Source organism: Nematolebias whitei, chromosome 15 (assembly GCF_014905685.2).
Source record: "Nematolebias whitei isolate Nwh7 chromosome 15, NemWhi1, whole genome shotgun sequence".
In the NCBI taxonomy this organism is placed as follows: Eukaryota; Metazoa; Chordata; class Actinopteri; order Cyprinodontiformes; family Rivulidae; genus Nematolebias; species Nematolebias whitei.
Genome location: NC_056512.1, coordinates 35,223,785 through 35,295,873, shown reverse-complemented (window position 1 = coordinate 35,295,873; position 72,089 = coordinate 35,223,785). Strand labels below are relative to the sequence as shown.

Genomic DNA, 72,089 nt, shown 5'->3' with positions numbered 1-72,089 from the left:
AGCTGTAATCATTGATCTCGCTCACAGATCTGTATGAACAAACTAAGCAGCCTAAAAGTTTAGACTGTTAGAGTTGGCTGTGATTGATGAGCAGCATCTGAGTTGATGTGCTTCTTGTCAGTCAACAATGCAGGTGTGGGCTTGCTGGGACCAGTGGAAAGCATCAGCATCGAAGAAATGAAAAGAGTTTTTGACACCAACTTCTTTGGCGTGGTTCGAATGATCAAGGAAGTGATGCCAGATATGAAGAAGAGGCGTTCAGGACACATCGTGGTCATGAGCAGTGTTATGGGTCTCCAAGGTATGAGCTGTTAATAAATTATATACTGTATTTTTCCCCCTATAAGTTGCAGTTTTTGGCATAATTTGCACGCCCTGTGACTTATAGGCCAAAGCAACATATTTATGGATTTTTTTCTCATATTTATAAACCAATTTTGGCTGAGATATGACCGTTTTCATTCATTCTGACTGGAAAAACAACTGAGCAGTACCACTTTCATCCACTAGATGGCAGCAGAGTAGTTGTTAAAAAATGGTATGCCGTTGTATCATTTAATAGGTGAACGTGGCTATAATGACAAATTCAAAGAAGTTCAATACAAAACAACTGGACTTTATTATTATACTTCATACTTTATTGTTTTTTCTTGAACTTTTTTGAATTTTCCATGTCCTGGATGACTGAGAACCTTCACCAGCTATTAATGACACAATTGGCTTGCCGTAGTCCCCCCAACTTTGTTCTGCTCGTTGCTTGGAACTGTCAAACCAGCTGCACCGCCCTGGCGAAATGCAGCTAATTTGACCATTAAAGTGCATTTATTAAGTAAAAGTTGAGACACACCTTTGCTATAATTTTGAGCAAACAAATAATTGTCTTTAAGTGTTAATCTTGTTAAATTATTGTTAAAGTGCATGCTCCCGCGGCCGCCATTTGGCAGACCATTGATTTTTGGCACAACACTGGCCCACATTTCCGGGTTGTCAGCGGTGACGCATAATAGATGCAACATATATGGCGAAGCAACATATTTATGGCTTTTTCCACTTTTTTAGGCATATTTAGACTGATGCGACTTATAGGGCTGAGTGACGTGTACGGTGGAAAATACGGTACTAAAGTCTCTGTGTCCTCAAATGGGATCTAAACAACTGGAGATGATATTTTTAAATTATCATTGTAAAAGTACATTTTTGCATTTGTAGTAAAAATAACATGGATTTTGTTCAGACCTTATAGTATATAACTGAGTACACCCCTTCATTACTGTATTATTTTTCCCTCAATAAAGATTACTGCCAATGGGGGAACATTTTAATTCTTAACTTTTTGGAGATTTCTTGTATTTCCAATAAATGTGTTTGGTATGTCTTGGGTCAAATAACAAACACTTGAAACAAATTTCAGTGTTTACTTTTACTATCTGAAAGTACCCTGTGGTTAGGCTTTAACAGAACAAGTTAAAAAGTTTCTAAACCAACTTTATGTGTCTAAAACTTGGATACAACTGCAGCCTTCTTGTTTAAAGTAGTTGCATCCTTTATGAGTAAAAAAATGTGTTGATTTTGAGGGCATTTAGATGCTTCATATTAGAATGCAAAGCTATAATTTAACTCTCGTGTGTTTTGTTTTTGCATCAGGAGTGGTGTTTAATGATGTTTACACTGCCTCTAAGTTTGCAATGGAAGGGTTCTGTGAGAGTATGGCTGTGCAGCTGCTGAAGTTCAATGTCCGGTACATTAATCTATATTTCTTTTGTCCTGTTTTCACGTCAGTTTTTACTCTATTTTTACAAAACATGCTTCCTCTCAGATCTGCCTGTGTCCGTCTTGCCTCAGGTTGTCCATGATTGAACCTGGCCCGGTGCACACTGAGTTTGAGACGAAGATGATGGAGAACGTGGCCAAGATGGATTTTCCCGGTGTTGATGCAGACACAGTTCGATATTTTAAAGATGTTTACCTGCCATCATCCACAGATATATTTGAAGCCATGGGTCAGACACCAGAGGACATAGCTAAAGTAAGGAAATGACTTATCCAACTCACATGAACTTAAAAGAATTGTTTGTTTTTCTCACACGCTGATACAAAATTTTAAAAAGTTTTATGGAATCACCCAAAACTTTTTTTTTTCCTTTTTTTTCTAGCGCACTAAAATGGTAATTGAGTCAGACAGCCCTCGCTTTAGGAATCTGACCAACAGCCTCTACACACCGATTGTGGCCTTAAAGTATGCGGATGAGACTGGCGGCCTGTCTGTGAACACCTTTTACAACCTGCTATTCAATTTCGGCCCTCTCATGCACATCACCATGAGCATCCTCAAGTGCCTGACGTGTAGCTGCCTGCGCAGACGCACCATCTCTCCTAACTGAGTACGGTGTTGAATCCTTCTGTTCCTCAGTGTCTTTCTTTGAGGTCCTGGACTGAGCAGGTAGCCGAAAATCAGTAGCTTTGAGAGAAGAGGTCTCTTTTTAGTTCAGACAACCATGATAAGCTTTGCCAGACAACATGCACGATTGCACATTTTCCACAGATATGATAACTGCAGGGTGCTCTAATGTGCTGAAAAAGAAGCATACACTAGAACACAGAAATATAAAGCATTACATTGGATGATTGCATTGATATTTATTGAAACAAATGCAACAATTGAGGGGTTGTTTTATTTCATTATCTAAAATTGAATGTTCTGTCAGTGCACAGACAGAACATGAGATGCAAATCTCATGGACAGAAATTAAAGCACAAAAACTGAACTCAATTACTATATTAAACAAAGAAATTATTGAAATTATAGAAACAGGAAAATTATGACTTGTAGCCTATATAACTTTACACTCAGGCTTATAAAAGTTATGAGTCAGAGTCAGAATATATTAATCTGTATTGTATTGTTTTGTGTCCCTAATTTTATGTTTGCCTTGTTGTAGTGTTCTCACGGTCATAACTGCTGTTCAATCAGGTTTTTAATCTTTTGATAAGGGGAACATTTTTGTTTTTGAAAAATTCAAGACAATGTGAGTCAGACATTTTTTAATTTTGGAATTTGATTTAACAATAAACAATGTTCTGACTTGAACTTTATAATTTTAAATGTCATCATTCTGACTTACTCTTCAAAGTTTATTTGAAAAAAGTTTTGCTAAAGTTTTCAAGCCCCCTGTGAAACTCCTTTGCTACCACAAGGGGGCAGTATTTCACTGTTTTCTTTCCTTTCTCAGCCTATTGATTTTAAAGACAAACCATTTTTTCTGCACATTTTGGCACAAGCACAGAAAAGGAACAACAAATTGAACAGGTTGTTGTTTTGGGGTCTGGTACTCAGAGTCACTGCTGGGACACCCAGTCACATTAAGATCTGCTGTTAGTGAAATGTATTTTTTGTAAAAAAGTCTGAGATTCCTTTGACTTGTAGCTGTGAGCTGTGTCCATAACCAGATACTGAACAGTTTAAATTATAAAAAAATAAAAATAAATATTAGTTATAATAGCAGATGTTAGCAAGGACATTTGGTAGCGCATTTGCATACAAAACACATATGAGGCCACAAGCAGAGCACATACTAGTTTTTGCATATGCATTTTGAGAGTGCCTGCCTGTGCACATTAGCATGTGTTAGCATGCATGTGAATGTGTTTGTGTGTGAATGTGTTATATGAGCATGCCTATGGGCCAAAATAGTGATCTGTTGATGGATATAAAGAGGTCATGGCCTACACCCCCCTCGTCCAAACCCCTCCCTTGAACCCCCAACCCTCACACACATACACACACACGGCTTTGTGCCGTGTGAGAGAATGTGACCTGGTTCCCATCCCTGAGGAGGGGTGAAAACTAATGACAACCTCAGACACATTGCACAACCCCGAGCCTCCCTCTCCAGCTGCCCCCCTAACCCATCAGGCCTGGACCCCCTGGTCTTGGTCCACTCTGTTAGGGGTCTGTGGTCTGCCTTGTGTAGCCTGGTTTATCTTACACGTTTTACCCCAATTCATGCCATGGTATTGTGCACATCTATACCCACGCCATTTCAACGGACCCAGTCAGAAAACAGGGTTCATCATGCAACTGGTTGTAAACCAGTAGTTTCTGAGCTCTGTACAAGGATTCCAGTTCTGTGTATGTGTCTTCATCAGAGGCGACAACCCCACACAATAGAACAAAGACACTGTCAATCACAATCAAACGAGTGTGTGCGTGTTGGTCGGGAAGGGGGTGAAGGTGTCCAAGGAGGGGGGAGGAGTCTATGTCCTGTTCAGAAGGATGCCAAGACCCAATGTGGGACACTGCAGGGGCAGAGAGTGATTGGAAGTTTTGGGCAGCAAGGGGTGGGATGAGTTGCACTTGGAAAATTGAAAATGGGGGTGCCGAGGACATAATGAAAGGCCTATTTACTAATTGAATGAATACAGGAGTTACATCAATATCTCATTAAACAAAAGGTCTTATCAAACCATTGTTTTGTCCCTTTGTTTCACTATCAAAAAAAACTTATTGCAATATAATGAGTAATTACTGTAGTTAGGTCTTGTCATAAATTCTAAGCCAAGTATTATACTCTGGGTCTGTCTGCACGCAACCTCACCATTATAATAACAAGCCACTGTATTTTTCGGTTTGGAAATATGTAATTAGGAGGAAAAATATATATTTATTTGGTTTATTAGTGGCATATCACACCTAAATTATCTGGTGTCAGGGTATTTTAATTCCTTTTTACTGCCTGGTCAAAAATTTATGAGACTTGAGTTGTGAAAGTGGGAGACAGATGAAAATGTGAGGAAAAATGAAATAAGGCAAAAAAGAAAGAGAGCTGTTGGTTGCTACCATGGATCTGGTATCTGCAGTGCTTCAGACCTAAATAATGTCACTTAAGAATAAGAGCCTTATAACATTACTGAGTTACAGAACTGTAGTTAAAAACACCACAAAACTACCGTAATGAGAGCTGAAAAACAAGTTGGAGGTCAGTCACCATTTAAAGTGGCTGTATGTGGCTACAGATATGGCCACATGGGACACATTAGCAGCAACAGAGCTGAACTCAGACCTGAGGAGAGCCATTAATCTTTATCGAGTCAAACAGGGGAAGCCAGGTTGTTTTGTGACAGCAAAGTCTATTAGAGCAACAGACTCCACAAGAAGAAACAAACACAACTTTTACTCTCCGCTGACGATCTTCATAGTTTTCCTGCTCGCTCTCTTCGAGGCCCACTCTCTCCTCCATCCATCTTCAGAGCTCTGCAGGCAGTGACCTCTCACAGACTCAGCGTGGGTCACTTGTTTTTATGCACACATGTAGAGGGTGGTCATCATTTCTCATTCTGAGTCGAGCTGCTTGTTTGTAAGGTCACCCAAGATGGATTGGGGCACAAGTAAATCAAAAGAATCCTGGCTCTTGCTGGCCAGCCTTACACATTGTTTCACAATCGCAGACAAAGAGCTGGTTCTGTCACAATCATTACAAGATTAGAGCAGCCTTTCCCTACTGCTCCCCCAGAACATAAACAATTCTACTGGATTTTCCAGACTTTGGACTCAGTTTGCCCACCGTATTGTTTTGTTCTGCTCTTTTCACTTTGTCAAAATTCCCAGTTCAATTTTCTGTGCAACTCTGTGATTAGAGGGTTCAGCATTGTAAATCTCAAACAAGAGCAAGAACAAGGCTGATTGTCCAGGGTTTAAAGGTGAAGTAATCCGAGTTGGGGAAACGTAATCGTCTGTTTTGTTATGGACAATGAGGTCAGATTGGTGTAATATTCCATTAGCTGTGTCTAGCAGCAAAACAGCAATGAGGTGATATTACTCAAAAACCTGAAATTCCTGTTTCTGTGCGAGACGAGGCGAGAAGCAAATGTGAGTCGAAAAATCAACAATACAAAACAAATGTAAAAAAAAATTTTTTTAACGCAATTTAAGTGGGTATGCACACAAACATGCACTCTGTTCCCAACATCCTGTGCTCTCACATTTCTTTCTCCAACATATCATTTCTCCTTTGGTTTTCAACCTCTTCCACCATGGATCACTTGTTTCTCTCTTTCAATGTTGTAATTAGATGTCTGGGAATCCGATGTGTGTTTTTTTAATTTATGGACAAATTACAACATGCTTTGCTTTCTGGTTTGACCACCACCAGTGAAGGAGTGCTTCCAACCAGGGGGTGATGATCCTTTTTAATTTGTTTTCCAAGAATGGCCTTGTTTTTCTCTGATGCCACCGGCAGCGTGAGAGTGAGTTTAGTGGGTGTTGATGTGCATGTGTGTATGAATCAAAGACAGACTCTAATAGGAGCGTTGCCTTGCCTGGCAACCCTGGCCTCATCCCAGTCTCCGTTTGCTGCCAGAGGAAAAAAAACGCACCCAGGACCTGATCAACAGTGCCGCAGATTTGATCTATTCACTGTCTCAACCATAAAGATGAGAAACCAGGCAGGGTGCAGGCACACCCATGCCAGGAAACTCGCTTCAGTCCAAAGAGCCCACATCATTGTTTATTCAGCTTGAGTGCATCCCAACTTGGCAGCCAGGGTGAGAAGGAATAAATATCCCAATATAAGTTCTTAAGAGCATAATGATAGCATAGCTTTTGGGCCAGAAACATGGAAAAATGAAAACGGTCCTTATGTTCTCGTACATGCTCCCAAACTCAAATACAAAATCCTATTACATTTTTCTTGTTTTTTTTTTTTTGTTGTTGTTGTTTTTCATCAAAACAAAAGACTACCCTTTGCTGCTGACCATGAAAAGATGTTCACAGATTTGTCCCTTGTGAAGAGATGTCTTTGTTGGTTATCTCTATTGGTGAGCCGCCTTCATTTGGCTCAGCCTAATCAGAACACAAACACGCCTCTGTCATTTGGCTGCCCCCCCATTTTTCTACCTCTCTCAGTCCTATTTACTAACACTACAAGCTGGACTCTATGGTCTTCCTCCTCACTTCATTCTCACTTCTTTTGTTTCACTGTTGCTTCACATCCTAACGCTTGTTTAAGGGTTTCTGTACAACTCAACTAGGAGAATAAATCAGATTATATTGTTTTCTCAGGTTCTCTTCTTCACACCCGGGCTTGTAATATGTCTTTCAATTTCTATCCATCTAATGTCCTCATCTATTGTATCTGTCTCCTCCAAGGCACAGACAGACAGTGAGGCGTGACGTACCGCTGCTTGTCTGTGCACAGCCTGGTTTCGGTTGCTGAAGGGACGAGCTGTGGAGAGACCCTGAGGGAGAAGAATTGTGCTGTAATCCTGATGAATGCAAAGTTTCATCCTACTGTATGTTCAAGTGTAAATGCTGCTTTCGTTTAATTTAGCGTTCACATTGAACCACTCACATTTGAACCACCCAGATTAACATGACTTAAAACAGGAAGTCAATTTATTGTGTTAATTTAAGAGAGAGTTAGGAAATACAACTGCAATGCATTAAAACACAATACTACGAGCTACCGTGTATGTTTTCAAGATAAAATCAAACTTGACAAAAATGCTCTTAATAACATAAATATTTAACTTCATATAAAATATGTTTCAGTTTTATTTTTTGCATGAAATAAAGCCATATGCAAATCTCTTTTTTCTTTATCCAGTCATTTTGAAAGAACTCTAACTGCAAATATAATATTAGCACAATTGCAATGTGCGCTAGCTCTGCACTATTTATTCAAATTGTTCACATCATCCAAGGTTCATGACTCTAAACACGAGCACAGATGCCTTCAGGAAGAGGGATGCTGTCACGCTGATGAAACGCTGCTCATCACACGTTCTGGAGTTCAAGCTGCCACCGTCTTTAAAAAGTGCTTTTCTGTGGTCTTTACACACCATGTTCTTGTAGTTTTGCAAATTATTTTGAACTTAAAGTTGTTTGGTGGCTTTTGTTTTATAACTGCGAATGCAATTTTTTTTCTACACTGTGCTGCATTGCATAAATGAGTATCGAGATTTAATACCAAAACAAAAAAAGTATATATTTAATTAACATTACTTTAAACAAATAACTTTTATTTTGTTGTCAAATAAATGCTGTTTGTTTGGTTTTTTTTAACTATTTTTTGTCCTGTTTTTTTGTATATTTTTTATAATTATGAAAAGATCTGAACAATTGTTTTATTTTATTTTTTCAACACAGTGTGAAATTTATTTTACCAAATGTGTGGCTCAAACTTTGAACATAAAAAATACCTTTGGTCACTGGTAATAAGGCTCCCCTTATAGATGCTAATACCAGTAAATAGTTTATAAATACTTTATTAATTCCTCTATACACTTTATAGCTCAGTAATAACTGCCTATTATGCATTAATTAAGGGTGACAGAGAGACGAAAATGATCTTGCCAAATAGTGAGCCATATCTGTTCACCTATATATTTCATCTAGAGTTGTTATATTAAACATTTCAAGCTAAGTTACTACCTTGTAAGCACAATAAGCATATGTAAACCTATTTCTTTAGCATATAATATTGTACTTTATCACTGCATTATAAGTATCTATAACTAATATATCCTAAAAAAAATAGATTTACAAATACTTATTGTGCTTATAAGATAGTAACTTAGTCTGAAATTCATTCAATCTTTATTTATACAGGCTAGTCTCATTGAGCCACAAGGACTCATTTACAAGAAGAACCTGTTCCAGACAGAACATTTAAAGTACAGACAACAATAACAGTAAACAATGACAACAATAAACTACAAATGTTTAATATTAATATAAGAACACAATGAAATATATAGGTGAACAGATTTGGCTCACTCTTTGGCAAGACACTGGTCAGTTTTGTCTCTCTGTCACCCTTAATTAATGCATAATAAACAATTATTAATGATTTATAAAGTATTTCGGAATTAATACCGTATCTATAAACTATTTATTAACCATCTATAAGGGTAGCCTTATTGTAAAGTGGTACCCATAAAAAAGAGACTTCCATAGCAGAAAGTGATCCAGCAGGTTTTTTTTCCTTCGCATTTTAAATAATATCAAAGTAAGTGATATTGAGAAAGTCTATCAATAGATGTATGTGATGGATGCTAAAACATGAAAAATAAACAAAACAAAAACAAATAAGCATTAAGCTAAAAAGAAACAGTCAGTCCGTTTAAAAAGTAAGCAGGAAGTCACATCATTATTTAAAGTCTCAAATATTTTACTGGTCTTGCACTCGTCATACATTTGGTTATTTATTTATTTATATTTCATTCATTTACAGTTTAAAATAAAAATATCACATGTTAACATAAACAAAAGTTATGAATGAAAAGGATTAGTTTGAAGAAAAAAATATCTTATCTATAAAGGATCATTGGATCTTTCATCTGTATTGAAGTTACTGGTTTTAGATCCTGATTGAGATTCATCAGAAATAAGTGTTGTCCTTTACTGAGTATCTCTTTCCTCTGATGTTACTGTTGTAGCCTTAAAACCATGAGTTAATATTAGCATCAATGCCTGAATATACGTAATTCATGTACAAAATGTCTTTTCAACATTGTTTGCCTCCTTCATTGCTTTTTTGAAGTTACTTATTAAAATCGAGCTCCTATGATGCATCTTTAATGTTAGCGTTAAAGTGTATCTTATATCTGAGAACTGGGTCATGAAAACATTTGAAAATGAAAATGTTTTTAATGACACGAGAACAAAATGCTTCTGTCTTATTAGCAGCACTAGACCTTTTTCCCCCAGCTTTTGGCCTTCTCCATATTTCCCCTGACCTGCAGAGAAAGGCCTAACTGTGGTTCTTACTAAAGGTCAGATTTGCCATGAGTACCGGGCAGGACCCCACTCAAGAGATCGCCCACTTCCCTGGCTATAAACCAGTGGAAGAACAGAGTGATGTGTTTGGTTCATGATGGGAAAAGCATCCTTTGGTATGTGACTTTGGGAGGCCTGTGTGGGACCAAAAAAAATGGTCTTGCCTTTCTCAGTGAAACAGCCTCCCCTCTTGAGTCTGTGGGAAGGTCATAGGTCAGATGTACTAAGTGCCCACTCTCTGCAATACACAAAACCCACAGCTGATGGTGCAATTCTATTGAGAAGCCCTAAAGGCCGCAGTGGGAATAACTGAACATAAATTATTTGTGTACTCTGCATACAAAAACACAAATGCATACTGTATGTGCTTGAGATTGTCACAGGGAATTTTAATGTGATTTTAGTTTCCACTCACCCAATTAACTGTAAGAGTTGTAAAACATATTTTAATTATAAAATATCAAGTTCAAGTTTCTTTGTTATTCGCATCACATGTGGTACATGAGGTGGAACAAAACTGTGTAGCAGGGTCCCATTTACACCCAAAAATAGCAAAATATAAAGTATAAAAAGAAATAGTATTTAAGGGTCTAAGCTATACACTGACATACGCTAAATGAATGCTAAAAGATCTTAGCTATACGCTAAACATTAATAATGTAAAATTAAACAGCAGCCCGAACATGAGTCTCGAGTGAGCAGATGGGTATGAGTGAATACAGCAGCATGAGATCAGCTGCATGGATAATCAGCAGCACAGATAAGTCACATATCACCAATTAAAGTGGCATTTCAGTGATTTGTCTTTTGTTTTGTTCTTACAGTGAATATCCTGATTTATGAGTCTAATGACCTTCAGGGTAGAAGCTGTTCTTCAGTCTAGTGGTTCTACACTTAATGCTCTGCAACCTTCTGCCTGAGAAGTGGGACTATAAGTGTGTGTGCTGGGTGAGTGGGGTCATTCATGATGCAGGTGGCCTTCTTCCTGCATCTGGAGGTGTAGATGTTTGTGATGGTGGGGAGGCTGACTCCAACAGACTTCTGTGCAGCCTTCACTACTCTCTGCAGAGCTTTTCTTTCTGCAGCTGTGCAGCCTCCATGCCACACGTTGATGCTGGAGCACAGGATGCTCTCCACTGCACACCTGTAGAAGGAGGTGAGGACTGAACTTCCCAGACCAGTTCGTCTCAGCCGCCTGGGGAAGTAGTGTCTCTGATGAGCTTTCTTGCTCAGGCTGGTGGTGTTGTTCCCCCAGCTGAGGCTGTCATTCAGGTGACAAACATGCAAATGCATGTTTAGTCATACACTATAGTAAAATATATCCATACATCCATTATCTTTTACCCACTTTTTCCTTTTCAGGTCATGGGGGTCACTAGTGCCCATATCCAGCCATACCCATCAATGTGCGATAGGCAGTGTAAATGCTGGACAGGTCACAAGTCCACCACTGAGCAGGTCATCAATATTTTAATTTTTAATATTTTCCACCTTACCTGTTTACTTCATGTTCAACCTTTAGGTCACTTACAACACCCCCTCTCACCATTATTCAAAACTTTCAAAACATAGGCCTAACTGGGGGGATAGTCTTGGTCTAAACCAGCTCCACATATGAGTTGTATGCTTCATAGTGAATTACCAGTATATTTATGATTTGTTCTCCTTCCAAAACAAAAAGAAAAGAAAAGAGAGAGAAAAGGCGTCGTTCAAGTCCCCAGAGGCGTTGTCAATGAAACATGGGTGAGCATTCCCTCCAACTCTTGACCTCCTCCAATCCACCCAGCCCCACACCCCAGCTTTTTTTTTTTCTTACAACACAAGCCCTCACAGGAAAATAATAAACAGATGAGTAGGATGGGAACGGCTCCCAGTGAGAGCAGCCAGGCACTTAGGCAAGCAGGCATCACCGCTCGGGTTCCCATGAACGAAGGACGAAGGCAGGCCTCAGCTTGACTGTGACAGTCACGGCCCAGAACCAGAAAAACTTGACAAAAATCACCGTTACTTGTCACTTTCATGCCAAGACTTATTAGAATTACACACCTCTTTTATACAAGTCTGGACACACACAAACTAAGAAACTTAGATAAAAACAATCATTTCCACCTCTCCGGAGTAGTACTTTTGTGAGTTTTCTGTGTGATGGGTTGTGTTCACAGTTTTTCTTCGACTTTTGGACCTGTGCCAATTTATTTTAAAAACAAATAATCATGTTTTGCAATAATTTGTTTCCTCCTGGCTCACATGCATGTAAGGGAACTCCCTTACACACAATGCAAATTTTGCTTACAGACGCACAAAAAGTTCCTAAAAGACTCAAAATAACTCACATATTCAAAAAGTGTCTAGCCTCAAGCTCATCAGTATTCAGAAACGCATTCAGAAACACAGAAATGTTCTTTCAAATACAAAAGGAAAAGGTACTGGCTTCGCCCCTTACCCCCTCCACTCCTTCCCTTTTTTTCATCCTCTCTGTATTCTGGCAAAGTCCGCTTTTGCAAATTAAACACAGATCTCCCATAGATGGTCGGCTGACAGCTCCAGCTACGTGCCAACACTACAAAACGTCTTGAGGTCAGAGGGTCTAGGAACATGGGATTATCCCCGCTGACTCTCTTGAGCCCAACAAGTATTTCTGTTGGCTCTAACTGTATACAATGTATTTTTGCATCACTTGGATCCATCTGGAGGTCATCAGCAGGTAAACATGGCAATCATGGTTGGTTGATTATGTTTGCAAAAGCTTTGACAGAAATATGGAATTACTGATTGACACACGCACACACACATAAGCAATAAATACATAAAGTGGGGAAGAATAGATTAAAGCTATGACATTAAAACAAGGTTGAAATGAAAAAACTGTGTCTGTGTACTTGTTTCTGTGTCCATAGTTTGTGTATGTGTGTGTGAGTATAAGAGGTTAATATGTGGGAGTATTATACTGATAATGTACAGTAAAGAACTCATTTGCTTCTCCGTGCAGAGTTCAGTGACTCTTCAGATTACTCCCTAAACGTTTGCTCCTTTTTAAGGAAGCCATGTGCAACCTGCTGCCATCCGTCATTCTGACTCACATCGCTCTGTTTCTTTGGTTTTGTACATGTTTGTTCCACATGATGTGCGTGTCGAAACAGGAACATCCTTCAACGCAACCTGTCTACCAGAAGCCAAATCAGTCAACAGAGCCCAAGAACATACTGAAGAACAAAAACTAGACCGTTTCATCAAGTCCAAAATGTTTGATGTGGGGAAAAATGTGCTAAAGCCGTAGCAGTGTGTGGCAGCAGACTGGTCACTCTGGTCAATGTGCTGAAATGTTCTTGTAGGAAATGGGTACAGAAAACAGACCCATTTATGGTGAAAAGTTGCAGACCCCCATTCCTATGGCCTCACGAAAAACTATTTTGGGGTATTCTGAAGTCTCCCACGCAAGCACAACAATTTTAGAGTTAGTTCATTTATTTATCTTTTATGTGCTTTTTTTCATCTAATGAATCCCGAGAGAGATGTGCAGTTGTTTTTGGAGCTAAAGTCAGGGAGAAGAGGAGGAGGAGGGGTGTGAGAGTGACTGCACGTCTGAGTGTGTGACTGCTGCTTGAACAATTTTTGCATTCCGCAATTTTATGCTTTAATCCAATGCAACATGAGTCAACATCATCTCTGTAGCCTGTTTCAAAAGGTGCGTCTGCACAGAGATAAACCTTGGCGGTGTGATCAAGTTGTGTGGCACAACGGCGCAGTGGTTCGAGCTTACGCCTGTCAGCCAGAAGTTTACCAGATTGAGTTTATAGGATTGTCTGACACCTTTCAGGGTGGAGTTTGCCTTTTGAGCACGTGTGGGTTTTCTCCGGTTATGCAGGATTCCTCACACGGACTAAAATCATGCAAATTTATTGATAACTCTAAATATCCCTAGGTGAGAGTGTGAATGTTGTTTTTTTTTGTCTCTATGTGGTTCTGCGATGGACTTTAAACCTGTCCAGGGCGTACCCCACCTCACGCACGGTGACTGCTGAAGACAGTCACCAGCAGGCTGCGATTTGGAAAGAAAAAGAGGATGGAGAAAATGGATAGATGGCTTTGAACCAGCAGAGGTTGGATGAAATAGTTATTTCTTGTTATTCTAATATACTGAAGGAATTGGAATTTCTATGGGAGAGACCTCATTGATAGATTTTTTTTTTTCACAATCCCAATGATGAGAGCCATTAATGCAGTTAAATCCCAAATTTCTTTAAAATGTTTTGTGTCCGGAGTGACACAAAAGCATATGCCCTGTATTCAAGGGATGATGCAAGAGCATTAAAAAGTTGAAACAACAGCTCTTGTATGTCTGTAAACTTTTTAACTTACTGACTACAGTAATCAGTAATAACTTTTGCAATGCTTCCTACACATAAAGTAACACACTCATTTATTTTATTCAACTCATAGTATACATTTTGGATTCATTTATTGTTTTCTTTTCCACTCTACTGTTTGCAAGATTTAAATGTAAAGTCGTATAAGGCTTATTTATCATTTATTCATTCTTTTACTTCATAGGTTTAATGGAGTTGTTGTAGCAGTGTTTTCATGTGTTATGGTACACTGATGACTGGGTCAGTAGGGGCCATTTAGATTGTGAGTTATGGACCATGACAGACTTTATTAAATATTTATTTTTGAGTAAGACCCTTATGGAGTTGTATGTTTTAAAACAGTCAGTGAGATGAAACGACGGCCTTTCAGCTCCAGTGATGTGTGACACATTGCTTTTGGAGCTGTTGACATTTGTACTATGGCTTCAAACTCTCAGGTCTCACAATTTGTCAAATGGCTCGATTTACCTCCAAGGTCCAATAACGTTAATTTTCTCACATGAGATGTGACTTGTGATTCCCAGAAGACATAATTTTGTTATTTTAATTTATGGTTGATCTTGAGGGAAAATGGACCCTAACTACTGGTAACCATAAATATGTTGACGTCAGGTTGTATGTGCAGATATAACATTAAGCATACAGCATGGACAACCTTTGAGGAAACTTTTAAAATTTAAATTACTCTGGATGGTTTGTTGCACTAACACGGTGGTGCAGTTTGGTAGCGCTGCCGCCTCTCAGTGAACAGGTCGCCCCGGTTCAAATCCCAGCCTGGGACCTTTCTTGGTGGAGTTTGCGTGTTCTCTCCATGCATGAGTGTGTTTTCCCCGGGTACTCCGGTTTCCTCCCACAGACCAAAATGATGCATGTTAGGCTCATTGGTAATTGTCCCTATGTGACTGAGAGAGTGAATGGTTTGTCTCATTTGTCTCTATGTGTCCTTGTGATGGACTTGCGACCTGTCCAGGGTGTTCCCCGCCTCCCGCACAGTGATGGCTGGACATGGGCACCAGTGACCCCCGTGACCTGAAAAGGAAGAAGTGGGTTAAGATAATGGATGGATGAATGGTTCGTTGCACTGGTGCTCATGCTGTTTTTCTTTCTAGGCGGCTCCTAAGCAAAAGTGTTAGTGGGGCAGACATAATTTTCCTGAATCACTAACCACGCAAATTTTTACAAATTTGGTTATATTTTCTGTAAAAAAAACATCTATACAGATATGTTTTGCGTAATATTTATTTTTTTGTTTTTGTTGTGTGTGTGTGTGTGTCTACAAAGTTTTTGCCTTTTTCTCCCTCCTGTGGGTCAAGGTTGTGTCTTGTGAAAAACAGTCCAGTCTAATAAATCAGTGAAATAGACACCTCGCACCCCTAGCCAAAGGCGCACAACTTTCTAATTTGATTTGAAGTAATGTTTCTGAAGTAATACTCCAGATTAACAGTTAAATGGGAAAAAAAGATCAGTAAAGTAACACTAAAATAATATAAAGGTGAAAAATTATTAAACAATATATCCTCACCAAATCAAATAGTTTATACAAATAACCTCTGACCCACTGCAGCCACACTCACACAAGGCTTGGAAATACTTAAATAATATTCTACCATGTTGGCAAAATTCTTTGATTTTCCTCTGTTCTTCTCAGTTTTTTGTTCTGGTTCCGTCTGTCTGCTCCAAATGGATTTAAAAACAGAATATCTCCACAGTTGGTCTCAGCAGATTTCATTGCAACTACTTCTGGGTTTGAGCTCATGTCGGTCTAGGTAGAGGTCGTATCAGTGAACTGAAACCAGCCAAATGTGTCCACAGAGCAGACAATCAAACTTCCCAAATGAAACGCGATTGGGCCTGTTTGGATCACTGGCCACACGTTCAAATCTACTTGAAAACTGTGAGTCACTCAACGGCACTGTCCCATAACAGTAAATAAGCAAAAAAATGAGGATAAATCACCTTAAAACCTTTTAAATTCCGCTTAAAATTGTCAAAATAGCTGACACATACACAGAACAAAACAATACACAGCAAGCTCAGTAAATAAATCATTTACATTATTTATTAGGAGGAACTACTTTGTGGGGTGAATGATTATGTATTTTAGGTGGGTTTCCACCCCATCTGCCTCTATAGACCATCCGCTTCTGGATTTAGTTGGATTAAATTCAAACAATATTTTATGTACTGTTTGGCATTTGAACAATTCAACAAAGCTTTTATTTATGTAAAGTCCTATTTTGAAAAACAATATTTTAGTCAAACTTTCAAAAAAATTTTAAAATTATAATCTTGACTGTATTGGAAAACAAATAGAAAATATGAAGAACACATTCACAAAATTAAAGACCTAGTATTTTTTTTTTTTATGTTTGAAGGAACGCATATCTCCTGCCTCCTCTCATGCCAGAGTTTTAAATTAAGAACAATGTTTAATGAGAAGAGACAGAGTTGAAGTCTTTTTGGTCAAATCTTACCATACCATACTATACCATACCATACTATACCATACCACTTTATTTATAAAGCACTTTAAAACAGCAACAATGGCAACCAAAGTGCTGCACAGCACAAACAAAACCTTGTAGAAGACATCATGCATAATCTCATGCAGTAGTGCAAGATCTTGTGTAATATGCTGGAGTTTGAAGAGCTGTATGTTGTGAATAACTCTCAGAAAACACAAATCTTATCTCAACATCTGAAAAATTAATGGAGTTATAGTATTTTTGTGTTGACCAGGGTCAGCTACCACAGCCATCTTGATTTGGGGGGACTCCAAGTGAATGAGAAAGTATATTACTTTCTAAATGTTTCACTGAACTTTGTCCATTGGTGTATGTGCTATATGAGTATTTTTGTCAGTAGGTGATAAAATAGCTGTTGAAATGCAGTTTTTGTGGATATTATTTTAACTTCCAGGTGCAGACTGCCCTCATAACCCGTTAAGTCTCCTACTCTTTATGCTGAGAGGTGTTTGTTAGTAATGCATTTCACCTGTCAGCGTCTCTTTTGCATGAAAGCTTGAAGACACTTATATGAACCCTGATGTGGGGCCTAGACTCGGGTGATAAGGCTTTGGTTGCTGCCAACCAAGAGACCCTTTGAATGAGCCAGCATAGTTTTGCAGAAAGTGCAACAAGAACACATCTAACACGCTCAATTCTCACTCTTTCTTTGCTGGATTGAGTGTGAAGGATAAACTGTCAGACTTTCACACGTATCAAGTTCCATACCACGTCACCGGCCTCTGAATAAGCTGCTTGAGCAGGATAAAGCATGCAGTGTGGATACATTAGCAAAGGTAAAGACAATAACTCCACGATTTTGGCTCAAATGTTAATTTTTATTGTCAGAATAATTACATCTTCTGCCCTGCTGTAAAAAAGGCTATTCACTAACATGAAGAGGTCATGTCTCATATTGTGGAGGAGTCAGGGTCATAAAGCTAAGAAGAAGAAAATAAACCTCTTCTTCATTTGAGCAGTCCGTGAGCAGCTTCCTCCTTTGTTTTCTCACTGAAGTCTCCATCTAAGAACTCATCCCACTGAACCTTTCTCAGAGTGTTGCTGTGCTGGGAATGACTGGTGAAATAGGAAATCCAAGTAATTTATTCACTTGAGAATTGAGTTTCCTCAGTGTAAAGGACACCCTCATCAGGATTGTAAGAGCATGTGTGGGAGGAGGAAAAGGGAGACAGCTTATGGTTGCAATTTGAAGATGCTTTTTTTAGTTGCTCTTAAATGTGGGAAGTCAAACTCATTGAGCCTGGGGCGCCTGCAAAAAGTCAAGCTTGAGAAAGCTGGGGAAGAAGGGAGTTCAGGTCTCCTGGTGGAAGCCCCTCACTTTTAACCACAAGGGCCTTTTGGTTTTCTAGGGGCCATAGGTTTGTTGAAAGTAAGGAATGCTTATTTACATTAGACTGATTCAGTCACAGTAAAGAGACATGCATACAAAGCTAATCTGCAGGAAACGGAACATGCAGCCCACATGCAGTTCTCTCTAATGTGGGACTCTTGAACCACATGGCGCTGGAAGAAGGCTTGGACCAGAACCACAGATTGCAGTTTAACCAAGGAGTAAAAGCAAAGAGCATTAATGTGAGCTTGCTGTGCTCATTTTGTGTCTGTGTGAAAAGGGGAGAAAGAGATGGGGGTAAAAAGTTAGTTAAAAAAATAGCAAAGCTGCAGACAGAGGCCATGCATGCATGACTGTAATGGTGTAAAGTGCATCTTAGCTTTTTTTTACTGGTTCCCAGAGTCTGCGCCAGCTGGATGGTGCCTGTCAAGTCTTTGTTGCACAGCTGCCCTCCAAACTGATTAGAGCGAGCTGGCTCACTTCACCAGCAACCACTATGCTCTTTTTATCCACTTTAAACTACCAAAAAAAGTGAAAACTTAAGTGCTGTTTTTTTTCTGTTTGTTGTAACTCAGTGATGAAGTGTAGTGGTGAAGTGTAACCAGAAAAAAAGTAAAGTAAAATACATTTATCTAATAAACAGTTAAAAAGAGAGGGATTTAAAGCATTTATTTCCTTTAAAATGAGCTTTTAAACAACATCGCTGATAAATGGGACATTTGACCAACCCATGTCATTACTGAAATAAATTTGTTGTTTGTATAAGTAGCTGAAATACGATCTACCCATCTGTATAGGGGCCAGAGCAGTCTGTCCTTGCCAGGACACAGCACCATGAAAAAGAGCATCAAATCAGCGTGCTAATTCACAGTAAATCCTCTCAAAAGACTCTGTTCCTTCCTGTCACTCAAATGCACGCAGAGGTCACAACCTCCACAGTGTATGACTACAGAGGTTTTAAAAACCAGAACGCTAATGTCACAGTCTGGCCATATGCCTCGAGCTGCAGCATAAGAAATAAGATACCCACAAAACAGAACTGTTGGAAAAAAAAAAAAAACATCTCCAAAAGGGGCTTCAAAGAAACAGGCATGCAGATGAGGAGTCGTGCTGAGAAGAGAACACAAGATGTACTAATGTGGAGGTCACACAGGCTTTGTCTTAGAGAGCAAAACTGGGTTCAGCTGGGTGGCAGCAGGTGGCTCATAGGTTCTGTTACCTGGGCCCAAGAGCAGTCAAGGTTTCAAAGTACAGCTAAGGGAGGCTGCCACTCCAACAATATGAAATAACTGTTAAAAGTGACAATAAAGAAATGATAACTATAACAAGATTAATTGCGTTTTCAAAGAAAATCCAACGTGAATGCTGCAATTTATTGAAGACTGGACTGAAAACAAACAGAACAGTAACTAATATAAGTCAAATCAGTCAGTTAGATGTGTTAAATAATTTAATAAGTATAAAAATGACACAACTCTCTATCCAATCTAATGATTCTATTTGTGAATTACTCAAAGAGCACAAAGTATACGAAACCAGTTTGATGGCAAAAATCCTACAGAAAAAAACTACAACCACTTCAAAATGTCGGCCAACAAAGCAACTGTTTTGACTGGCACAAAAACTAAGGAAATATTTTGTCATTTATGCGTAGGAATGTGTTTTCTGCCTGATGCCTAACTATGACCAGAACAGCTATCACAGTGCATGGCTGATTTCATGTTGGCTAATCAGATTCAGAGTTAGTCAAGTTGTTATCTGGGCTGCTACGGTTCGCCAGTCTGCCCATTCTGTAAGCTCTTAGTGGGAGTGCAGTTTCCATGCAGTCATGAACTATAAAGGAGAAGTCGTGTTGTGCCCCTTCAGTACTGTGGGAAAGTGCAGTGTTTCCTCTGCTTATTTGGACCAATCTGGTTATAAATGGACATTCACAAGCAGGCAGCCATTGAGGGACAGCCCAGAGCCCTCCAGTCACATTAGCCTCTTGAATATTCCCTATCTCAAGAGACCAGAGTTCTGAGAAAGAGGTGCTGGGGGCCACACATTTTTCCATTCAAGGGAGCAGAAAAAAATCCACAAGTGTGTTTTGACTGGATGTTTACTTTGAGATGTATACAGTGCTACTCCAGACGGCTTGTTAGTTGTTGTCTGAATTTTTGTCTTATCATATGTTTGTGTACAAGAGTTATTAAATTTGTGACAACTTTCCCTTGTATTAACTTGATGTAAAAATCACAAAGCACCATGAGTGGAAAATAACAAGATGCAAACTGTAAATGCTCTGACAGCATTCAGTTTGAGGCTCAAACTGCTCCCAAACAGCTCCATGAAACAGTTTTGAATCCAAATGTTCTTGTGCAAGTTACATTCCAGGGGCTACTAGATCACCACAGACATATTCCATATCATAAGATTAGAGCCTCGCTGAGGTCAAAGCACCCACAGAGGAGCTTCATTGTTTTGTGCATTGTCAGATTGGAAGCCAAAAGGGAGGGGAAAAAGAGACTGGTCCTGGACGATGTTCTGCCTGAGGTTTAGGATAGAGCAGACAGCTGCATAGGCCTGGTTCTGCAAGAATGGGTCTTCACTGAGCCCTAACAGGTGCTGTAAAACTGCCCTGAAATCTCTGTCTTAATGTTAATCTCTACTTGCAGTCACCTGATGAATGACACCATCTTTGGACTGCTATGAAAAAAATCTGTGCTGATCTGTGGCCAGAGCAGAAGTCAGCGTTAGATCAGGAATGAAGATGGTCACTAAAGGGAAAACGATAGAGTGCAGGAAAAAAGGTCATTCCAGGATTCGCCCTTACTCTGTTTTGTTTTCTAAGCTTTTGGATCTTTAAAAATATCATTTTCCACTGGATTTAGTCTACAGTTACTTAAAAAATTAACTAGTTAAAATTTCAATAGTTAGCATGGCAATATACTTTGGAAAAAATATATAAATCTAAACTGCTTCAACTTTCAGGGAAGTTTTTTTAATTTTTTTTTTAATCTCAGATCCTTCCATTGGACAGAGCAGCAGCAGCTGCCGGTGTCGCTCCATTCTGCCTGGCAAGAATGGCATTAGAGTTTTAATGTGTGATTAGTGTCAGATATCTAGCTGTTGCAATCTGGGCCTCTACTGTGGGAAAAACAGCCTGCTGGTTACACCTGATCCATGGCTCAGTTTAGAGTTTCCTCCTGTCTAAAGAGGAACAGGAGAATCTTGCACACATCAAACCTACCTGAGAAAAAAACAAGAAAAGCTTTGCCTTTCATTTGGAGTCTCCAAGAAGTGCACAGAAGACATGTTTACCTGAAGATGTCTCTTAAGGTTCAAATGCTTCATTTTCATACAGACAGCATTGTTAATATTACACTTTAGAAGGAGTGAAACTGAAGAAGCAGGCTGTTCGGTTGAGTCGGTGCATCAGGGTCAGGTAAGGTGAACCCAGTTTTAAATTTATGGGAGACTTAAAACACAAATTAATGTTATACATTTTCAAAGAAACTGCAAATTTTATTTCAGCTGACACTGTGCTTCCTTTGCTTTTTAATGTTGCATCTCGCTGTATATATTCATATTTCACACTATTTTCTGCCTGACAGTGATTCAAATATTCTGGTTCTGCTTATGTGCAATATCAAATTTACTGGAGTTGGCTTTTTCACTCTTTGTATTTTGCAAGACAGACTCAATCCCCCCTCCAGAGCTTCCCGCAAAGTGATGGGCTGAGTCGATTGCAGCATTGTGGACAATGTGCAAGAGCACTGGAAAATGGTTTCTACCTAATCACCTACAAGTTGCACAACGGATTTTGACATAACTCAGCGTGATGAAAACAGAAACACACGCAAAACAATATGTGGTTGTAGTATGATGCAAGTACACATCCAGTTGGATGTTTGAACCCGTTTCTTCTGTTTTAATGTTTCTCCTCCTTGCAGCCTCTGGCACTGCAGCTTGTGAATGATGCCCCTTACCGCAGCAGAGAGCAGCGGGTAGACAGCAGTCTGTGTGACGGCTGTGGTGTGCTCACTGAGACAAAGGCAACTTGGCAAGCTGCTTGGCTGCGGCCGGATCAAACAGGCCTTTCTCATTGGACCTCTTCTTTATGGCGCTCATCAGTGGCCGTGTGTGAGACTGCAGCCTGAAGTGTCTGAGAGATCAGCTCACTCCTTGAAGACGAAAACCGCCGAGACCACACACGGGGCTTCTTCAACCGCCACAAAGGAGGACCAGAACAGAAGCAGACATTCTGTGCTCTCATTGTGACTTGGTTATTACTCCAAATGTAAATCACTCCTAAATAAGATTTCATTTTTCGTACTTTGACATGTTTATAACGTATGTTGCTTAGTCTTTTGTCATTTCTGTTAATATGCTCACTGAAAACAATGTCCTGCTCCTGCTCTGAGCTTTCCCATGGCGCTGGCACTGGAATGTGTGCCTGTTTCAGGTGATATATACTGTATTTGCTTTAGGACAGAGGAGAAAGGAGCTCATTACTGGTTGATGCAGATAGCGTTGAAAACCAGTTCCCAGAGACGTTATTCAGCAGCTTTGTCTCAAAGATCTGAAATAAAATCTTTTCAGTCTTTTGATTCCCAGTAAAAGATCTCGTAACACGGCAGCGGAGTCAATACGGTGTTCTTCAATGAGAGATAGAGATCTGCTTGACAAGACTAAGTGGAGAATCACGTATAGACAAGTCGATATTTTATCGTTACATCTACCGTTAGGTTCCCAGAGACTCACTGACTTGTAGAGGGGACGAGTTAAAGTTATGAAACAAGAAAAGAGGTTAAAAATGGGATCTATATGTACCATTACCCCTAAATAGTTTTGTGTCTGATGAGCAGAGAATTCCTTTTCTCCCACATCCTCCTATCTCTGCCCTTGATTCCCACGTTAAACACAAGTGGTGATGGGAAAAATCTAAAAATACAGGGACACGCTCAAATTCCTGGATTCTTGTGGCGTGTACAAATTAGTATTTCGGTTTCGCAAAAACAAGAAGGGCACAATTACACACTGCATATGCTAATTTTCAATTTAAAAACCTATTTTAATCCACAAAATGAGAAATGTCATGCAAAATGGTTGTAGCAAGTTTTTGCATTGGAACATTTCACAGAAGTTGTGTTCGGATACGCTAAAATTCAAAATCTACAACAAAATCATTCTGCGGAATTAAATTGATTCTGCAATTGTGCACACAGAGTGTTCCTTAACCCTGCGGCTGCTTTTTTCAGCAGTTTTTGGAAGGAGGGAACAAGGAAGCTTTCCTTTGTCACATGAGGATAAAACACAGAACTGGAGAAAGGTTCTCACACCAAAAAAGGATGCGTGTCCACCCAAGGCCACTGAGTTTTCTTATCTTTCTCTCAGTGATCCAGTGCAGAGAGCAGTTTTTCCCACATGAAGCCCCTGCACCCAGCAGCCTAAACAAACACACACAGCCCACCATCTGCATGTGGAGCAGCAAATCCAAAATAAGACACACACAGAGGTCACTCACTGAAAACATCAGAGCTACTGAAACCTCCATGAATTGGCCTATGGGTATGATTTTTTTAAGCCTGCTCAAGGAAACATGCAGATGGATGGATGTGACTGAATGCAGGAATTTTTTTTTGAATATGTTGTGTTTGGATGGCCGGGTGTCTTTGCCATAAAGCCAGTGTCTGGTCCAAACAGAGCACGTGTTTCTGTCATCAGGAGGATTGGATGTCCACAGTGCCTGCCACTTTAGTAATTCTTGTTGCTTTGAACATGCCAATGTTTAGGCCTCAGCTCTCATCAGTACATATACATGAAACAGGTTCGCAGGGTTAAAGATCTTGTTCGAGCCACACAGATGTGCCAAAAGGACGGAAGCCAACACAATTCTACAACAGGTTGTGTGACAATGACATTTCCATCTGTTCAAAAGTTTCTATCAACTCAGTAAAGGTCAAACCTCTCATTTGAGAAGCTGCAGTCAAAATGAAGTTTTTTCCTGTAAGGTTGCATGCTGTCAGCCGTTCATTCAGCTCTGCTTGGATCAGACATGATGCTGGAAGCTGCTGAAGAGGAAATCTAGGCATTAGTCACCCAGACCCCTTCAATGGTGTCACATCAAAGACAGGATTCCTGAAGACTTGCTGCATTTTGCCCTTCTTTGATGTCTCTAAAGAAACTCAGATGTGTTTTTTATTAAAACAGTGCTTTGCATTCATATGTGCAGCCTCGATTTCATCAGTCACAGTGACGGCACCTAATTGTGGTGTGATACGTGGTTTGTTTTGCTTTATTCTTTGGAGATTTGGCACTACAGTACTCCTGAAACTGTTCAGTGGTACATTATTGTTTTCTCACTTTTTTTCTTTTGTCTTTCTTCTTTCCACTGCTTTATCAAGATCTCTCAAACAGATTGTCTCTGAAGCTTGCATGTCGTTTGAAAATAAAACCAACTCGGTCAGTAACGTGACATTTTGTACAAATATATTTATTTCAAATGAGCTTGAAACAGTTCAGTTAATTTGCGTAAAATGACAAAAGGTCAAATTTAAATGAAGCATCCATTGATTGTGTGAGCTACCAACTTCCTCTCTTTATGACCCCATACTCCCATTCTACTGTGACCCTCTGCCTCCTTGTATCCCTGAGGCTACTCTTGTAGTAACGTCGGCCTTCAATCCTTCCTTCTCGCTGCCTGTTTATCCTGCAGGAGAAACTGGAATTAGAACAAGCTGTTGAAACAGCTCTTTCATGGGAGTGTGAGTAAAAAAAGACCCCTGTGATGGTCTTTCCTAAATGTGTGGGAAAGCCCACTCTCCAAAGCAAGCTGCTAAAAGAAAATGCCATGAGTCCCAAATATTCACAGATTCATCAGATAGAATTAATTTGGTTGTAAGTCAAATAAAGTATTTCCGGCCAGCTGAAAACAACAGAAAAATTATCTCACAAGTCTCTCAGTCCCACAGATCTAACCCATACCCAAACAAGTATGTCCACATAAGTTAATTTATAGATTGACACATAAAGCCACTTCACGTGCACACCAGAGCAGCCTGAACATTGAAACCAGCTCTTGTCGCTATGGATGGAGACTTGGATGCACTTACAAGACAGCACATTCAAGCAATAAATAAATACAGGTCAATCCAACAACTGAGCGCATACACCAAAAGATGTTTTTTGGCAATACAGATTTTTAACCAAGTAATCTGTGTTTTTGTTTAAAGTTCCAAAAAGTCTTAATAGAAGCTTCATAACGTTTTGATCCTGTCTTTAGTTCATAGAAAAAATTATAATTCAAGAAGGATTTTTTTTTTTAACTATAACAAAAGGAGACCATTAAGAGTTTAATATGCTTAAAATTCCTTCTAGGGAAACAGAGTAGTAGTAGAGACATTAAAAAGTATACTATATGCTTTATTTTAATTAAATTAATTTGTGCAGTTGAGCACTAAATTAACTGTATGTTGGGTTTTGTCTCAAGAAGACTAACAATAGTAATTCAATCAACAAGTATTAACTTTTGTCTTCTATTTGGCTTCAGCGAGAAATAATTGTATTTATTATATTTGTTTTGCTTTTGATTGGCTGGATTCACTGGCAGGGCTGTGTTTCACTTCAGCTTTGTCTCTGTGTCTTAGGTCTGATTTTTAATTTTTCAGTTTTATGAAGATTTAATATTTTCATTTACAGACTTTTAAGCCCTCACAAGCTTGATAGTCATGAAGGTTGTTGATTGGATTAGTCATCGCGAACCATTATAAAGCCAGTTTAACTGTGGGAATTAATAGCACGCTTGTCAGTGGACAGAGCAAGACGAAGCATGTAAAAGCTAAAAAGTTTATGGTGTAAAGGTGAACTCAAGGGAACACCATGTCTTTGTTTTTGTTGTGTTTCAGAATGTGTACCAAAAGTTTCATTTCAGTGGGACAAACCATTTTCATTACAAGGCTATAGAGGTTAACTGTGTCTCTTCCTCTTTCTACTTAGTGGTAGTGACCCATTTAGTGGTGTTCACAGTGTAGTGCTCGTATTTTCAGAACTAATGTCTCTAAATGTGTGTGTTTGTGGAAGGGCATGCATGTGTAGTAGAGATGAGGATAAGGAAAATACATCAATCTGAATCTACTAGTTTGAATCACAGACATCTTCCAGTAATTATATCCCATAAGGCAGCCAATAGTGTAATTAGGGGTTAGTACAAAGCGGAGTGTAGCCCACATCTGGGATCCCCTGAGGACTTCGTGTCTCAGCATGTTCGCCACAGTGTGAGAACTTCTGCCCATAAGCACACCTAAATACACAGCATCCAAACACAGGACCAAATTATGACAAGTTTAACAACACATATGCATTGTTAAAAAAATGTTAAATCTTCCATTTGGAGCAGTTTTTCATTGTATTAAATGCCAACATAATTACCATATGACACAAAGCAGAAAAATACCTTGTTGCTTTTATTTAAAGCATTACAAATCAAGGAATATGGCTTTAGAAACTTTTTTTGCAGAGCAACGTGTACATAAAATTCTTTGTCATGGGAAAACAAAAGAAATTACATAAAACTTGTTTGTTTATTTTAATTCAGAAAATAGTATCAGCGCCGTTTCCAACATTTTATTGCTTTGTAGGACTTTAGACAAAGACACTGATGTATTTAAAAACTTGATGAAAAAAAACATTTTGAATAAAATATACATCAAAATATGCTTTCTGCAATCTAAAAAAATTTTGTTAAAACCATTAGAAAATGTTAATTTGCTTTTTTTATCCTGTCCTATAACATTTTATCAGAGGATTGTTGAACACAAATTTTAAGAACTGACAACATCCTGATTTGCCATTGTTATGTTAAATATCAATTTTAATATGTGTGTGGAAAATCTAGAATAAAAATTAACGGATACCTAAATAATGAAGAAGTTTTCACCACTGGGACTTGCAGTTCATTGTCCTACAATACTGTGCATCCTGCTCACCACACTTGTTTAGCTGAGACTAAATTGTTACAAACCAGGAGTGTGATCCTCTCACCTCCTCACCTAGATTTAACGGTGGATGGTTTTCAGGGCCTGACAGTTGCTTTCAAATTAGAGAGTGCAAGAGAACACTACAGCGCCCAGGAATGTCTGGATTGTCTGGATTGCCTTTCTCTTCCGCTACATCCTGGGAAGATGGCTGCAACATAGTCACAGTTTTGACAGGATGCTGGATAATCCAATGCATCATATTTTGGCATTCCTGACCTCATACCATTCTTTTGGAAATTCCTACTGGCTTGGAACCATCAGGGGCTCACATGTGCAGGCACAGGATATTAGTAGATTAATATAACTGAACAGCAGGCGCAGACAAATTGAAAATGTCAGGGATGTGTGACAAACTCAACAGTCAGGCCGTTCTGAGTAACCTTCTGGTTTGTGCATTATCACACTTCCTTTATTGGTTGCTGGAGAGACAGTGACCAGACCACTGTGGTCAATGTAAGGCGTGTTGTAAAATTGCCCAAACAATAAAGCCAACTTCAGTAATAGTGTAATGTCCATTTAATAGCAGGACACAGATGAATATTCACCCTGGAGCACATTTATGTAGCACTGCATGTAAAGGGGAATTACTGATTTATTTTATTTTTTTTATTTTGAACATTGTAAAACAATATAAGACTGAGAGAAGACAAAGTTTGATATAGTGAGAGGTGTGGTGATGGGTGGGTTAGCACAAACTAAGGAATACAGATTAAAGGAGCAGGCTGATTAGTGCTAGCTGAACAGCTGTTTGTACAAAACTAGATGAAGGTGCAGAAGGAGGAAGATGAGGAAAAAAAAGGAAAGAAACTAAATGAAAGACTACAGTAAGAGAGAAAAACATCATGCAAGCTTTGAGGAGCTTCAAATTTTAAGCAGGAGCTACATCCAGCTGACATGGTGGTTTTGTCCATTTCTTGATACAGACCAGCATGTTGTTTATTTTAAATATATTTTAATAAAAGTGGAATTACTGAGAGCCCATCTGCCCATGGTTGTGTGGGGTGGAATGTCTGCAGCTATCAGCCACTTCCAACACCCTCATCTGATTTTTAAAGACTGTTAGTTTCAGTAGCCCGTAAAGAAAATATCAACAGTGCCAGTTTTAAAGTAAGCACAACTTGAGATGTCTACTTTTTTTTCTTCACATTTTGTATTTTTATTGAACATAAATATTTATTGTGGCAGAGTTAAAAAAGAAAAAGAAAAAAAGGTCTGAATAGATTCTTCAGAAATACTCCGGAAGGTGCTTTTTTTGTCTTGACATGAATAGTGGTTTGGAAAAAACTACAAACAGCAGACAACAATAAAAATGTTCAGTCTTGACGCAGCCTCAGGCCCACAGTGCTAAAGCCATGTTGACCCCCAAACAGTTCACTGTAGCCCCACCCGCTCGTATTTCAGTTCTGCCTTCCTTATCATTCAAGTGTGCCCTGAAGCTGACCAAAGAGTGAGAAAGGAATGTCCATCCACCTTTCAATCTGTGTCCAATAAGCCCTCCATTTTCCACATTCACCCTGTTATCTTGACTTGATCCCTGCTCTCACTCCCTAAAATGACCACCGAGCATCATCTGCCACTTTTAATAAAGTCCAACTGCTCCTCTGCCTTGTCTGTGTACAATAACATCTTTGGCTGGATCTTTTTCTGCTCCACAGCCAGTCTAATGTGATGAAGAAGAAGATGGTGAGAATTACGACACATAAATTCTCCCAATGCTTCAGTGTGCTTGTATAAAGGGGCCATAGTGGACACAGAGACTGCTTGGCTGACAAAGTAAACTGGATTGTTGAATGAGGCAAGGATTCAAACCATACAATACTGGACAGCCCATCCAAGGTACCGTATATGTTGGACATTAATTGCTGCATGCCAACAATGCCACAATACTGAGAGGTGTACTGGTCAAACTTTGCTGCCTGCCAGCACCAAATACTGTCATGCAATCTTGACATTGGCATTACTGATACTCCACAGAATCCAATTGTATAAAATCTGAATCATGATGTTCCTGTTTTTTCTGTGCCTTCCCCATATTTTTTAACTTTATATCCTGCCCCAGAACCTCAGTTTTTTTTTTTTTTTTTTTTTTTTTTTTACACTAGTCTGTTCTCCATTATTCATGACAAACTTCAGTTATTGTATTGACAGCGTTTTTAGTTTTCCATCTGAAATAATTTGACTGGCAATATCTGCAGTGCTCCTTAGATACTTTCAAAGTACAGTACTAATTAAACATCACTTATTAACCAGAGCCTACAGTCTAACTTAGCTCTTCCCACTCACCAAACGTTTAAATTGTCTGTGATTTTCTTTCTTTCTTTAATTATTTATTTGCTTTTAGTTCACTTCAATTCAGTTTATTTATATAACGCCAAGTCACAACAGAAGTCATCGCAGGGCACTGCACAGAAACATTCAAATATAAATCAAGTTAATAAAAAAAAATTTATCTGTGGAGCAGACTGCTTTGAGTTTAACTTCATTGCAGACTCTCATCTTGAGCGAGCATAAAAGCAACAGTGGAAAGGAAAAACTCCCTCGTGACGAAGAAACCTCAAGCAGAACCAGGCTCGGGACAAGTGGCCATCTGCTTCCACTATGTTTGAGAGGACAGGAAGAAGGAACAGATACACAATGGCAGGTCCAGAATCACATGTTAAGATAGAAATAGTATCAAATGAAAACCATTCAATTGCAACTATTCATTATAAGAAATGTGGTCAATTTGTCCTCCAGCAGTCTATGGCAGCATAACAAGTCAGCACTAACTATAGGATTTATCAAAAAGGAAAGTCTTAAGCCCAGTATTAAAACTGGACAATGTGTCAGCGTCATAGACAGAAACTGGAAGTTGGTTCCACAAGAGAGGAGCCTGATAACTGAAAGATCTTCCTCCCATTCTGCTTTTGGAAACTCTAGGAACCGCAAGTAAGCCTGCAGTCTGAGTGCGAAATGCTCTATTAGGAAAAGACAAGATCTGTAATATAAGATAGAGCTAGGTCGTTGAGAGCTTTGTTTTACTAGTTACCTATGGAAAATCATTATGACTCTCATGAATGGCACTTTATTAATTCAAGTTCATAATATTATTAACAATTATGTTCACAAAACTGAAGTTTAAGATTCATGGAAACTTATCATGTAGTCCTAAAACATAATGAAATGTTTTAAATCATAAGCAGTTGTGGAAAGGGGATAATTTGACAAGTACATTTGATTATCCCAGTCTTAATTGCTTTGAAAGTAATAACATGTTAGTGGTGAACCTGCACTCTTACACACTAACTGTTGTATTGATTTAAAACCAGTCACATTTAGTGTTCCCCCCTGCTCTTTACTTAATGAAAATCCCAGCTCAGGAGGGCTCTGCTGGAACATGAAGAGACACAGGTGGGGCTGTGGGTGCCGCCTCGCTCACCTCAGTGTACAAGTGTGGGAACCACTGAGCCGCCAGTAGTGCATGAATAACAAGCATCCTGAGGGAGTGTGTGGCGTAATCTTCTCTAACGCTCCAGCCTCTTTTCTTTTTCTCTCTCACTGGAACACACACATTTACACGCAGGCGTTTATCTCAATCAACACTCGTTGCAAACAGCAATCTTCCAATGAAAGCTTATCCTGAAATCACGTACACACCAATATATTTGTATTGTAAATGCCGTCTCAGCCAGGTAAATATTACTTTGCAGTGATTTTACTGTTGGAAAAAAGCAAAGCTTTGCTGGAGAAGCTTGCAAGACAAATCACCGCCAAAGAATTGACTGCTAAGACAAACATGTGACGTAAATCTATGTAAGATACGTTATTCAAGAATGGGCATGCTGATGCTGAACAGAGGTAAAATGAATCTTGAATTATGTTCACAATGATACAAGTTTCCAATAATTTTGCTGACTCTCACCTGCTTTCCCTTTGAACAGGTCACATCTCCACCTTTCCTGCTACATAAAATATATCACAAGTAAATGAATACCAGTAATATATTTTGTAATTTAACACCAATAAAAGATAGAACTGCTCAGAAGGGGAAAAAATGACAAATTGTAAATTAAAGGAGCAGGGGGAAAAAGCAACAGGTGTTTTTTAAATGGACAACATTTATAAAACCATGTCTAGAGACAATTATCTCTGCAATGTTTTTGCACAATCTCCGAAGTGTAGTGCTCTTGGTAATGGCTATGGCACATAATGTGAAGGAATGTAAAAGGATGACAATAAATTGCTGTTCTAATACAGATTTTATAGAGCTGTGTTAGAGGGGTGATCGAGGGCAGTGGGCTGGCAGCTGTTGCTGCTGTGCAGGGGCCCTCAGGTCTTGGCCTACCCCTAATGGCCAGACCAGCTGTCGGAGTTCTGTCTGTAGGGGAGCGGGGCTTTGGGAGGCGGGGAGGGCATGAGAACTTCCACCCCCCTGTCCTGGGGGGCGGGTCCCGCCTTGTCTGCCATCCTCTGAAAGGGGGTGATTGATGGCGCAGGGCTGACACCAAACTTCCCCAACAATTGACTCAGGAGCGATAGAGGATGAACAGAGAGCAGGGGACCCCTCCATGTCTTTTTCCTCTGGTTTTCAGAGGCAAATGTGGGATCATTCGCAGATATAATTCGCTCATTTTTCTCTACGCGTCTTTTATTTGACATTTTTACTGGAGCATATGCCACTTGAAACACTTTTCTATGCTGCCACTATAATTCTGCAATCTCAAGTCATTATATACCTTATATGTCAGATTATATGTTTTAAAACATGGTTTTATGAAATGGCCTAAATGACCTTCTGCCTTTTATTTAGAAAAGTCCTCTTGTTGCTGTAGGCCTCTAGTGCCCTCTTTGTTGAACCAGTTCTATTAATCCTGACAACAGAGGACTGGAAGCATGGCTCATTGAGGATGGACAGTGCAAACCTAAATGTGTGTGTTAGGTCATGAGCGGGTATCATCCCAAAGTCTCAGCACCGATTCTTCTAACACAGACCTGACCTTTTGCACTGAACCTCACGATTCTCCCTGGACCCCTTTCAGCAAGTCGCCAACACTTCTGTTCTCCCTTTAAGATTTACAGCCTCATGGAAGCTGAGAGGTACTAGAACATTGTGTTGGGGGTGGACGCTGGGGTGAAGGATGCACTGTCCAGCAGCTGTTTATGGTGGTCTTAAGTAGCAATTTCACACGGAAGCAGAGTCGTAGCACTACAACTTCCCTCAGCTGCCTGATCTCTAACACTATTTGAAAAGACTTCCTTCACAGAGACATTAATCGCATTGTCTTACTTGTGTGGATAGATGTTGATCAGACCTTGCATTGAATGTGAGTCCACCCGTGTGTAAATTTATGTCTGAATGGGACAAGAACTGTTTCAACTTAATAAGTGGATGACTTCAAGTCATGGGGAAATGAAAATTTACCCATAAGTCCTAAAATGTCCCCATATTTTGATCTTATGCCTCATAAGACAAAAATGTATTAAGAAACAAAGGGTTTAAAAAAACAAAAGACTTACAAAAGTTTAAGAAAAACTTTCATTTATATCCTAGCTTTCTGCAGCAACAAGACCTGGGCACACATACATGATTTAATAGTCGTTTAGAGACTTTGTGTGAAAGTCAAACACTTCTTCCCACAATCCAAAGAAAGATCCATCATTCGTGAATGTTTACTTTAGGCAAGTAGCCCCAGACTCCAAGTCACCCTGTGTGTGTATGTCAGAGAGTGGGTGGAAGGAAAAATGGACCAAAGAATCACAGCGATTGGGGATACAGAATGAACACAGACAAAGCACCATAAACCTTTTTCTTTAGTGTCTGTTGATAAATAAATAAATTGTGGAATCAATAATTATAGTGCAATTAGGCAAGATTTAAATAAAGTGTTTATAATGTGTTTCAGTAAAGGACAAGAACCTCAAACAACCTGAATCACCTCTACACCACTAGCACTTTAGCTTCACTTCAAAATGTGTAAGATACTGTACAAACATAAACACTGATTTGGAGTCTCTTCTACTTCTTTGTGTATTTACTTGGAAAAACTGACCCGGCAGTGGCTGGGTTCAGCAGATGGCTGAACAAACAACTATGCAGGATCATGGGAAAGGCAGAGGTGTTTCTTTCCTTACTGAAAAAGCTTGATTTTCCTGAACATAGATGGAGCAAAGAACCCTTATCTTATCACTGTTAGGTACAGTTGAGTGAGAGCATTGATGAGGGCTGCTAGTGCTGTTAAACACAAACTGCCATGAGCCTCACGATTCCATCCAACTCATAAGGAAACTAAAGTGAAACTGATTGATTGAGATCAGGTAATTTTGAGGGAGGGATCAAATCACACCAGGAACTTGAATCCTGCTCAATGATTGGCTTCAACATCTGTCTGTACATGGTCTCAGCTGCTGGTTGGCTGTGACCCGTTTTGTAGCGGACTTTCTTATTCTCTCCACTCTCTCTGTTGGTGCTCCCCAGGCTTTTCCCACATAAATCAGTCTGGCCTGGGTGGTAAAGTCATCACGTCCACTGTGTCCACATACACTGCCTGCCCTGTTAGTACCTTGATCACAGGGAGTGCGCTCACTGAAAGGTCACCAAGCCTGTAGAAAGGGTAATGGCTGCTACTTCGCATGCTACGACAATAGCAAGTTACGTATAATATTTTGCCTTTATTGATTAAACATTCACAGTATTAGTGACAAGGGAAACTTTTTGTTTAACAACTGATCATTTGGGAGAAATACCCTAAAACAAGCACTTCTAGCAGGAAATTCAAGCCTACATTAGCCTATCCATGAGGATCTTTGGACAGCTTTGTATAATTCATTCAATCAATCAGTTGTGTTTGTAAATAAACAAATAAAACTATATTTGTATCAACCTGTTCAGGGTGTACCCAATGATCACTGGAGATTGGCACCAGCTCTCCAAAAGCCTAAATAGAAACTAGATGGATGTTTGTTATGGGATGTTTTTGCGTAAGTTTGGTCTAGTGGTTGGGAGGTCATCCTCCAACTGGACGGTCAAAGGTTCAATCTCCAGCCCCTGCAGCTTGCCACAGGGTGTTTGGCAAGATATTGAACTCTCCTGACCTCACTATAATATCATCATTAACAACACGTAGACTCTCACACTGGTGCATCTTCATCTATAAATCACTGCTTAGTCTGCTGCCTGCTTATATCTCCTCCCACATGTCACGTCATCAGTGCAGTTACAGCGTGCACTCTCAGGGCTTCGTTACCTGCAGCGTTCCCTCAGTGCACGCTGAACTCAGCAACTAGGCCTTTCTTATTCTGCTCCTGTAATGGAACATCTAGCAACAAAAGCTGAAGCTACGGCTACTTTGATTTGTTTAAGGGATTTTAAAAATTTGCTAAGGTCTTTAGAAAAATCTAAGTAAAAAAGTGTTCTTGTTTTTAGTATTTTAACTTGTTTTATAAAGCACCTTGATTTTATTGTTTTTATAACATTGTTGTTTTTAACTGTTTTTATTGCTGTATATTGTTGTCTGTCTAAAACAGTTATCGCTTGAAAATGAGTTCTCGTGACTCAATGAGGCTACCTGTATAAATAAAGGTTAAATAAAAATATGTGTGTGAATGGGTGAATTAAGGAACATTGCAGTGAGAACCCGGAGAGGTTAAAAAGATCTTAAATCCAGTCAGTGTGGACCATTTATCATTTGTATTATTTATGTTGAGTAAAAACAAAATGCCAGCTCTAAATTAGATAAAATATTTGGGAGCTTTGGAAAAACTTAGATAAGGAACTGAAACATGGCTACATGTGAGTTGGATAGTAGTGTATCTATATGGAGATGCCTGCCTGCTGAATGCAAAGCATTGGGTAACAGTAGCGACAGAGTTAGTATTTTTACATGGGTGGTCTTAATTTAACTGGTTTTGATCAGCTTTCATTCTTTACACTGCAAATGTGCAGTATCATTCACATTCATGTCTGAATGAAAGCTTCTCTGTTAGCTCTGTGTGCCACAGCAGTGAAGAGTAAAAACACATTAAATGCTCAAAGGAAAGCTTTTAAGAATACTGTGTGCAGCTGGATGTACAAATGCAGAAAGATGCTGCCAAACATAGGTCTCACAATACGGCCCAGTTCAATTTACTAGTAGAACAGCTAATTCTTCAGCTTTACGTCTATGAGCAGTGCTAATGCTGTTCAAAGGAACGTGCTGCTCTGCTCGCAGATGAGAACGGAGTCATAAATTCTGACCTGTCTCATCTTTGTTTGTGTGACTGGAGGTTCCCTCTGAGTCCTCCTCGAGAACTTTGTCACCCAGGTTTTCACTTCCCACAAGTTCTCTGCAGTACAAACAAATCTCTGATTTATTTGTTCTGTTTATGTGTTTGTGTAGGGAAAGAGAGCTGGAAACACAGGAGATGACAAGTGTTTAATGATAATTAAGACTTCACTAAATTTACTAACTGCATCCTATACCAATCAGAATGAAGAGGAAAACAAAATAAACTAAGAACTGTTCTGAAACAGATGTTTGTGCAAGATGTTTTAAAGGGGTTTTCATTTTTGATATAATGGAAATTATCATGATTTTCAATTCAGTTTATTTATATAGTGCAGGGCACTGAACAAATACATTCATATACATAAAAATTCAATTTGTAACGTTATTTATCTAAGGTAGGATAAGCTGGCTAGCAGATTGCATAGAGTCTTCATTTTGTCGCAGTCTCCCATCCTGAGCAAGCACAAGGCAACAGTGGAAAGGAAAAACTCCCTCATAACAGGAAGAAACCTCCAGCAGAACTGGGTTCAGGACAAGCGTCCATCTGCTTCGACCGGCTGGGTTTGAGAGGACAGGAAGGAAAAACGGACACAAAATGGCAGGTCCAGAATGGAAGTGAGAAGGTGAGCAGAACCCTCTGAAGGAAAGATAAAAAAAATAAATAAATAAACAACATATGTTAGATATAAATTATTACAAATACAAACTACAGTATTTATTTGTATTAATTTGTAACCATTAATTTGATGAAAAGAGGTCAATTTGTCCTCTGGTAGTCTAAGCCTATAACAGCATAGGATAAGGGATAGGTCAGGAAACAAAGCCAACCCTAACTATAGGATTCATCCAAAAGGAAAGACGGACCAGTCTTAAAAGTAGACAATGTGTCAGCCTCACAGACAGAAACTAAAAGTTGGTTCCGCAAGAGAGGAGCCTGATAACTGAAAGCTCTGCATGCCTCTCATTCTGCTTTTGGAAACTCTAGGAACCACAAGTAAACCTGCAGTTTGAGAACAAAGTGCTCTATTAGGAAAATATGGAACAATAAAATCTGTATTTTATTTTATTTTTTAGCTGGGGTGTTCACTTTCACAAGTTGCACCAGGAAAAGCAAAACCAAAGTTCCCTTGTTGTTGTTTACTTTTTCTTCTTAAAGTTCACAATCTCTATTTACTGGCATTAAATGGTCAATTTTAAATAGAATTCTATTCAAACAATTGATTTTAGCTTTACTCTGATGATTCAGAAGATTTCAACAATCAACAGCAAGACCTTCAGCTTTTCACAGGACTGAAGCCATTGAAACATTTTAGTGGATGCAAAGGTAAGACTATTCAGATATATCTGATTATTTTAGGTTAATTATTTATCTAAAATCCTGATCTAAATAACACAGAACAAACATAAATAATTTGCTTAAAAGGAACAATAATGAATGACAACTAAACATGCCTTTGAGCCTAAAATGCTAATCATTTGTGAAACTTCCAAAGTGAATGCTAATTTTGGTCTATTTCTCAAACTTAAAATCATGTTTTAAATGAACAGGCTGAATTTCAAAACAAACAAAGATAACTTCCAGACTGTATATCTCTGTATTGTTTAGGCAGACTGGAATGTGTCCAATTATGTGTAAGCTTGTTTGTTTGCATGTTTAGAGTTGATTAATTGCTGATAAGCGAGTGAATTGTGTTTACAGGGCAGCAGACGAGCAGATAGAGGGCATCTCTGTTTCCCCCACGACAAGGTTGAGAATCTGAGTCCGGACTTTTTTAGTTCAGCTCTCTCAATTGAGCCAGCACCTCTTCAGCCCACTGTGGACTCGTTTTCTGCAGCAGGCATATAGTAGCCTAGTTGTTCTGCTGCACAGCACAGAGCCGGTCGCTCGCAGAGACAATAGCCTTGATTTGAATCATAAAAGCGGTCCAGCATTATGACACAGTTTCGCTCTGCAGGGGAGGGCAGCGCACTAATATTCAAGCCCACTGCCCCTGCCCTAACGTCTCCCCCTTTTCTGTTACTCTATTCCTCGTGCTGCGCATAAATTACCGAAGAGAGTTGGGCCATGAATGCAGCAGGCTGGTTTGGAGACAGCTTCGTTAGTGCACGTGACATCATCCACAAGAGCTTGTTAGGCCTCACCGACACCTGCTTCGCTTGGCAGGGAAACCGTTTTCAAGCTTTTAGAGTAAATTATGATTTTGCTGACACAAAATGAGCAAAGATCTAAAAGGTCACGTGATTATGCCATCGTTAGATGTTTGTGTTTTAACTGAGTCAGAATGCAGTTACAAATAGGTATTAAACGATTGTGAGTATAGTTGTGTCTTTGTGTTTTCAGCTGGGTGTGGATAATGTAGCAACGCTCTCCCAGCCCTGGCTGGTGTCTGCACTATTTTAACTGGATTCCAGTTGGAAAAGATACTAGGATGCTCATTGCACTCCCTTGAGCAGCTGCCACATTTAATTGACAAATTGACCAAACTTGATCAGTTTTACAGATATTGAACTACAGCTTGATGTGGTGGTAGCTGAGAGTCATCCCCTGCATATACACTGAGCTTAACCTCATAACACCATTTCAGTTTGGACTCGAACCTCATGGATAAGGTTTGACCAAAATCATTTCTCATCATGATCATAAAAACTGTGGCACAGGCCTTTCGTTGTATAAATGCAATGCATTCATTTATTTAGCCTACTTATAAAACACATCAATCATATTTATTAGAATATGATTTATGTAATTGTCTTGTAAATGCATGCACGCACACGTATAACAGCGTGTGCACGCGCTCGTGTGCGATAAGAGAGGAAAAACCGGAGGAGGAGGGTGGAGGAGGATGAGGAAGAGGAGGCGGAGTGAAACTAGACGCTGGGACTCATGGGGAAGGAGAAACTTTTTCAAAAGTTTCAGGAGGCGAGAGGAGAATCAGAGCAGCCGCTGTGGAGCTGCGGAGGATCTTAACGGGACGGGGCCTTTAACAAAACCCCATCAGTGGTGGACATTTCATTTCTCTGTGAACTCTAAACAAAGGATGTATTTCTACTGAAAACAAAAGATCTGCTTTCATACGCTGGAAACTTTTCCACAGAGATGGAAGGGAATATCCTATGGATTATTTTCTTCTTGTTGTGTTTGCATGTTGGCGAAGGTGAGTCCAGTTGTTTCATGAAAACTCGCAGCATGTTGGTGTTTTTAGATCCACAGGTTGTCTGCACATGTCAGGACAAATGACCCGTCCACATGATGAAGATCATCCGAGCAGGCTGCTAATGAGCAGAAGCCTATTTTACAAGAAAAACCCAACTTTCATAATTTCATTGATTATTTGTTACCCAGTTTATGAATAGACAGACAACTTTCTGAAAGAATCAGGTTCTCATCATGCCAGATTATTTCATACACAAAATTCACTAATAGAAAAATAACTACTTCTAGGTTTTAACTAAATTATAGTTTATTTTGTAAAACATTATCTTTCTCAGTTGATAAACCATTAATATAAAGAGTATGGACGTTTAAAAGACAATTCCTTTTTTACGCATTGTTCAAGTTGAAGCTATCTAATCTATATGATAAATAATTGCCATTAAAAACAAGTTTTTCTGTAATCTACAAAAGTAAGCTTGTATCTCCATCAAGGAAACACAAAGGTTTATCTGATTTGAACAAAGTAAACAGCAAACCCAGCAGGAAAGGCCCTCCTGCTGTCCAAGTATCACAATCAGGGAGTTTTACTGAGCTTTGTGAGTGTTTGTTGGCACAATAATGTGCAGAACTGATGAAACCACAGCTTGTTTTATCTCTTTGTCATTTCATTTCAGTCTGGTTTTATAACCTGAAGGAGGTCTCTATATAAGTTGGGATATGTGATAAAAAAAAAATTATGGTTTCCTAACAAAATCTCCTGAATTTCCACAGGATTTCGCTGTGTGGATAAATACAGACCTTGCGAAAATGGAGGGACATGCATAGATTCACCCTCTCGATGCATGTAAGTAAAGCATACTCCCTACAACATTACATTAAAGATTCACGTTCAAATGTTGTCTTGTTTGGTTTCCTTTTCTTCAAGAGTGAGCTGTCCACTGTTAGATTCTGTTGTGTGGTTAAAGCAGCCAGCCAAACCAACATGTGGGTTTAGTGTTGAAAGGTATAAAATTGATTAGGCCTGTTGATGAGCATCACCATGCCTCAACATGTTTAACTGCCTCACTCATCTCCTGCACCTGTTAAAGGGCTTAGTCAGATTATCAGGTTTTTTTTCCCCCTAGGATCTTTTTTGTTTAACTAACTTCTGATTCTTTTAGCTGTATGTTAATTTTTTTTGTGAATCTCGTGTAAAGTTTATGTGAAAGATTTCCTGGATGTTTTTTTATGAATTTTCCTTGTTTTCTGCCTGTGAACTGGTGAACTCTTCTGGCAATGATAAGGCCTTTGTTTTTCTAATTGGTGGTGGTGGTGGGATTGTGGGAGACTGCTACAATAGTTCAGTTGCCTGGGGGAGACTGCCTCATTTAAAAACCTGTAGTTTTGCAAACATGCTTAAGTGTTTCAGATAAATGAAATGCATGACAAAAACTTCTTTGGAAGCCTTTGTTTCCCTCCAAAACAGTAAATGTATTAATTTATTGGTGAGAGCTTTTGGTGCTGTGTATTGGAGCTGGGTCAGTGCTGCATTTTGTTCTGTTAAGATTTTTTTTTTATTACTTGTAGTAACCATTCCATGCTAGATAATGTGTAACTTGACGGCATGTGAAGCAAGTAATTGTTACCCACATTTTTTAATCATTAGCTTTAGTCAAGATATTTGAGAGTCGCTGAGTCTAAATGTATTTAAAACATCATTTGACACCAAGCTTACCATCAGTTTTAGAAGTACCGGTAACGGTTTTCTTTTTACCACTCAAAATAAAATCACCCTCCTGTGAAGTTACTTAAAAAGCGTAGTCTTTTAAATTTCCAAATTTAGTGGCATGGCAGCATCATCTTTCCCTTTGTTTGTCTTTTTTGTTCCATTACTCCTTTGTGACCATGTAGTTGCATATGGTAAAGAAATTAGACACATGTATTCATGATCATTGTGTGAAAAAAGAAAAGAAAAGTTGCTCAAGTTTAAAGTTAAAGCATTTCTAATGAAAGTGGAAATTAAATGTCACAATGTGTACAAGTCCCAAAGCAGCGTAGAGCAGGGGAGCCGAGCGTGGACACATGAGAGTGGTCGGACCAGTACTTTGAGTGGTGGAGCCACCCCACCCCTTCCCATGGGAACCTACAGAAATGGGAGATCCAAAACAGCAAAAAAGATCCATTCTTCCCCCAGATACCTGGCTGAAACCTGGCACCACAGCACAGGGTGCAGAGACGTTGAGAAGAAAGGCCATGGCAAAATGCGGGCAACACAGAGGGGAATGAAACATAAAACAGACACATGCTTTGGCATTTGCAAAGAATTTGGAATACCAGTGGAAAATAAGCCAAATGCCTCTGTTCTTTAAAACCTTGCATATTGTTTTATGGAAAACATAGAGCTCATTGTAAATTTGTCTTGTTGTTTGATTTCCGCCATAGGAAATTGCTTCCTACATAAATGAAATACTGAGAATGACAGGTGCCATCTTACCCAAAGTACCGGTATACCACCCCAAACACTAACATGTACTGTAACTTAGAAAAAACAAGTTTTTTAAGGTGCAACAAATGATAGCACCATTACGTGTCTGTGGAAGCTTAGACCACTTGTTTTTTAAAATCCTAAACATCAGGACCTGTTGCATTTTTTAAGACATTTGGTAAAATAGTTACAGAGCCCACTTGCGCCAGAAAATGGTGACCATTGCGTTGGTGTCAAAGATGACCAGTGAGTCTTTAGCAACAAGTTGACTGCAGCTGTAAAGTCCATTCTTTTCAAGTGCTAAGTTCTAATTCCAAATTTAATTATTGATTATTATCTGGTAAACAGAGAATTGGCAATTTTAAATGCTTCAAAGCTGAATTTGTTTGAAAAAAAAAAAGATCTTTAGTTTTTGTGCTACTGTTAAATAGTTTGACTAATCAATGGTTGGCACAAAATATATTCCAAATACTTTTTGAATGACAAGTGAAATGTTTCATCTACATGTCCTGACATTTTTCTTCTTCACATACACAATCATTTTTTAAGTATTCTCTATGATCTTTCAGTGTTTTGGGACGTTGAACTTGACAGTGAATGGCTGATAATGTCACTGTGAATGTTGCCTTGTAGGTGAGCAGTCAGGAAGTCCAACTGAAGAGCATGTGGGTGAAGAGGGCCACTGCAGCATGACTGGAGGAGTAATAATTAGGCAGATTGAGAGGGTGTCACTCAGAGAGGATCCAGCTGGAGAGATTGGACTGGGGGTAGGGAAAGGGTGGAGAGAGGCTGAGTTGGATGGAGGAGGGTTAGTGGGCAGGGGGGGGTGGGGGGTGTCTGCGTATAGGACAGCTGGTGGATGTTGTGATGGTAATCCAGTGAAGTCAGATCTTTACAAAAAGAAAGCATAGGGCCAGGTGTTGCCATTGAGCAGTCAGTCGCCCCCATACTGGGAGAAACAAGCTTGTGGAGGAATGAAGCTGGTAGCCCACAGCCCCTGTAGCACATGTTGCCTCTCTCACTGAGCAGCAGCAACCAAGATCTTGTTTTTTTTTCTCTGCGTGTTGTCTTAGCTCTCAAGTCTCATCCTCTTTTTTAGCACATTGGCAGATCACAGATCACCAGCTCTTTCCCTTCATATCTGCCAAACTAAGTTGAAATGAATGTGGGTCGTTTCTGTTGCCCGAGACCCCGGGATTCAGTGATCTTCTGAATGCTATAAATTTTTTGCCCTTGGCCTCAGTAGCAGGCTCAGCAAATAAATTGTGTTTTGTCATGACCCTGTAGCAAACCCTAGCCTCTTAAAACACAATGAAAAAGGACATCTTTGCTTTTGATAAAGAGCAGGCTGTCCACCCAGTGTGGAAGCCCATTTCTGTTGCTAAAATCTCTGCAAGTACTTGACTTTGTTTAACTTTTAGAAAATATCGACACGATACAAGCATAAGTGCTTTAGATCAAAGCATAGTATTATTTGTTTCATAATAGCTAGGTTTTATTTTTTCTCAGAATGGAAAATGATTTTTTAATGAAAACCATAGACCGTTGCATTGTTTTAAGACAAAAAGGCTAATAATGCATTTTGACATAATTAGAAATATATTTGCATTGCAAGGCATGTATTTAGTGAAAGACCATAGCAAAGAGACAGATTCGATTGTTAGTTTAGTTCATGGCACCTCAGGGCTAGTGTTTTCTTTGGCATCTTTATGGTGGATTAGAAAGGAATGCTTAGCGAGTAAGAATCCTCGTCTCCCTCTGGTGCTTTCAGGTTATTGTCTCTATCCCCTGTCCATTTGCCCTGTTTGCCCCTTCAGGAATGCCTTTAATAATACTGTTAGCCTCAACTCCTAGAAAATTCAATGTTTCAGATTACTTGTTTGATTTCTGATTTGTTACTCTGCAATTTTGTGAAGCAACACAAAGCTCGCATCACTCATGTTGCCCTGTTGGGTAGATGGGTCCATTGTTATGCCATTACCCAAGAAAATTGATGTACTGAAGACTGAGCAGAATCAAATGACAGTATTTATATCCACCAGGAGATGAGTACAAACTGACAAAGTGGTTGAAGATGTGGCTTTGTTGTCTCTTCTTCGTAGTGGGTCATGTTGGGAGACTGGGAGCTGTGGTTCCCAGGCCCTGTCAAAGGAAGTGGTGCCTTCTGACCTCCCTGCTACGCACATCCTGTCTTATCTCAACAGCTTAAGCTTCCGAGAGCTTCATGCTCCATAATTTTCCAAATTTTGCTTCATTTTGTTTTGCCACCACCAACTCACCACCACATAGCTAAGTTACAAAAAAAAAAAATAAAAAAAAAAAATAAATAAATAAAAGTTCTGTCACTGCTTTGAAAGTACATTTGGAAATGTTGAGTTAAAACCATTTACTCCTTTGTATGTCACACTCATCCCAAAATAATGTCACTTTTTCCATTATTGGGAGTTGGCAGAGGAACATCCGGTTGGAGTCTCTGTATGTCTGAACTGGATGCTTATACAGGGATAAGTGTGACTTTGAAGTTTTATCCACTTGCTGTTTGGTGCTATCATAAAAAAACAATGACTTCTGTCGAGACATTTAGGTGGGCCTGGTTGGAATTACATACTGAAGCCAGTAGAATTTCCCCAGTTTCTCCCCTCCCTTGAAAGATGGTTCTTTCATTAAATGATTCAGGAAAAGGGTTTCGCTGTTCAAATAAGCAAACTTTATACAAACAATGTTACTTTACCCAGGCAGTTTCTAAAGTTTATTATTTGTATTTTATTTTTATTTCAGGTTCTTTTAAAAGTTTTGAAACTAAACACCAGAGAGAAAAATAAATCTAAAACAATGCTATTTATTTGAGTTTAAAAAAAAAAAATTAGCTGGCACACATCGTTTTGTAGAAACACCATTGCCTTTATGGATGACGGCACTTGAGATAGTAAACATTCTCTGACAGTTGCTTATCATGAAGAACCTTAGCCAGTGCCCCATAAAAATCCCCTTTCTTTCAGGACTATAAGCGTGGAGTCTGTGCTGGTCTTAGTTAGTCAGTGTGACAGTTTCTGTCAACAGTGTTAAGTGTGGAGTGTGTCTTATCAGATGTTTGCGTGTGTCTATTTACTTCTCATTCCCAGTGTAGACAATATTTGCTGTGTAGTGAATAGCAACACATACCAAAAGACAGTCTAATTTACTTATTTTTTTGCACTAAAATAACACAAAAGCTTAACGTTTGGGTTTTAGATGGGGTCTTTCCAGTTTCAGAGTGTTTCAAAAATCTGGTTTGATTTAGGTGGTTGGGTGGGGTTTTGTGGTTGAGTGTAGTTGAAAATGCTTTAAAGGACCCTGACTCTTGGATTCATGCAATGTGGTTATGGGCAAACACATTGGTATTTGAAAAATCTGATGGTGAAGCCCATTCTTCCAAACTGACACTAAACAGAAACTTGTTTAAAAAAATCATGGTAGTTATAAATAAAGTAACAAAATAAAATGTGAGCACATGTTTAGTCCTTATCATAACAGTATTGATGCAGCCCGCAACACAATGATGGTTTCTTTGTCAAGGGGATCTTTGTATTTCTGGTATTTTCTTTAAAAAAAAATTGTGAACTTGAACAAAAACTATCGGAGGTTAAAAGGATTCACATACTTTTTCTGCCATGTTCTTATCAGTTATTTATTTTGACAAAAAATGTTATAATACCATTTTTTACAATCATGTCTGAATTCATATCTGAAGAGAGTGATGGCACAGAGGTTAGAGAAGATGGACCTGTGTTCGAAAGATCGCTGGTTTGACTCCGAGTACAAACAACATCAAAATGTGGGTGGGATAGGTGAAGCACCCACACCTGCCTCCACCCTCATTTGTCCCACTCTGGGCCCTTGAGCAAGGCACTTAACCCGCACCATCTGCTCCCTCTGGCACCCTAGTTAGCAGACATAGAGGGCTGTGATAGCTCGGTGGTCTGTGGTTGCGTCAGGAAGGGCATCCGGTGTAAAAAATAACTGCTAAGTCTTCGTGCGACATAGTTTGCTGTAGCGACCCCTGAAGAAGGGAGCAGCCGAAAGAAGAAGAAAAAAATCATGACTGAAAGGCCTCAGGAAATCTTTTTTTTAACATTGTTGATGTGAATACCATTGTTTAAACGTACCTAGTCCTTTATACCATGAAACACACCAACACAAGGGTTGAATGTAACTGTACCATGTTCATTAGTGCCACTCAGAACTATCTGCACTTGAAGGAGAAGCCGTCTTCTGAACTTCCCCAACTGTCCTTGCGAAGCCCCGTCTCTCATTACCCCTTTTTTTCCTCACTCCGGCTTTGTCTCACTATGGGTTACTGTTGCCAGGCTACAGCCTAGGCCTTTAAAAACTAGCTGTTTGGGTCACTGCTTCCCCCCCCCCCCGCATCCACCCCACCCCCAACACTTTTGTACAAAGGGGTTCTGACTACTTTAGCTCTTTTATTTGGGCTACAAAACAATCCCAACCCCCAATCTGGCTCTTTGCAGGAGAAGGGAGAGCCAAGCTGAGAAGAGCCAAGCAGAGGAGACTGTTGGAGGGAGGGGGCAAGGATGGGCCCTTGTTGGCAGTGTGGTGGTGTCTGTGGAGACTCTTAATAAAGGGGAGAAGCTGGTTGCTGCTTGCTTGTGGCAATGGGGATTGAAAAGAAAGCTGTGTTAAGAAAATAAGATTTCAAAGAAAACGTTTCTTAGAAATGTGAACAACCAAAAAGTCTGAAACATTTTATCTTAAAGTAAAGAACTTGAAATGTCGCTACTAATAAAACACTTGTTCTGTTGCTACTATTTCTCTCCTATTGATGTAAAATTACTTCAACAGATAAGGAAGCTCTTTTTCAACTTGTTTCTCTGTGAAGCATGACAATACGTATGAACCATGTCAGAGATTACATCCTCTTTGTTCAAGGTGAACCACCTTCTGACCTCTGCCAGAATAGCTGCTATTGTGTAGAAGAGGATGAGCTCAGGTTACTCTGCTCAAGTGAACCAGAAAGCAGGAAAATTAGGATTGTATGACACAAGTATAGGTGAGAAAATGTTCTTACATAAATCAACACTAATTAGATGAAATATGCTTATGCTTGATACAGGAAAAACAAAAACATCACTGTAAAATATAATATATGTTGTGTTTTAAACCAGAAAACTGTGTTTAGAATATTTCTTTCTTCTTTAACTTCTTCAGTGGATCTTCTCTTGTATGCATTCTTGATTCTACAACAGTTCCTCAAAGGCTGAAGGTGGTTGTAAGTTTCTTTTGTTGTGTTTAAGTGTGTAGTGATTGTTGCATGCATTTGCCTATTTTGCTGTGGCGCTCTTGTTTAAAAATGTGCCTTGAGACTGTGGAATTGCTAATGCATGCGCTTGCAAAGAATGACCAGGTCTTGAGAGATGCCTCATGTGTGCAAGTATGTATGTTTGTTACTGGGTCAGTCTCATGGGCAAAACAGCACAGTTGTTTTGGCTTAAAGTCTGGCAGACGAGTTTAATGCTGGACACCCAGAGGTGCTCTGACAGATGTGAACAGATGGTAGGATTGCAGCTGGCAAAAGCCGTCACATGTGTTGACATGGGGAGATTACTCACTCTGGCCATCTATGTGCTGAACTCATAGACCTCCTTCTCATCTGCTGCACTCTCTTCCTCAAAGGTCAGATGTCGGCAGTCGCAGAGTATGACTAAAGGGCCCATTGCACAATAGCAGCCTGCACCTGCCGTTCATATCTGGCACAGAGTAAGACGCAGGCAAAGGCTCAAATCCTGCCCTGCTTTTCCCATAAGCAGAAGAATCCACAAGGTTAAAGAGAAACTGATAAGCAAATTTTTCATAGCTGGATATAAAACTAGCATCAAGTTGCATGTCTTTCACTTTCTCTGCACTGATAGCAGTCTGATTTGTGTGTTGTGGGAGTAGCATGTTGGCAATGAGTTGAGTCTAGACAAAAGAATGTGTGTTTTGGCTATTTGGTTTTGATGTACATTTATCAGGGAGGACAAATAATTCATCAGACAACACTTCTGTTTTTACAGACACGCATTCATGCACTCATGTCTACTAATGTAGCAACTATACACTTGATCATCATAACTGAAAACCCTTTTGTTCCAACACTCCTAATATTTTAGACTTTGTATTAATGTTCAGTGGTGTTCAGAGGGATTCCTTAATTGTGCTGTTGAGATCCTTTTTTGTCTACAGAGACTCATAATGGCCTATTAAAAAGAGCAAGAATAGCTTGTTAGTATTGCAACAGTTTGATTTTCCTGAACTCTCAATTGACCACAATACGTGAGGTTCCAGAAGCATTGGACAGATTGTGTTGTATTTTTCATGTCTTCGGGCGACTTTCTTCTTTGGTACTGTCAAAGACCTCTTTGTGCCACATTTGTGTTTCATTTTTAGTGACACCCTAGATTCCAGACATAGTTAATTTGCCTCTAAATAAACCCAGCCAAGCCATGACAAATAGCCATGGGGACCAAGGGTGGGGGAGCAGGGACTGGTTGGGTGTCAGGCTTGCTTGTTTGTCTGTATGGTTGCTAGGGCAACAGGAATTGTGCACTAGGAGTGAGTAGTGTGTTTTTAGAACAAAGGGCCAAGGATTACAGGAAATATGACATGACATTCCTGCTGGACCAGACCACTCTCATCTCTTCTTTCTCACCACCAGTAGCACCTTCTAAAAAAGATGTTTTCTCCTGCATAGCAGCACCACACCACACTCTGCAGCCTGACGGACATTATCATCACAATCAGACAGGGGACCTCTGACACATGACCTCTCAGCGCGTGAGAGTAGTTCAGGAGAAAGCCAAGCTGGCGTTCAGAGGGGATTTAGAAGATAGAGAGGCTGTATCTGTGCAGCCTCTTTCCCTCTTTGCAGTCGAGAGTAGCTTCCATTTAACGTCACAAGACATTATTAGTGCTTCATTACTGACTTTTTGCACGTTCTTGTAAAAATACATTATTTTTCCTTTGGTATTTATTGTTTGCATACTAATGATTTCTATATACCATCAAACTATTTCATTGAGAACGCTAGACATTTTCTCTTCTGTGTATGTGTAAATGTTTGTCATTGTGAATGTTATGCATCCCTGTAGCTCCTTCATTTGACTCCTGAATTTCTTAAGCTAATCAAGTCCATCAGAACCGAACACCCTTTTATTTTCTCATCTATAAAAAGAAACATGTTTCACTGGCAGCACATATGGAAATCAGTGTATCTTCATGAGCTAAACTTTGAACATCTTCAGTCTGCTGGCACAAGAAGACTGCAAGTATTTGTAGTGTTAATCACAAGGAATGTGTGTATCGAAAGATAAACAATAAAAAGTGATAGCTGGGTGATATATCCACTACAAGAGAACAGAAAATAACCTATTGTTGATTCAAAGTTTATCTTTTTCCTCCAATGAAGAAATTCAAAGACAGGCCAGAAGCCAGCTGTCACTGCCCTGCCACCAGCATCAAACTGTTTGAAGAGGGGGTTTGTCACTGGTCAAAGGCTCCACGGAGGGTGTAGAGTTACCAGCTTCACAAATCTTTTTGAACTCCCATAGAAGCACTGCCGAGCAGGCACTATAGAAAACCCTGTTCAGATGTTCTTCAGCTTCTTAGTGCAGCATGTTCAGATGAACAAAACGTCCACACAATCACCAATTTTTGTTCATTAAAGTATGGAACCAGTTTCAGTTTCTGCCTGTGCATGCTACGACAGAGTATATGTTAGCAATATTTTGGCATCAGTCAAAACAGGGTGGTCAGTGTAACTGCACATGTAAAAGATAATCAAAAGTACTTGCAAAATCTTCTTTAAGAAGTATTACATTTGTATACAGATTTGTAATGCAGCCTGTTTAAACAATCACGTTGATAAAGGGAATATCGTATCCATTCTGATCATTTCACATATGAGCAATAACTGACAAATATGTCTGGCACAGCTTAAGTGTAGCCAAGCTGTTTGATATAATGTGCTGTTGCATCACAATGCCGTCACAGCAAGAAGACTTTATTTAATGCAAACGCTGCAGCTGTTTCTTTTATTCCAATCATGGATACTATGTGTTTCTTGTTTCTCTTCATGTCAGGATTTGTTGACATTTGTTAAGTTTCCAGACTGCTGTCTCTGGGTGTGTTCGTCTTTTACTTTTCTTTTAATGTGGGGGGAAAAAAAAACAAAAAAAGTTTAACAGTGGAACAAATGTTAGCTGGCTTGAAAACATGAGCTTTTCCATCTGGAAACAACAGAATCTGCTTCATGAAGCCAATAAGGCACATAAAATGGCATCATTCCATTTTTATATGTTTGATGTCAATTTATATAGTTATAATGTATGACTTGATGTGCACTCATGAGCTAAACGTAAAATATTTCCAAAACCGAGAGGGATAGCTATCTGTATGAGTCAAGAATCAGGTTTTGCCAAGGTGTCGTTGGAACCGTATACCAAAAGCTACAGCATAATAGACATTAGCCAACAATTAATGTTTCAGCAGCTTTACGTTGACCATTTAGTTCTTTTATCTTATGATTTTTTGTGATCTGTGAGCTACGTACTTAATGCGTGTGTGATTTTGATAGATGTCGCCCAGGATTTATTGGTTCTCTCTGTCAACACTTGGATCCCTGTCATCGATCACCATGTCTGAATGGGGCAGCTTGCAGAAGCCAGGTGGTTAATGATATCCCACAGTATACCTGTGTGTGCCAGAGAGGGTTTAGAGGTAAGTGACTTTTTAGAAAAGAATTGTCTAAGAAAGCTAAAAAAAATTTTTTAACTGGATGCATTTCATCTACTATCAGGCCAAGACTGCTCCCTCATCGATGCATGTGCCACAAGTCCTTGTGCTAATGGGGCCCGCTGTGCCAATTGGAATAATCACTACAACTGTTCATGTCCACCTGGCTACCAGGGAAAGAACTGCCGCAATGACATCGATGAGTGCCGCAAGCCTGGAGCATGTCTCAATGGTGGCCTCTGCAGTAATACCCATGGGTCTTTCCGGTGCCAGTGCCAGCAAGGATACAGTGGACGGACTTGTGAGGTGTCCACCTTACCCTGTGCCCCATCTCAGTGCCTTAATGGAGGCACCTGTCGCCAGACAAGTGACCATTCCTATGAGTGTGCTTGTCTAGCAGGTACAAAACTCTATATCAAGAACTCGCACACAGTTTGTATTTATTTTTCATGGTTTTCCCAGGCCCTCAGCAGGGTGCTAAAGTCAAACAGATTTTCCCAGCATGGTGACGTAGCTTGTAGTGCTGTTGCTGTGTCTCAGGTCAACTTCCTGTCTGCTATTAATAGCTTCTTATGGGATATGAGGTGGTGGGAGAGTTGAAGAGGCAACATGCCTGTTCTCTTCTTCACTCTGCTCTGTTCACAACAGAAGGAATTTACTTTATGAGCCTTCTGCTTTCCCACTGGGGACCTGACAGGAAATGTCTACTGCCAGAGAGGAAGTCATTGAAACTGTGAGAGATTATAAAACAAGCAAACATTGAGAGGAGTGCAGACCTCTGAAGCAGGCAGGAATCACTACCACTGCTGGCATTGTGTGGGAAAAGTCAAACGAAGACGTAAACAGTCAGACACCTTTTGAACTCTTTTACTGCCGACGTTACCCCACACTTTGAAAACGTTCCCACAAACGTGTGGGAAACATGACTTGAGTATAGGGGAAGAAAGATTTGTATTCTGAAAAAGAAAATCTAAATGTTTGTTAAACTTTCAGCTGGTGGGTGCTGCCTTATCTGTGTTTTGTAACCCCTTTTCTTACTGAATCTGTTTCAGGGTTTGAGGGACACAACTGTGAGAATAATGTGGATGACTGTCCAGGTCACAAGTGCATGAACGGAGGAATATGTGTAGATGGAGTTAATACCTACAACTGCCAATGTCCACCTGAATGGACAGGTACAGCTTGTAAAAAATCTGACTGAATTGTTCTATCATTGTGAGTATATTCGAACTAATATATCACTTTACCATTCAAGGACAATACTGCGCTGAAGATGTCAATGAGTGTCTCATGCAACCAAATGCCTGCCATAACGGTGGTACTTGCTTCAACACCATTGGTGGTCATACCTGTGTTTGTGTTAATGGCTGGACTGGCGATGACTGCAGTGAGAACATCGATGATTGTGCAATAGCTGTTTGCTTTAATGGTGCCACTTGCCATGACCGAGTGGCATCCTTTTTCTGCGAGTGCCCAGTTGGGAAGACAGGTACGTCACTTTGAAAATTGTATTTCTTTGTCCCTAATATGAGAATAAGTGAAGTAAATATTCCTTGTGAAATAATTACACAGGTTTGCTGTGCCACCTTGATGATGCATGTGTGAGTAATCCGTGCAATGAGGGTGCAGTTTGTGACACCAACCCTCTAAATGGACGTGCCATTTGCACCTGTCCTGCTGGTTTTGTGGGAGGTGCCTGCAATCAGGACATGGATGAATGTTCAATTGGTAAGATAGCTAATTATCTTCCAACACTTTTCAGTGATGTAGTCAAATGCTTTTTATCTGGTATTAAATTGAGTGCATTTCATGTACTGTTCTGCTTATATCTACAGGTGCAAACCCGTGTGAGCATTTTGGGAAATGTGTAAATACAGAGGGCTCCTTCCAGTGTCAGTGCGGTCGGGGATATGCTGGACCACGCTGTGAGATTGACATCAATGAATGCCTTTCCATGCCCTGCCAGAACGATGCAACTTGCTTAGACCGTATTGGAGAGTTCACATGCATCTGCATGCCAGGTAAACAGATTCACGAAAGAGCCTTTGTTCATGTCCTTTTTTTAAATTGATGTCTAAACATTACTGTTCACAAAAAAAAAATTAAATTTTGTATAGAAATGTTTTCTTTTACATTAAACAAACCAGGACTGAATGTGTAAAAAATCTTGTCAAATTATGCTAAAATCAGACTTGTACAGACAGACCTGTGACTTTTAAATAATTAATATTAAAATTTTCTTCTGCCAAAATAAATAAAAAAACATCTACAAAGTGAATCTGAAACATCTCACAGTTTTGACCAAAATACTGTTATAGAATTAATAACAAAGTGTTGCAGAATACAAAAGATCTTTTTTTTTTCACAATAGAGGGAATTAACTTATTTGAACTTGACCTTCTACTGAAAACAAATTTCTACCATGCAGATTTGTTACGCAACACCATCATTTTTAAAGTGTGGATGAAGCAACAATCTCTGCATTGCACTGTACAACCGACTGGATATTAATTTGTATTGGGTTGTAGTTTTGGGTACTCTGATATAAACAAAATGAACCTCACGCACAGTCCTACATGTACCCTGCATGGGTTTTGGGTGCTATACAAATTAGAGCTGGGAGTTGGGTCTATAGACCTGGATGTGAGAGAGGCCGAGCAGTTAGGGGGAGGAGTGTGCTGTGAATACTAATGAGAGGTAGAGTGGTGGGAATGGAGTGGAACAATAGGGCCCCTCTGTGCTCCACTTTGCACCCCTCATAGACACAGTGAGGGAAAGAGGCTTTTTCCCAGAGCCCTCCCCCCACACTGCTTCATTTCCAGAGACAAGACCTTCCTCATCACCGTCCTCATCATCAGTCAGCCTGGCAAGGCTCACGTGGAGCCGCTGATTATTTCTGATTCCACGCTAGCCTCTCTGCAGGGGCAACATTCTCATTCACATTCAGTTTCATCTAAAGGATAGAGCCCACTATAGTTTGGCAATGCAGACTGTATAACATGTATCTGCTGAATGGGACACTGACTCAAAAAGAGGCAACGTTCCATGGACAGTAGGGTGTGGTGATTCCTGGTCAGTGGAGTGGGAATACAAGGATGCTCTTGGGATCTTTTATTCCATTTTTCATGGCTCAGCAGAGACCCATGTCCAAAATTCCCATGAGTAAAACATTTCCCACAGCTTCTCTTTCTTGTTCAAATCAGCATTCTTGTCATGCATTCTTGAGCTAACTTACCCTTACATAATCTAAGCATTATTTAATTATCCACAACTGGTAAGAAATGAGTTATTCATGTCTGAATTTCCATCTTCCAGGCTACTCGGGGACTTTCTGCGAGGTTGACATAGATGACTGTGAAAGCAACCCATGTGTCAACGATGGCATCTGTCAGGACTTGATCAATGGCTTCACATGCACCTGCCAGCCAGGTATACTTCCCTGAATTATCCTAAGTTGAATTGTTTGTGCATCTGTAATGCTTGTTAAAAACTCCCAATGAACAAAAGTGCTGAAAAAAATAGAAAGTCAAAGTTTAAATGTCCCTAGAACCAGAGGAAGGAAGGTCAGCCTCACCACTTCTGCATGCTGGTTTTTAGAGCCAGCACTTGCATAAAAAGGCAAGGCCTACAAGCTGCCTATCCTCCTGCTTAACAAAGGCACTATTGTGACCCCTGCTTCCCTTATCTGTGGAATGTGGAAGGGACAGCAGTCTCCCTCATTCTGCCCTGGTGGTGGTGGAAGGGGGGACAGCAGTCCTGCTAATGAGATTCTTTTCCAAGTCCGCAATTTACATCTGGGACAGACGTACCCCCCACCCCCCATCTAGCTATTGAGACAGTGGAGCTGATGCTGGCAGTAAAGGAGGAGTGGGGGTCCCAAATAGAAGGGGGGTAGTGGTGGTGCTGGGTAGAAACAATCCCACCATCTTTTGTAAACATCTCCTTAGCAGCCCGAGCACCAAAACATAGAAACCATTTTCAAACTGTTAATCGACAGTGCAACAATTCACATTTCCCAGGGCTCTTTGCCCACTCATTCCCAGCCCAATCTGTTGCTTAAACGTATCAAAGTACTTTGTACATTTTTTATTATAGTTAAGAAAAGCAATGGACATGTTTCATTCACAAAATATTTCAACAAGATTTTTCATACTAAACTTTAAAACTATTTAAAGAATTTGTTGTCAGAAAAGATTGCACATCGCTTTTCTAAAATATAATTGCCCTGTGACAGTCATCTCAGCACTGGTTAAAATGCAAAGATGTCATGGCCTTAACCAGTCTGTCCAGCTTTACCTCAGTCAGACATTGCTAATCTAACTGAAGGCCTCTAACATCTGCCCTCTGACCTAAGCATGGACCCTTTCACTGGACGGTCTGTCTGACCCTTAACCTCTGTGTTTGCATGTCCCAGGCTTTACTGGCACCATGTGTCAAATTGACATAGATGAGTGTGCTAGCACGCCTTGCCAAAATGGAGCAAAATGCTACGACCGGCCCAATGGGTTTGAGTGCCGCTGTGCTGAAGGTAAGGGTTTCTATATATAATAGTTGTCAGTGGATAGTTGTTACACACTACACTACTCAGCATGACTCTCCAGACACAGGAGCAGATGATCCTCAAGCACTTATCTGGTCATTGCTAAGTATTCAATGGTTTGGGGTTGTACTATTTTTTTGGGTGTCTGCTGGCCATACAGACCAAGCTGAGGCCCCTAATCCCCCTCTTTCCCTCAGTGGCTCTCAGGATCACGGGGTCACTGAGCACCAGCCGTTGTTAAGAAAGGAGTCTTGGTCATCACCCCGACATCTGTTCATCTCTTAAAAGCCTACACATCACCTTATGTTAGTTTTTAACGCACATTCCTTTACATTCAGTTATGTTCATGTTTGAAAACCAGAGCATGAGCGAGCCAGATACAGTGACCTGTACCGTTAATCAAAACTTGTATGCTTAAACCTGCCGCCTGTTTGCTGATATTTACTGTTTGTTTGTATTCATACAAACAGAGGAGCTTGCCGTGTTGTTTTAGTGGCCAGCTGCTTGGTATTTGTTGTTTTCGTGGGCCCCTTCTGCAGAGTGAAGTGGCCCTGTTAAATAGAATAGAGTAGAATAGAATAGTCTTTATTGTCGTTGCACAATGAGCAATGCAATGAAATTAAAAGTGCCTCAACTGACGATGTATTCATTTAAAAAAAGACAACAACATACATTTATGCACAACGATTCAGTGCAGACATTAAAGACCTAGATACACAAGGAACATCAGTTTTGAAAATACAGATATACTGGTCAGAAGAATTCTGGTGAGGAAGTGGAAGCAGCCTGAATATATTGCACATCCTGTAAGTGACCAAACATATTGCACTAGAGAAAAATTGCACTTAGGGAGTTTAATGGGTATTTAGAGTCTGGATGGCCCATGGGAAGAAGCTGTTTATGAGTTTGTCTGTGCGGCTCTTAATATTCCTGTACCTTCTGCCAGAGGGCAGCAGGCTGAGTAGGTGGTGACCAAAATGTGGTGCCATCCATTGTTCCCTTCACCACTAACATCATAAGCAAGACTGGGAGGCCTGTGTAGGGCCTGTTTTTACTGCTTTACCCAACTTAACATTTCTCTAGACATATACCACATAACAGTTACTTGCTATAAAAAACATGCATCACTGACATAGAAGGTACAGTGGTCAGAGCCACAATCTGAGGAAACTTTTGTGGGAAATTAAACAAAATGAGAGTGTTCAATATAATGGATAATTTGCAACAACAACAGAAATAATACTGAAGTCACAGATTAATAAGTAGTTTTTAAAATACTGACAAAAATATGTTTTAAAAAAAAACTAACAGTCTTCTTTTATTTTTTTAAGGTTATGAAGGACGACTCTGTGAGAGCAATATCAACAACTGTCAGCCTGACCCATGCCACCATGGTGCTTGCATAGATGGCATTGCTAGCTTTACATGTAGCTGTTATCCTGGATACACAGGCTATCGCTGTGAGAATCAGCTCAATGAGTGCCACAGCAACCCCTGTCAGAATGGGGGTAAGTGTGTGGACCAGGTCAACAAGTATATCTGTCAGTGCCAGCATGGAACTTCAGGTAGGAGGAAAACCCCCAAACACAAGCCACCTTATATTTCAAGACATTTCAAATGGACTAAAAACATGGTAAATGTCTCTTTTCCACCCCAGGCACAAACTGTGAGATTAACTTTGATGATTGCGCAAGTAACCCATGTGATTATGGAATCTGCAAAGACGGCATCAACCGCTATGACTGTGTATGCAAACCTGGTTTTACAGGTAAAGCTCTCTGAAATTGAAAACATCAAATTTCAGATGAAAAAACTGAGTTTTAACAAAGAAAATGCTAATGCTTGTATGAAATTTCTCATGCCAGGTCCCAAATGTAATGTGGAAATAGACGAGTGTGCATCCAGCCCCTGTAGAAATGGGGGAACATGTGTTGATGAAGAGAATGGATTTCATTGCCAGTGTCCTGAAGGTTTTAAGCCCCCATACTGTTACTCCCAGGTAGATGAGTGTGGCAGCAGCCCATGCGTCCATGGTTCCTGTAGAGATGACATCAATGGGTATGAAGTTTCATTTAAATAAAAATAGACATTTTTCGATGGCCACAGTGCAGTACAGGTTTATTTTTTTCCGATCGGCAGCTTGTAGAAAGCAAGTTTAGCTCACCCAGAGTAGCTAAGGTGGTCTAGAACAGATGAGAATGTGTGAAGTAGTAGTATGTTTATTAGTAACTCAAGATGTCAACCCAGATTATCTGAATCTTGGAAATGTAAATGTTCTTGTAAAATGAATGAGGATCAGCATCACACTACATATGAAAGGGAAAAAAGTAAAACTGGGGCCTCATTTACATGGACACGGCGGGGGGGGGGGGGGTAGGTTTTTCAGATGCTGAGTCGAGGAAAAAATCTGCATTGACACGGAGCGGTTTCCGTGTTTACATGAATCCACCAAATCCGCTGTAGTTGCCATGCCAGGTCATTGGTTGGCGCTGTGAATTTTGTACATTCACCTAACGCGCATGTGCGCTGCCTGGGACTTCTCTCTGTAAGGACTTTCCTCTGGGCTGAAAGCCCAGCTAACAACAACTTAACAACAAATTAAAGCTGGATTTTGGATACGAGTCGACAGATTTGATGCCAAGCGGGACCGCTTCATCTAACAGCTCGACACCGGTCGCTGAGCGAAACAGCACAGAATGATGTCGGACTTTCTACTCCAGTGATAATCAGTAGGCGTCGAGCCAATTTACAGCAGGTAAATCAAAGTTCTTCATAATGTTAGCTTGTGTTTACTTCCGTTACACAACAACCAACTGAGTTTTTGTTTTTATCAGTCCTGCAAGGAGAAGCTGTCCTCCCACCAGGCGGACTGGTTCCAAACGAGCGTACACCTCCATGGTGCAGGAGGACATCGAAGAGCAAGATGGAGCAACTATTCACTTAAAATTCTCCTCAGTTCTTTATTCTAATCCTTTCAATGTTTTAAGCTACATTAAGCAAAGTAGTGACAGCCTGAACAAGCCAGATAAACAACATGGCGTCAGCATCCAGGATGACAACAGAGGGGAAGAGTACAGCTTGGTTAATGTGTTTTTAATAGTGTTCAGTTTTCTTATCAGTGTTTGTGTGACATACAGTTTGTGGTGTTGAATAAATAAATAAAAATTAAACCTGATGTCTTCATTTTACATTTGAATAACATGCGATGTTGCGCATCCTCGTTTAAATCACATAACTTGAATTACATAATGTCCAGATAGCTTCATTTCAAACCACTAACAGAAATACTGTTTACTATTGTTAAACTGTTATTATTTAGCACATTTAGGATGTTAAAGTCCAGCACGATGCGTGAAATGTACGCCTGCCTCGACAGGCTCGTTCAGCGATTTTAAACTGGATCCTACTGGCATCATTTCCCATCACAGATGTCGGTCACAGCAGCTACATTCCAGTATAGATTAGACTCAGAATATATTCCATCAGTCGTAGGACAGAAAGCAGTATGTTACTCCGCCACCATTGTTGTTGATAGAAATATGCTATTGGTCCACACATATGTGAACTATACACCTGTAGTGCGCATGTGCTTTAACACCTCTGCGGGAAATGCTGACATTATCAGCGGGCGGTCTCCCAAAAACCTCCACTCTGAGAGGTGGGTTGAGAAACCTCCGGATTCAAAAAGGGAGGCGACTAGTGTCGTATAAATGAACAGCCGAACCGCAGAGAGAAAAGTGCGGTTTCACTCAAAATATGCGCCGTGTAAACGGCCCCTGGGGTTGCCTTTTTGGAACCAAATGAACAAACTAAAATCCTAAAGTTTTTTGAGAATTTTAGTATAACTGACTGAAAGCAACAAAACAGCTACAGCCAAAGTAGAAAAAGGAAATAAATAAACATGTCAGAGTAAATGCTCTATTTTAAAGCCAATCAATATACCATAAAACATTTATATTCTATACTTGTATTTTATTTTATTTTATTTTAAAAGCTTGGTCTGGAGTAGCTAAGGTTTCCAGCATTAGTTACTTTGATGAGACACCACAATAAGAAGTGAATCTGTTTTGTGACGTTGAAACCTGGATTTGAACCTTAGTTTGTGTTACTAACTTTTCTTACTTACTGACTCACCAGTAGTTGACTTTATAAAATCAGCATCTTTAGATTGTTGCTCTTGTGCTTATAGTTATCGCTGTGACTGTGAACCTGGATGGGTAGGAAAGAACTGTGACCTGGACAGGAACGACTGTTTGCCAAGTCCTTGCCAGAATGCTGGGACGTGCATCGACCAACTCAATGGTTTCATCTGCAAGTGTCGCCAAGGCTTCAGAGGTGAGCTGTTGGCTCGGTACACAAATGTCTGTAAATTGACTCTTTGTCTCCATCTAGTGCCTTTGAAAAAGCTGCTTGCCCATTTACAAAGGCTCATCAAAATTCACTTTCATTGCTATCATTTTTTTATTATTATTCTGTTTATAGGTAACCTCTGCCAGGTGAACATTAATGAATGTGCATCTGGCCCCTGTCTGAACAAGGGCACTTGTGTGGATGGAGTGGCAAGTTTCACTTGTCTGTGTGAGCCTTCCTTTAGTGGACCAACTTGTGCTGAGGCCCTCACACCTTGCTCTCCTAACCCCTGTGCCAATCACGCAGTCTGCACCCACACACCAGACTATCGGGGCTATCAATGTAACTGTCAGCCAGGGTGGCAAGGTTAGGAAATTTTGCGCTGAGTAATTTTACTGTCTTCCCATTTGTTGTCAAAATTAGAAAGCGTACAAACCACAACTATTTGCATCTCTGTCTTTCAATCTTTAGGTCAGCTGTGTAATATAGATGTGAATGAATGCCTGTCAAACCCCTGCAAAAACCGTGGGACTTGTACTAACACGCTTGGAGGCTTCGTGTGCTCTTGCAGAGCAGGATTCACTGGGCCAACCTGTGAAACAGACATCAATGACTGTATTCCAAGTGAGTTGCTGTATAAACAGTATTCTTAGACCTCTCTGTATCTGGCAGTCATATTATCAGTATGTTGACTACATTTAATAAAAGTATTTCCTTTTCCTTGTTGTGTCAGATCCCTGCTTAAGTGGAGGTTCTTGCACTGACGGAGTGAACTCATTCCACTGTAGCTGCTTGCCAGGGTTTACAGGCCCCCGCTGTGCTCAGGAGATCAATGAATGTCAGAGTTCCCCCTGCAAAAATGGAGGCACCTGTACAGACTATGTTAACTCTTACACTTGCACATGTTCACCTGGTTTCACTGGCATCCACTGTGAAATCAACATCCCTGACTGCACTGAAAGGTTTGCATGTGTTTGAATTGTGGAGTTAAGTTTATAATGTCAGTGTTTATATTTAAGAAAAAGATAAAAACTGTTTTGTTGGAACAATATATATAACTGATTAATGTTAAGTATGAAATTTTGATGAGTTATGTATTTTGATGTATTATATATGAATGTTTATGTTTAAATTGATGGTTTGAATTGATTTTGTTTATGAGGGAGCAGATATGATAAGAAATTTTCTTCTTCTGCTTCCTTTCATTTTATATTTGTTTTTCTTTAATTTTTTGAAATTGTATTTGTGTTTTTATTGGAAATTAAATGAAATGAATAAATAAATAAATAAAATAAACAAATAAATAAGTCTTAAATTGTAACTGTGTGCCTGTGTTAATTTGCCACTGAATTTACTTGCGGAACACATTAATTTAACTCTTTTTTTTTTTTTTTTTTTTACAGCTCTTGCTTCAATGGAGGATCATGCACGGATAAAATCAATGGCTATTCTTGTACCTGTCGCTCAGGCTTCACTGGTTCCCACTGCCAATATGAAGTGAATGAGTGTAACTCCCAGCCCTGTCTCAACGGGGGTATCTGTCAGGATGCCCTGGAGTCCTTCCGCTGCTCTTGCTCCAAAGGCTATACTGGCAATCGGTGCCAGGTACAAACAGTTAAAGATGCTTGGAATTTATTGTAAAAAGTTTTGAATCCTAATAGTTAATACTGTTGACAGCTTATTTCTTAAAGAAAGTCTATACTGTATCCCTTATGACCACTCTAGACACCAGTTGATTGGTGCAGACGCTCATCTCCGTGCCAAAATGGGGGACGCTGTCGCCAAAAGGATTCTTCTTTTATCTGTGAATGTTTTCTTGGTTGGTCTGGTCGGTACTGTGACATCCCAAGGGTCTCATGTGAGATAGCTGCTCGCCAGCAAGGTATTTTTTTTTTCTTCAGTTAATTTGATCTCTTTGAACTTGTGCTTTGAGTGAATGATGTTACTAAGTTACATTTATTCAAATTAGGGATACAAACGGACAAACTATGCCATCATGGTGGTCACTGTGTCAACACTGGGAATACCCACTTTTGTAAATGTCCTTCTGATTACACTGGAAGCTATTGTGAAAATCAAGTGGACCAGTGTGAAGACAAACCATGCCGCAATGGCGCCACCTGCAGGTCATATGTTGGCGGATACCAGTGTGATGTGAGTCAAATTGTTTATTATCATATTTTTCACAGTTTCACATTGTTTTTTATGCATATATGAATATATTGTAGTTATTGTCAATTATTATCCATGTCAATGCAGTGTATGCCAGGCTACACAGGACAGAACTGTGAGATAGAGGTCAACGAGTGTCAGTCTCACCCATGCCAGAATGGAGGAACTTGCATTGATCTAGTGGGACATTATATCTGCTCATGTCCCCCTGGCACATTGGGTACGGAAACACAAGCTCAACAGAAATCTGTGCTTATTAGCAAAGAGATTTTCCGTGTAGTACATGCAAGAAATATTGCTAGTCCAGAAGTTAATGATGTTCATCTTTTTATAAGGTGTTCTCTGTGAGATCAACGAAGATGACTGTGCTCCATCCCCAAGGCGTGGTGCTCCACCAAAGTGTCTGAACAATGGAACCTGTGTTGATAGAGTGGGTGGTTATCGCTGCAACTGTCCCCCTGGTTTTACAGGAGAAAGATGTGAGGGAGACATAAACGAGTGTCACTCTAACCCCTGTAGTCCCTCCAACAGTCTCGACTGCATCCAAATGCCCAATGATTACCTATGTGTCTGCAAACCTGGGTTTACAGGTTAGACTATTTCTAATCTCATTGACCTCTCTCACAATGTATCCTGCTTGTGTAAAATAATAATAAACTGTTGCCAATGGCACATTGCTTTCAGGTCGAAGGTGTCAGAACAGGTTCAGTGTCTGTGAGTCTCAGCCATGTCAGAATGGAGGAGCTTGTTCTATGACCAGCTCTTCCCTAGGATACACCTGCACATGTCAACTTGTAAGTATGCATATGTTTTTATTTTATTTTAAAATTTGCAAATTACAGCATTCTTACTGGATTGGAAGTTCGTGTTCACAAATTGCTCAAATTATGCCTCTTTTAGGGCTACACTGGTCCAAATTGTGAAAGAAGCATGTCCTGCCGTGAGTTGTCCTGCTACAATGGAGGGAGCTGTGCAGTTACAACAAGAGGGGCACGTTGCATCTGTTTGTCAGGTTATGGTGGGCCCCAGTGTCAGCATCGCAGTAATGAAGGGTGTTCCTCCCAGCCATGCCGCAACGGGGGGTTATGCACTGAAGAGACAAGCTTCCCGTACTTTCACTGCCAATGTCCCAACGGGTGGATAGGCAAACGGTGTGAGCATATCATTATGCCTGAGATTCCTGTACCTTCATGCCCCCTGGCAGACTGTAATGGAAAAAGCAATGATGGAGTTTGTGATAAGGAATGCAACACTCTTCTTTGTCGTTGGGATGGTGGCGACTGCTCATTGGCAATGAATCCCTGGGCTCATTGTACTGACCGTCGCTGTTGGCGTGTTTTTAACAACAGCCAGTGCGACGACGACTGTAACAACGCAAACTGTCTGTATGACAACTTTGATTGCAGAACCAAGGAAAAAGTTTGCAAGTACGTTTGTTTTTATTCATAAAAAGATTCTTCTTGTTTGTGCTGACCTGGGAGAAGTTGAGCTGATCTTTCTGTTTGTGTTTTCAGTCCAATATATGAGACCTACTGCATTGATCACTTTGCTGATGGGATGTGTGACCCTGGCTGCAACACAGAAGAGTGTGGGTGGGATGGCTTAGACTGTGCAGGGAAGGTTCCAGAAGAACTTGCTGATGGCGTCCTAGTTTTGATAGTGCTTTTGCCACCAGATGAGCTTATTCGTACCAGAACAGCATTTTTGCAGAAATTAAGTGCAATCTTGCGCACTTCAGTGCGCTTCAGACGAGACCAGAATGGAGATGAAATGATTCATCCCTACACCCGTCAAGAAGCCCGCCTCAAGAGAGAACTCGAGCCTCAACAGGAGGTTGTCGGGTGAGTCGTACAGACGGGACACAAACAACTAGTCTTTCGTGCAGACTACACAATACACAAAACACCTTCTTCTCTGCTTTGTTTGTAGCTCCAAAGTCTATCTGGAGATAGACAACCGTTTGTGTTCTCAAGGTCCAGAAAACTGTTTCCTTACAGCTGACATTGCTGCAGAGTACCTGGGAGCCCTGTCTGCAACAGATATGTTTAACTTCCCTTATCCCGTCAAAGCAGTCCAGGGTAAGTAGGAATAATTTAATCTAAAACATTTTAATTGCATCTGCAAGACACATATGTATTCATGAAATTTTTCTTTCATCGCAGGTCAGAAGTTCCCTCCTGATATAATACCACTATGGATCAAGCTGATGCTGGCAGGAATAGCTTTTTTTTTAATTCTGGTCATTGTTTTGATGGGTATGTTGATTGCTCGCAGAAAACGAGAGCACAGCACCCTCTGGTTCCCCGAAGGCTTCTTTCTCAAGAAAGAACCCAGCAGTAACAAGAACCGCAGGGAACCTGTGGGCCAAGATGCTCTTGGAATGAAGTAAGTTCTTTGTAAACACAACCTACATCGCTGGGACTGAACTGCTACCGCAATAGGATTGTGTTTTAAATGTGAATGTTATTATTTTATTTATATGGCTACATGTTGCTATTTATAGACACATGCCGAAAACCATTGAGGAATCTCTTCTTGGAGATCATAGTGATCAGTGGATGGACTCAGACTGCCCTGAAGCAAAAAGACTTAAGGTTCTTTACCATTACAAAAAAATATCATCATCAATTAGAATTTACACACACACTTCACACCGGCAAATTTGTTTATGAATTCAGGTAGAGGAGCCAAGCATGCTCTCAGACGGTGAAGATGCGGTGGACTGCAGACAGTGGACACAGCATCACCTTGCAGCTGCTGACATTCGTGTACCACCCACAATGGCCCTTACTCCACCTCAAGGAGAATTTGAAAGCGACTGCATGGATGTTAATGTCCGAGGGCCAGGTCAGTAGTACATCTGTACCAATTCAAATGGTCTTTTGCAAACATGTTTTCTGTCTCATTCGTTCATCCATAATTTATGAGGCTTTATGGATATTAACTGACCCCTGCTGCATCCCAGATGGTTTTACACCTCTCATGCTCGCATCATTCTGTGGAGGAGGCCTAGAACCCGAGGTGGCAGAGGAGGAGGAGAGTGAAGAGTGTTCGGCCAACATCATTTCTGACCTAATCTACCAGGGTGCGTCCCTCGCTGCCCAAACAGACCGTACCGGTGAGACAGCACTCCACTTAGCTGCTCGCTACGCTCGTGCTGATGCTGCTAAGAGATTACTCGACGCTGGGGCAGATGCCAATGCTCAAGACAACACAGGACGCACACCTTTACATGCTGCAGTGGCTGCTGATGCACAGGGTGTCTTCCAGGTATCCAAGCACTAATGCATCCTTTTTATAGAATCAACTTAAAAAGATTATACTCTTCTTTGCTCCTGTTTATGAAATGCTGCATTTATTTTGAGGTGTTTTTAATTCAGTCTTTTCCACCTTCCAGATTCTAATTCGAAATCGTGCAACTGATCTTGACTCACGTATGTACGATGGCTCTACCGCACTCATCCTGGCTGCACGGCTAGCAGTAGAAGGCATGGTTGAGGAACTTATTACTTGTCATGCAGATGTTAATGCCGTTGATGAACTGGGTAAGAGTTTGAAATTTTCACTCAAGGTGCAACTTTTCTGATGTAAAGCTCTGTTTTAAAAATCACACTTAAACAATTTATATGTATGCCAATTTGTGGTGTCTCTAGGTAAATCTGCCTTGCACTGGGCTGCGGCTGTTAACAATGTGGATGCCACTATTGCTTTGCTGAAGAATGGAGCTAACAAAGATATGCAAGACCTGAAGGTAGAGCACAACTTTTACCACAGCATTGCATCAGCACTGGTTTAATATAAGCACATATGTTTGCATTCAACAGCTTGTTGATTTTGTTGCATGTTCTGTTTGCTGTTGCAGGAGGAGACCCCTCTGTTCCTTGCAGCTCGTGAGGGCAGCTGTGAGGCTGTGAAGGTGCTGCTTGCTCACTTTGCGAACCGAGAAATCACAGACCACATGGACAGGTTACCAAGAGACATTGCTCAGGAGCGTATGCACCATGACATCGTGCAGCTTCTTGATGAATACAACACAGTAAGGAGTCCCCAGGGCCATGGAGGGGCTGGACATCAACTCACTGGGGGACACACTTTGTCCCCACTCATGTGCCCTCCCACTGCTTTCCTCCCTAGTCTGAAGAACACCCCACAGGGCAAGAAGAGCCGTCGGCCTGGAGCCAAGGGTTCCAGCCTGGGAGGCCAGCATGCTACTAGTCTCAAGGAATCAGTAAAAGCTCGCAATAAGAAGCTCACCCTGGACATGCAGAGTGCATTACTGGACAGCTCAGTTACTTTGTCCCCAGTTGACTCACTGGACTCACCTCATGGGGGAGCTAGCAATGCTGGTTACATCACCAATCCCACTTCCCCTGTGGCCATGCAGTCACCAATCTTCCACTCCTCCATGTCCGTTCCAAGCACTCCAATGATACATAGTAGCATGCTGGAAGGAGGGGGCCCCTTTGCTGTGTCACTTGCTCAAATCAATGACCTTGGAGCTGGAGGAATGTCTTTACCTGGTCGCGTCTCTATGACTTCTGATGTCAACCATGGCTATGTGCTGAGCTCAGGCCAGCTGGGAGTCAACATGGGAATGGTCAGTCCTGTTAGTGTGCCCTTTGACTGGCACAATCGCCTGCCACCCTCCTCTCAGTGTGGTCAGCAAGTTGTGAACATGGTGCATAGTAGCCAGGCAAACATGCATCCTCAGAGTCCAGCGATGCAGCAGCAGAGCATGCTGATGCACCAGCAGCTCTTTTGCAGTCCTATGCTGCAGCCTACACCTGTTACCTCCACGCCTGCCATCAGCCCAGTGAAGCTGCCTTCCATCGCTGAGCAGCAGCAGCTCATCAATCACAGCATCACCAACCAGCAAAGCATTGCTCGCATGAGCACTTCCACCCCACCGACACCTCAGACCTCGCAGCCCCCGCCGTCATTCTTCCAGCAGCAGCAGTTGCCTCAGCAGTCCTCTCAGCTGAAGCCTCCTGCTCAGCCCACCCAAACAGCCACGTCAGCAGGCCAGCCCACTCAGGCTCTTCCCTCCCAGCCAAGTGGCAGCACTGCAGGGAACGAGGATTATCCAACCCCTCCCTCCCAGCACAGCTATTCATCAACACTAGATGCTACACCCAAGCATTACCACAATTTGCCCAGCGAGCACCCCTATCTGACCCCTTCTCCAGAGTCTCCAGAACATTGGTCCAGTCCCTCTCCTCACTGTGTCTCTGACTGGTCAGATTCCACACCCAGTCCCGCAGTTGCTGTCCCCAACCAGACCCAAATTACTCAAATCCCTGATGCCAATGGCAAGATGCAGGTGTTTGCATGAAGATTCTACGATCTCTACCTAAAAATGGACCTGGGGTAAAAAGAATCTGTGGACTGGCTCTTGGGTCAGGGTTTTTATCTGTCAGTCTGTTTTCAAAATATTTATTGAATTTAGATTGACAATGTTCAGCACGAGGAACGTCTGCTTGTGATTGTGCGGAAAAAAAAGTAAAAGTAAATGTATGTTGTCTGAAAAAATAGACAATTTAATGAAGTATTTCTGTCACAGATAGATTTTTTTATTATTAAAAAAAAAAAGTATATGAAGAAAACCAAGTCTTTATTTCAAAGACTTTGGGACACCTTCCTGAAAACTAACAAACATTATAAAAATAGATAAGACAAAAAGTGAAATATTGAAGGGAATCCATTTATTTTTATTTATTGTTTTTATCTATCTGAACAGTTTTTTTTTGTTTGTTTTGTTTATAGCTTCTCATATAAACTGCAACCAAGATGTTAAATGGGATTTAGCAAATACATTTCAAGATTTGCTCAGCAGTAGTGATGTTTGATTGTGATATGGTAAATATTTCCTTTCTATATGAGTATTATGAACAAGAATGTAGATGAGTGTCTGAAGCACTTCATGTGAGCTGCCTTCTAGGGCAAGTCTCTGTCAAAAAAAAAAACATTGGACTACAGTGTATATTTATAATATAAGAGGGCATTTAATAGGTTAATTTTGCATTTAATCTTTAAAAAATCTGCAGAAAAAGTTTTAGGTGTGATGCGTAAAATTTATAGTTTCTCACTGACTAAGAATCTTTCCTGCCAGTGCCAATTCGACCTTCAGTTTTTTTTATTTTTTTTATTTATGTTTCTGTTTTTGGCCTGTAAAATCAGCCTGTCACTGCCCTTACTTTTTATTGTCTAATACTCTGTATATATGTGGAAAACCATTAATACTTAAAAAAAAAATATTCAGACGTATTAAGCTATGCTTATATTGGCTGCTATTTTATATCTTTCATTTCCTTGCAGACATTCCTTTAACTTTCCTGTTTTTCTATGTTCGGATGCGGTGCCTTTTAAGTAACAGACGAGAACAAGACAACAGACTGAAACCATTGAGCCTATATGTTCCAAAACGGACTAAATGGACTGTTAGCAGAAGATGAGATCTAGTTGGTGCTCTCAGCTGGTGCCTGCGGTGGAGTGGTGGTCAGTGAGGGTGTAACGGCTGGACTGTGGCTGCTGATGCCCTGTCACTCCTCAGGGAGGTGTTTTATGGCATGCAGAGGGACCGCTCCCCTGCATCAACAGCAGATACCAGTCCAGGGGTCGTGGAGCTACATCTGCTTGCTATTATAAAAAGAGAATGAGGAAAACCACTACTGTGTAGTGCTGCCCCCACCCCGCCCCTTATTTTTGTCTTCACCAAGTTCAGAGCTGAAACTTTGTTCACAACTATTTTATTTTCATGTAATCTTAGCATGTAAGAGAGTGTCTTGTCTCTTTAACACCTTATGCACATTTCAGTATATACTTTCGTCTTTTTATTGTTTTACGTTAAAAATTTTGACAGTAACTTTTGCATTTTCGTCTCATAAGAAGGGATGAAGTAGCCCGCCACTCTTAGCTACTGCTGTGGTGATTTAAACACTGCCTTTTTAGTTGTGTCATAAACTGAGCTCGTCTTCATGTTCTTTTTATCTTGTTCTTCACAGAACCAGCAAATGTTCTATTAGAACTGGGAAGCATGTCTTATTTGCATTTTACTTACATGTTTATTTTTTTTTATTATTTGTTCGTTTGTTCTAATTTTATTATAACTGGTCTTTTAATTTCTCCATCGGGTCGCACTAAGTGTTTTGTACATTCACAGTTTCAGTTTCTGTTTGTAAATATGTTCGGGGTAGATCGTTGCTTGAGAAGTCTTATGTTTGAAAAGTATTTGTTATGTACTAAAAAGGACAAAAATAAAGTGTATTTCATTTAGCATTATTTAAAGTCCAGGCTTTGACTGATCTTTAATCGGTCTTGTTAGAACACTCAAATATTTATTTTAGTTTTCATTTTTTATAACAATGTCAGTCGTTTTTGATCAAACATTTCTGCAGTTATTTTGTCCAAATTTATTAAATAAGCCGTTTATTAAAAACTAGAAAAATAAGTTTAACATCTTTGTGCTCTGTTTTATTTAAAGCATTGAAAAAACATTTAGAAAATAAAGTTTATTTAACTACAAGCCCCATTTCAGTGGCTACAGGATGAGTACATTTACACATAAACCTAATTCCCAACAATTTTTCTGAATTTTAGTGTTTCAGTTTTCCAACAAGTATCCAATCAGACAAAGAGGAATCAAACTGCCAGCAGAATTCCCATAAAGATGCTTTTTCCCCATCATCAAAACTAAAAGTTTACCTTTTGCACTGTTAAAGACAGAACAGTTTGTGATTCTAATAGCCTTTATATAAGGCACTCAGGGTGGCCATCATTGATATATTGTATGTACTAAGTTGGAAAATCTGTAGATGACTTAATATCTTAGTATCGTTTTAGGACACAATTACAGAATTGCATGATGTTACATTTTATTGCTTGCACAGCCAGACTTTTTTCAAATCTGTACACAAGTTTGGAGCTGGAGTTCTGAGTAGAGTCACTGCTCCTTTGCATTGAAAGGAGTCGTTTGAGGTGGTTCAGGCATCTGATCTGGATGCCTCGCGGACCCCACCCTTTAGAGGTTTTCTGGGCGTGTCCTTCTGGTAAGAAGCCCCAGGGAGGACCCAGAAAATTCTGGAGGGATTGTGTATCTTTGGCCTGGGAGCGACTTGAGGGACGCCAGGATGAGCTAGAAAGTGTCGCTGGAGAGAGGGATGTCTGGGGTTCTCTCCTAGACGGGCGATTTTAACTCAGCACCCCTAAAATAAAAGAAACCATCAGGATTTTGCAACTTCTCCTCCTCCACCATAATAATAATAATAATAATGTGTTGTGTGTTGTGGTCATTGTATGTTACCATATAATGGTGAAATTGGCTCTGCATTTAACCCATCCACCCCCAGGTGGAGCAGTGGGCAGCTACTGAAAGCACCCAGTGAGCAAATTGGGGATATGCTGCTCAGAGACACCAGAAGATGTGCACTTGGGGATCAAACCTGAGACTTTTGGGTCCTGAGTCCACTGCCCTGTCTCTACCCCATCTCATCCCCCATAACCCTTAGTATTGGTTCCCCTCAGGGCTATGTGTTGAGCCCCTTCCTGTTCACTCTGCTCACATGTGACTGCGCACCGGTCCAGGCTGTCACATTGTAAAGTTTTAGATGATACAGAGGTGGTTGGATGCATCACAAACAACAATGAGTTTAGCTACAGGCAGGAGGTGGTTCAGGAAGAACAACCTTCACATCAATGTGAAGAAGACGAAGGAGATGATCATGGATTTCAGAAGGAGCAAACACAAGTAGACGCGCACCCCCCTCCCCCCCAACATAGGAGGATCTGCAGTGGAAGTCATCTTCAGTTACAAGTACTTGGATGTTACATTACAAATGTTTCTGATGCCAGTGTCCACGTGTTGTTCAAGCCAAGAGCCACTGCCAACACTGGGGGCTAAGCACCCCTAAGGGGCAGATTCTAGAATCGCCCCTGCTCCTGTTGCCTTCGCGACCCAACTACAAATAAGCAGTAGAAGATGAAGATGAAGAAGAGATAAATATACTTTCATTGTTAGCATCAACTGAAAGTGAATTACTCAAACACAGCCGTACACTTCTCATCACATTCTGACCACTCTGTTGCTGCTTCATGTCAGGCAGCAGCTCTGTCAGGTTAAAGAAGTTAAGCTCTAAGAGCTCCTTCACTGCAGATATTCTGACCATCCAGCAGTCCAATCATGCTTGCAAGCCTGCATCACTCACTACAAAAACATATTCTATGTTAATAATGTCTTGTGAAGAAATCCCAAATATCCTTAAAGCATCTTTATGACAAGATGAGACAGACCCAGGACATCCACTTGTCTTTTGGACAAGCTGCAGACACACTTTTTGATGGAGGCTCTACAGCAGACACACAACTTTTTCAAATAAAGGGTTTTGTTTAATGAGTCCTGCTTTTTCCAAGGACCCCCTTTTCTAAAATCCCTTATTGTTGCAATCACTGGTTCAACCAAACCCAAACACACAACATGTCCACCGTTACTCATGTCATCTAATATATAGGGGTTGTTGTCATTTATTTATCTTGTTTTATTATTTCATGTTTTCAGGAAGGAGAAAGAAAACACAACCAGTTATTTTAAATAAACAAAATAAATAATGCATGAGTAAGGTCGGGGTCATTGTGTAATTTGCTGAAATTACATAATCAATTATTTGATTTAAATGCTCAAATGTTAAAGCACTTTCATCCATCCATCCATTATCTTTTACCCGCTTCTTCCATTTTGGGTCACGGGGGTCACTGGTGCCCATGTCCAGCAGTCACTGTACAAGAGGCGGGGTACATGGACAGGTCTCCAGTCCATCACAGGGACACATGGAGACAAGACAAACAACCATTCACTCTCTCATTCACACCTAGAAACAATTTAGAGTTACCAATCAGCCTAACATGCATGTTTTTGGTCTGTGGGAGGAAACTGCGGTACCTGGAGAAAATCCACACATGCACAGTGAGAAAATGCAAACTCCACCCAGAAAGGCCCCCTGACCAGGATTTGAACCAGGGTGACATGCTCCCTGAGAGGCAGCAGCTCTACCAATTGTGCCACCGAGCTGCCCGCGTCCCACTCCAAGTCAGATTTATAAATCAAAGTCAGGTCCTGATGCAGGCTACCACAAAAAATAAAAAAAATAAAACCTCACTATCTTTCAAAGTTCTGCATCCACCCCCACCCCCCTCAACATTGAAGGAACATCACTAATATCAAAAGTTACAAGACAGAATAGCCTTTTATAATAACTGATATCTTGATGTATTTCTGTATTTGTAAAAAGTCAAAAACAAACAGTTTCAGTGCATTTTTTATTTTAACCAGGACTTGTTTCAGTTCAAACTGCAGACCTTGCACATGTTATCACAACTAATGAGAGGTGTTGCAGCCTGCAGATCCACTAACATGAGCAGAGAGCAGTGCATTTCTCACTGAGATGGAAAACAAGAAATCAGAGGAAACTAAACTAAAACTAAAGAGAAACTAAAGGATTACGGTAACGGGTCATTGCCTCACTATGGGAGCTGTAGTTCTTTAGATGACAATAACAACATTACAATATTTAGGACATTATTTTATCTGTAATGCTGTTTTTGTCATACGTCTTTTATAATGTAATTTTAAAATCTAAATACTGTATGTGAAAAAAGTCCCAACGAGTGTGGAAAAATTCACCGGGTGTTGCAGTTCCTCATACTGACCACAAGAGGGCAGAGGCGACATTCTTCTGTGTAAATCAACTGGCTTCATTATTGTGTTTCAAGTTAATTATGAATAAAATAAAATTCCTCTGTGTGCATGAGTGTATGATGGCACCGAGCAGAGGAGCAAGTTAACTTCAGGTTTATTAAACTGATGTTTTCACTTTTAGCAGCTTGGCAGGCTCCTAACATTATTTTTTTTTTTAATTCAACCTTTATTTAGCCACGAGGACTCATTTACAAGAGACCTGGAGCTTGTATCCAGTCTATACATTCTCTGAGCCTCCTTTGTCATCATCACTACGCATTAAAGTATATTAAATCTAACTTAACGACAAAAAAAAATATCAACTTTAAACTGTAGCCTATGTGTAGACTGGTTCTAAACCTAAATAATTTTTACTTTTGTGCAACTTCAAACGAATTAAATCATTTTTCCCCTTTTTTGTGCAATGATAAATGGCATGATGGTGTAAGTACTAGACATGGAGTGCACACATTAGCATTTAAAACACATTAAATGAGCAAAAATCTTCAAAACTCTTTCTGTTCCTTTTTTTTCTAACACTTTTCTTAAAAAAATAATCTTGTCATTGTGGCAATTTTGAAGTGTCGAACATATTGATTGTTTTTTATGTGAGCTTTGCAGTTTGCTAAGAAAAATAAATGTGTTTTTAGGAGTGTGTTC

The 72,089-nt window shown here is 40.1% G+C and overlaps 2 protein-coding genes across 2 annotated transcripts in view; both read left to right on the top strand.

Annotated features, from left to right (window-relative positions):
- Positions 1-2,916, top strand: part of rdh8a (retinol dehydrogenase 8a) — an 8,508-nt gene extending 5,592 nt beyond the window's left edge. The window contains exons 3-6 of the mRNA XM_037688426.1: positions 122-301; positions 1,645-1,738; positions 1,843-2,026; positions 2,154-2,916. Coding sequence (XP_037544354.1) covers positions 122-301; positions 1,645-1,738; positions 1,843-2,026; positions 2,154-2,381 — 686 coding nt within the window. The 3' untranslated portion in view covers positions 2,382-2,916. The remainder of the gene's footprint in view (positions 1-121; positions 302-1,644; positions 1,739-1,842; positions 2,027-2,153) is intronic.
- Positions 2,917-38,172: 35,256 nt separating this feature from the next.
- Positions 38,173-66,482, top strand: notch3 (notch receptor 3). The gene is given in 33 exon segments (XM_037689090.1): positions 38,173-38,412; positions 39,183-39,255; positions 49,484-49,626; positions 49,706-50,041; positions 50,694-50,816; positions 50,897-51,130; positions 51,214-51,369; positions 51,477-51,662; positions 52,957-53,070; positions 54,056-54,169; positions 55,513-55,746; positions 55,839-55,949; positions 56,047-56,239; positions 58,371-58,516; positions 58,664-58,897; positions 59,003-59,155; positions 59,265-59,493; positions 59,935-60,136; positions 60,257-60,413; positions 60,501-60,685; positions 60,791-60,923; positions 61,039-61,293; positions 61,388-61,497; positions 61,604-62,130; positions 62,218-62,577; positions 62,579-62,781; positions 62,866-63,088; positions 63,207-63,297; positions 63,382-63,550; positions 63,669-63,973; positions 64,101-64,248; positions 64,357-64,454; positions 64,566-66,482. Coding segments are annotated over 33 exon segments (7,473 nt in total). The 5' UTR covers positions 38,173-38,354; the 3' UTR covers positions 66,036-66,482.
- Positions 66,483-72,089: the final 5,607 nt, after the last annotated feature.